Consider the following 64,854-nt stretch of genomic DNA (forward strand, 5'->3'; position numbering starts at 1 on the left):
TCTTCACCCCTCCACTGATGTTGATCACCAGAGCACTTCCCAATAAAGCTACTGCATGACCATCTCTGCAGCAAAGATGGTGTCCTTTAGATAAAAATCACTGAGGAGTTTTGAGTAGAAAAGAGACACAGTCTGACCTGAGTATTGGGTTTGAATTCTAGATAAACAATTTGTTTTTGTTTGTGGTACTTTAAAAATGTTGCTCTGAAAGCTACAGAAGGAATGTATGAGTATGGGCCGGGTGCTACACGTGGACCTCTGTCTTGTCTAACTGAATGGTTCCTTCTTATGCCCAGTTGACACCCAGAGCCTTCCTCTCTGCCAATACTGGGGCCCCTTGAGCTCAACCTGCTCTCACCCTTCTGTAGCTGTTGGCCCTTCTCACCCTCTCCTACTTATTTCTTTGCTGAATACACAGGTCCTTTTCCTCTAAAGACTGAACACTGATCATACTAGAGGACAGAAGGTAACAAAAATAATAATGTTTAGAAGTTCTTTTTTTTTTAAAAAAATTTAGTTATAGGTAGACACAATATCTTCATTTTATTTTTATGTGGTGCTGAGGATCGAACCTGGTGCCTCACACATGGTAGGCAAGCACTCTACCTCTGAGCCACAACCCCAGCCCTAGAAGTTCTTAAAAAAAAAAAAAATACTGCTCTGCTGTCTTCAACTAGCCTTGCTTCTGATGAGAAATCTATAATTATCTTTGTCTTCCTCTGTATGTAATATGTCCTTTACTCTTCTGTCTACTTTTTAGGTTTTCTCCTTAAACTGATTTTGAACTGATCATAATGTGTCTTTTCAAGTAGTTTCACTCATGTTTCTTGTGCTTTGGGTTTACTAAATTCTTTATATCTATGGATTCATAGTTTGCATCAAGTTTGGGTTTTTTTTTGTTGTTGTTGTTGTTGTTTTAGTTCTTATTATCTCAAATACTTTTTCTGCTCTCCTCTTTTCTTCAAGGACTCCAATTATTCTGCATATTAGGCTGGCTGAAGTTGTCCTTGTTTTAATCAGCTTTTTTGCTGCTGTGACTAAAAGCTCTGACCAGAACAATTTTAGAGAAGAAAGATTTATTCAAGGGCTCACAGTTTCAGAGATCTTAGTCTATAGAAGGCCAGCTCCATTCCTTGGGGCTTATGGTGAGGCTGAAAATATGGTGGAAGAGTATGGCAGAGGGAAACAGGTTACTTGACATCAGGAAGCAGAGAGAGATTCCATTCACCAGATACAAATATACATACCCCAAAGCCACACCCCAGTTCCCACCTCCTCCAGCCACACCCAACTACTTCAGTTACCACTCAGTTAATCCCTATCAGGGGATTATCACTAATTGGGTTAAGACTCTCACAACCGAATCATTTCTCCTCTGAACCTTCTTGCATAGTCTCACATGTGAGCTTCTGGGGGACACCTCACATCCAAACCATAACAGTCCTACAAATCACTAATGCTTTATTCATTTCCACCCCTACCCCCCAGTCTTTCTCTCTTTTTTTAAACTGTGTTTCATTTTGAATCACTTCTATTGTTATGCATTAAGGTTTATTAATCTTTCCTTTTGAGCATCTAAACTGGTCTTAATCCCATTCAATGTATTTTTCATTGTAGTTTATATCTCTAAAAGTTGGATCTGTGTTTTTAATTTTTTTTCCATATGTCTTGGGGCTGGGGGTGTAGCTCAGTGGTACAGCGACTGCTTAGCATGTCAATTCTCAGCACTACCCACCTCGCTAAAAAATCCTTCCATATTTCTACTTCACATGTACAAATTTTCTTCTAACTTTTAAAACATATAGAATAGTTATAACTATTTTAATGTACTTGTCATTTAATTTTATTATCTGATTAATTTCTGGATCCATTTTGCCTTCCTTTTTTTTTGTCCTTACTATGGGTCATATTTTTCTGCTTCTATTTATACATAGTAATTTTTTTTTGTACCAGGGATTGAACCCAGGGTGCTTTACCACTGAGCCACATCCCCAGCCCTTTTTCATATTTTATTCAGAAATAGGATCTTGCTGAGTTGTTTAGGGCCTTGCTAATTTGCTGAGGCTGACCTTGAACTCACAATCCTCCTGCTTTAGCCTCTGGAGGTGGTGGGATTACAGGTGTGTACCAGTGTGCCCAGCTATACCTAGTGCTTTTTATTGGATGTCAAATACTATAAATTTTACCTTGTTGAATCTTAAATATTTTCTTATTTCAGTTAATATTCTTTGTTAGAGGCTACAGTTATTTGTTTATTTATTTATTTTGGGTGCTGGGGATGGAACCCAGGGTCTTGTACATGCTAAGCAGGTGCTCTACCACTGAGCTACATCCTTAGCCCTGCAGTTAATTAAAACAACAACAAAAATAACAACAATACAGTTGGATCCTTTCAAGGCGTATTTTGTTTGTTTGTTAAGACAGGACTCGCTGTATTCCCCAAGCTGGTCTCAAACTTGTGGCCTCCAACAAACCTCCCACTTCAGCTTTCTGAGGGTTACTGTGCCCAACTTCAAGCCCCACTTTTTAAGCCTTGTTGGGTGGAAACAGAGCCTTTGGTCAAGGGTTAATTTCCCATCACCACTGAGACAAAGCCCTGTATAATTTCCCATGGATTATTGGGTTTCTATATGGGCTGGTAGAAATGTGCACTATTTCCACCCCCAGGGGAACTTCAGCAATTTCACACTCTGCTTCTTTCAGATGATCTTTTCCTGCCTAGGTTTCCTTACACACATGTTCTGATCAGTTCTCAGCTGACTCCTCCCTGGAAACCCTCTAAGCATCTCCAGGGCTCTCTCACCTATCCTCCACTCTGTGCTGCATACTCGCTGCCTTTGCTGGCCAGACTCCTAGCTCCTCTCCTCAGCTTCAAGACACAGCCAGGCTCAGCCTGGGCTCCTCCACCCTGCAGCCTGGAAACCCTGCGGGCAACAAGCTGGGGCCTAAGCAAAGCTCATCTTGTTTTCAGCCCTTCAGAAATGACTGTCCTGTGCTACCCCATGGTCAATGTTTGAGCATCATTTCTTCATATATTTGGTCCAGTCTTTAGTCCACAACCTCACGATAGTTGTTGATAGTTCCCATGTTTAGTTGTTAAACAGAAGGTAAATCTGGTCCTGCCTATTGGTTCTTGGCTGGAAGGAGACATTTGGTCTGGAGTTCAATGGCCGGAGTGTGACGATAAACTGAAAGTGATCTTCTAAATCCTGTCTTCTTCAAAGCACTTGATCCTTTGCACCTCACTGGGTGCCATTGATCTGGTCCTTCCTATTCAGGAGCTAAGGTGAACACTTCCCAAAGCCAAACAGAATTTAAAGACTCAGATTCTTCTTTACTCCATTTTATAGCTCCTCCAGTACCCACTGAGTATCTTACACAAAATAAATGCTAAAAAAAATGTGTCCCCCACCTGTATATGAAAAGAGACTTAACTAAGCATAGTGGTATACACCAGTAGTCCCAGCTACTCAGGAGCTTGGTGGGAGGATCATCAATCCCTGGGCAACAGAGAAAAATTCTCTGAGCCAGGCATGGTGGAACACACCTGTAATCCCAGCAGCTCAGGAGGCTGAGGCAGGAGGATCTTAAGTTCAAAGCCAGCCTCAGCAACTTAACAATGCCATAAGCAACTCTGAGAGACCCTGTGTCTAAATAAAATACAAAAAAAGGTCTGGGAATGTGGCTCAGTGGTTAAGTGCCTCTGGGTTCAATCCCCAATATCAAAAACAAAAATAAACAACAACAACACACACACAAAAAAACTCTAGCTCAAAAAAAAAAAAAAAAGAAAGAAAGAAAGAAAAGAAAAGAAGAAGAAAAAGATTTCACAAATACAAAAAAATTATGTGGTAAACTTAGAGAAATTAAGGAAGTTTAGTTATGTCTTCTTTTTTGCCCTTGCTATGAAAGTAAGGGCAGTGGTCACTTCTGGAGAGAGTAAGCAGGGTGGAATTGGAAGGAAGTAATTGGAAACTTGGGGTAGCTGAAAATCCATTATTCTTATTATTTGTGTGGGGGAGCAGTGTGGTCCTGGACCTCCTGCATTCTAGGGAAATGCTTTACCACTAAGCTACATGGTCCAACCTAATGATCTATTACTTGACATAGTATTCACAAGAATGTTTATATTATAATAATTCATTTGTTTTAGTTTTGTAGCTGAGTTTTTTTTCTGAGTTTTATTTTATAATACAAATATTTTTATTAATGTTTTATTTGTATGTCCCATGAATGAATGGATGATTGAATAGTCTGGGCACTGAGCACCAATTGTTGCTAATATAAAAAGAGAAAGGCACCCAGACACTGTGTGCCTCATGATGGAAGTATACACCACAATAAGTGACAGTCTTGCCCCAAATTGATCTGAATCTGATCAAGCCTCTAGATCCAATTCCAATTCACAGAAAAAAGGAGGACGGAGAAACTTGTTAAATGATATTGCAGAAATATAATCAGCAGACTCCAGACTGTAAGACACTATTGGCAAGAGAGAGAAAATATGTAGGGAAAACATGTATATTAAAATAGACTTAGGGGCTGGGATTGTGGCTCAGCGATAGAGCACTCGCCTAGCATGGGCGGGACCCGGGTTCGATCCTTAGCACCACATAAAAATAAAGGAATTGTGTTGTGTCCATCTACACCTAAAAAATAAATATTTAAAAAATTAGCTATTAAAAAATAAAATAAAATAGACTTAGGGCCCTGGGGTTGTGGCTCAGTGGTAGAGTGCTCACCTAGCATGCATGAGACACTGGGTTTGATCCTCAGCACCACATAAATGTAAAATAAAGATATTGTGACCACCTAAAACTTAAAAATAAATATTATAAAATAAAAAATAAAATAGACTTAGGTCTGGAGATGTAGCTCAATGATAGAGCTCTTGCCTAGCATGCATGAAGCCCTGAGTTCAAGTCTCAATAACATACATACACACACACACACACACACACACACACTTAAAAGAGACAAGTGTGGGCTGGGGATGTGGCTCAAGCGGTAGTGCGCTCGCCTGGCATGCGTGCAGCCCGGGTTCGATCCTCAGCACCACATACAAACAAAGATGTTGTGTCCGCCGAAAACTAAAAAATAAATATTAAAATTCTCTCTCTCTCTCTCTCTCTCTCTCTCTCTCTTTAAAAAAAAAAAAAGAGACAAGTGTGGTGGTGCATACATAGTCTCAACAACTCAGAAGAATCATAAATTCAAGGCCAGCCTGTGCAATTTAACCATACTCTAACTCAAAAATTAAAAAAAAAAATTAAAAGGCAGGGCTGGAGATATAGTTCAGAGAGGAAGAACACTCCTAGGTTCAATCCCCAGTACTTAAAAAAAAAATGACTTAACAGAGATGCAAACTAATCACAATATATGAACTTTATGTGAATCCAGATTTTAAAAAGTGAATTATAGGATTGGGTTTTGACTCAGTGGTACAGCGTTCACCTGGCATGCATGAGGCACTGGGTTCGATCCTCAGCTCCACATAAAATGTAAAATAAAGGTATTGTGTCCACCTAAAACTAAAAAATAAACATTAAAAAAAAGTAAGTTATAGCTGGGCATGGTGGCACACACCTGTAATCCCAGAGCTCAGGAAGCTGAGGCAGGAGGATCTTGAGTTCAAAGCCAGCCTCAGCAACAGTGAGGCACTAAGCAACTCAATGAGACCCTGTCTCTAAATAAAATACAAAATAGGGCTGGGGATGTGGCTCAGTGGTCAAGAGCCCCTGAGTTCAAATCCTGGTACCCTCCCCCCGCAAAAAACTAATTATAAACAAATGAATATTTATCATGCTTACAAGAACAGGAAATTTGAACAATGATGGACAATTTTATGACAATAAGAAAATCTTGTTAAATTATTTAGCTGTGATAATAATATTTTGATTACATTTTTAAAAAGAGAGTCCTTGCCGGGCATGGTGGTACAGGCCTGTAACCTCAGTCACTCAGGAGACTGAGGCAGAAGGCAGAAGTTTGAGGTCAGCTGGGGCAACTTAACCAAACCCTGTCTCAAAAAAAAAATTTTTTTTAAGGGCTAAGGATGTAGCTCAGTGGCATAATATTTGCCTAACATGCACAAGGCTCAGGCTTCAATCACCAATACTGCAATAAAATAAAATAAAAATAAAAGAGAAAGAGTCCAGTCCTCAAAAAACTAAGGCCAAATCTTCTAATATGCAGATGCTAACACACAGTAAGTGGGGAGGTTGAAGTTCATTGGATTAGACAAAGGAGAATGAAGGAAAGGGAGGGAAGATGGGATTAGGAAAGACAGTAGAATGAATCTGTCCTAAACATCCTATGTTCATATATGAATACACAACCAGTAACTCCACAGCATGTACAACCACAAGAATGGGATCCTAATTAGAATAAATTATATTCCATGTATGTACAATGCCAAAATACACTCTATTGTCATGTATATCTAAAAAGAACAAATAAAAAAATCTTTAAAAAAAGAGTCCTTACCTTTTAAATCCACATATTAAAATATTTCCAAAAGAAATCATATAATCTGAAATTTGCTCCAAAATAATACAGTGACAATACTAAGTATAAATGAAATGAGATTGGTCATAAATTCATAATTTTTGAACCTCATTATACTATTTTCTCAATTTTTTTACTTGGTTAAAAACAGCTTTACTACTTCAAATGTCAGGATTTCCTTCTTTTTTTTAAAACACTGAATAACATGCCATTGTATGGATATGCCACATTTTCTTCATCCATTCATCTCTCAACAGACAGGACACTCAGGCTGTTTCCAAATCTTTTCTATTACTATTATTATTATTATTATTATTATTATTATTATTATTATTATTATTATTTTTAGTTGTAGATGGACACAATACTTTTATTTTATGTTTATTTTTATGTGGTGCTGGGGATTGAACCCAGTGCCTCACGCATGCTAGACAAGCTCTCTACCACTGAGCTACAGACCCGGCCCTGTTTCCAAATCTTGGCCATTGTGAATACCGAGTGGTGCACACCTGTAATCTCAGCAGCTCCGGAGGCTGAGGCAGGAGGATTGGGAGTTCAAAGCCAGCCTCTGCAAAATTGAGGCACTAAAGCAACTCAGTGAGACCCTGTCTCTAAATAAAATACAAAATGGGGCTGGGGATGTGGCTCAGTGGCCTAGTGCCCCTGAGTTCAATCCCTGTTACCCCGGAAAAAAAATATCAGTTGGCTATACATACATGGGCTTATTTCTATTTATTTGTCTTTATCTCAGTACCATACTGTCTTAATTACTATAGTTTTACAATGCATTTTGAAGTCAGGAAATGTACAACATGAATGAACCAGGAAGACATTATGCCAAGTGAAAAAAGTCAGTCATGGAAGGTCGAATACCATATAAATTTAATTCACATGAGATATCTACAATAGTCAAACTTATAGCAGCAGAGAATACAATAGTTGTTGTGGGAGCCCAACCTTGCACGTGACTGAGTCACACTCCATGGCGGGGTGCGGAGGCGCTCAGTCACAGAAACGTGGCAGAGCTTTCCCCACCCTTCTTAGGTTCGAGGGTCAGGGTCGGTGTCTGGTGCATGGGTGTGTCTTGCTACAGCCCCAAGGGTGAAGCTATGCTCACCTGTTCCTTTGTAATATAACCCCTTGCCCTGTTTAGGATAGAATCTTCCATGGAAGTGCCTTGTGTGTGTCCCCTTCTCTTACTATGCCCTCAGATGTGGCCTACCCAGGTGTCAGACAACCTGCTGACAGTGGACATCATGAAGATAGACTCAGCCCCCTGAAACCTGACCCCTTGCCTCCCTTGAATAGCTTCTCCTCAATAAAAGGGGTCAGAGCGTGCTCTTGCTCTCTCCCTTCCTGCGGACACTTAAGGTCAGAGGAGCCATCGCAGCGATCCTAATGAGAAAGGTATTTGTGTGGTTATTTTGCGCAGCCCAGTCAGCCCAGTTTACCTGGAGTGACCCCTGAGCCTTCTAGTCGTGAGAACAGAAACCCAGCAAGTTGTTGTGGGGAACTAGGACTTGGGGGAAATGGGGACTTGTTCAATGGAAGTAACAATCACTTTTGCTAGATGAATAAATTTTAAAGATCTGCTGTACCACATCGTGCCTATAGTTAACAATATGGTATTGTGCACTTCAAAATTTACTAAGAGACACTAGGCACAGTAACATACACCTATCATGCCAGTGACCTGGGAGGCTAAGGCAGAAGGATGATAAGTTTGAGGCCAGCCTCAGTAACTTAGCAAGACCCTGTCTCAAAGTAAAAAATAAATAAATAAAATAAAAATAAAAAGATGTAGCTCAGTAGTAGAGCACGCCTGGGTTCAATTCCCAGGACCTACCCATGCCCCCCCAAAAAAAAATCATAAAGAGGTTAGGTTTCTTGGTAAAAGTAAGAGGACAGAAAAGGACTTTGGGAAGTGATGAATATGCTTGTTACCTGAACTATAGTGAGAGAATGACAGGCATTTGCATGTGTGCAAACTTGTCAAATTGGACACATTAAATACGTACAGATCTTGACGTGTCGATTACACCTCAACAAAACTTTAAAAAAAAAAAAAGAAACAGTTTTGTTGAGGTATAATTAGCACACCAATAAAATCTACCAATTGTAAATGTATAACTTAACAATTTTTTGAGTTGTACAAACATAATTTTAATCCAGTTTAAGAACATTTCTAGCAACCTCCAGAAGTTTCCTTAGGCCCCTGAAGTCAGTTCCCACTCCCACTCCCACCTCCAGCCCTAGCCCTGGGCCACCACTGATCTGTCTTTTGTCTCTCCAAATAGACCTTTTTTAGACATTTTATTTAAATGATATCATACAATATGTGGTTTTCACTGTTCTTTATACTAGTATATAAGTTTTACATATTCTATAAAAGAAAAAAAACACTTTTTGTTGAATATTCGTATAGCGCTTTATTTTTTAGAGCAGTTTTTTAATATTTATTTTTTTCGTTGTAGTTGGACACAACACCTCCATTCCATTCATTTATTTTTATGTGGTGCTGAGGATCGAACCCAGGGCCCTGGGCATGCTAGGCGAGCGCTCTACGGCTGAACCACAATCACAGCCCTTTAGAGCAGTTTTAGACTGCTCTAAGCAGGTCCGTCCGTACGTCCTCTGCCCCCACATGCACATCCCCACTGGAGTGGGATGCTTGTTACACTAGCACCTTGTTGTCAGCCAAGGTCCCTGGCTTATATTAGGGTTCACTGTTGGTGTTACACATCCTATAGGCTTTGACAAATTTATAATGACATGTATCCACCATTATAGTATCACATATGCTTAAAATCCTCTGAGCACTTTGTTTTTTCTTTCTCTTTTTCTTTTTTGGTACTAGGGATTGAACCTAGGAGTGCTTAACCACTGAGCCACATCCTCAGCCCTCTACATATTTTATTTAGAGACAGGGCCTCACTGAGTTGCTTAGGGCTTCGCTAAGATGCTGAAGCTGGCTTTGAATTCATGATCCTCCACCTCAGCATACGGAGCCACTAGGTTTACAGGCGGGTGCCACTATGACCAGCAAGCACTTTGTTTTCTAATGTGCTTTTATAAACTTGATCTGAAGCGCACCATAGTCAAAACAGGTGAGCAAGGCAGGATAATATTTCTTGTCAATTCCATATACATGCAGACTGAGACTCAGAGTGTTAAGGGACCTGACTGAGGTCACAGAGCTAGTTACTAACTGAACCAGTACTCTATTTTGGCCTCTGGTCAGCTGACAAGGTATTTCCCCCATCATGCTGCTTCTCTAACCTGTCTACCAACCTGGTTCCCCCATCCATCACTTAGTGTCCCATCCTTTCAACTTCCATATTGGGGAGGAAGGTCTGAGATGCGAGTCTTGTCTGTACCTGCATTCTTCCCACACAGAGAATCAGGCTGCTCTTTTTCTTCCAGTCTGAGATAGAAAGGGGATGCCAGTCACAACAGAGGTGTGGACTTAGGGAGATCAGGCTGCTTGGTTTCCTCCGTTTATAAGAGACTATGGCAGAAATAAGACGGTCTGTGAGTGTGTACATGTGTGTTCCTTGCTTATGAGGACGTTGAGGAGGGGCAGTGGGTCAGGACAAGAAGTGTCCAGGAGTTTGCTGGTCATTCCTCCGGCCCATGACACGTATTCTTTAAGCCTATGTGGGCGAATATGTGGTGGGCTGTCTGTGGCACAGCTGTGTGTTCACATTTGCCCCTGTATTGTGTACTGTGTTTGTGGCAGGGCCTAATAGTGGGTGGACATTTCTTTGTCTGTCCTTTGTATTTAGCACTTGGAAAAAATATATATTTATGGTGCTGGGGTATAGCTCAGTGACAGAGCCCTTGCCTAGCATGTGCAAGGTCCTGAGTTCAACTGCTCACACTGAAAAAAAAAAAGTATCTTGACTTCTCTGTAACCCCATACTTTCATATTTTGGTGTTTTAATAGTCATCTGTCAGGAAAAAACAGAGAAGAAACCACTGATGGGCCTTTCCTCCTGGGAATGGGACTGAAAGTCTCAGGACTCTATGCATACTCTCTTGTTCTATTTGAACTTTTTTTTTTTTGGTCATGTATCTGTATTATTTTCATGATAACACAAAGGGGAAATCCTAAGTATCACTGGTGAGCAAAGTGTGTGTGCCCATCTCCCTGAAGAAACTGCTTCTATCCACCTGCATAATTATTCTAGAGCAGAGCAGATTGGGAGGGATGTCAAATGTGTCCTTAACAAATATTTGACAAATGTTTTCTGTGTGCCAGGCACAGTTCTAGAAGTCACACATACAGTGAAGATGCAAACAATTCCTTCCCTCCTGGGGAATTATATTCTACCGGGTGTAGCAAGACACAAAACAAAATTAATGGTGGTACACGAAGAAGGGAAGGCAGAAAAGGCTGATAGACAGTAATGGGGTTAGAGGCTGCCATATTGAATAGGGTGTCCTGGAAAGCTGACAAGTGAATACAGATTTGAAGAAGGAAAAGACTTGAAAGAGGTAAAGAATGAGCCAGGAATCCAGCTGCCGGGCAGAGTCCTGGGCAGAGGGACGGCAAATGCAAAGGCTGTGAAGGCAAGGGGTACGGCTGGCACACTTGAGGAGCAGCCCGGAAGCCGGCGAGGCTACAGAGTAGTGGGAGCTGGAGTTCGGGAGACAAGTGGGTGACCAAACCACTTGGGACCTGTGGGCCTCTCTCACCCCAGGTGAGACTCTGGAGTGTTCTGGGCAGGGAGGGTGGCAGTTCTCAGTCTGTTCACGTGTGTTCACGGTGCTGAGTGGAAACCGTGGTGAGGCAGGCGCAGAGCCGTAGGGGCAGGGCGCTGTGGAGAGAGGGGGTAGGGCGTGGGCAGGGTGGCGGTGGGCGTCAGGTTCTGGAAATATTTGGGAGAACCGGCTGCAGTGGCCCATGGGTGGGTGGAGGGTTTGAGAATAAGGAAACAGTCCAGAAGGGCCCAGAGGGGTGGGTTCCCAAGAGGGCCTAGCCGGGTCCTCCCCCTCGCGGCCCCCTCGACCCCTTTTCCAGGGTCACGTGGTCGCGGCAGGCGCCCCCTGGCGCGGGAAGCAGCGCGCGGCAGCGGCGATGGCAGCGGCCGGGGCGCGGGGGCGCGGGGAGCCGGTGGAGCCGGGCGCACCGGGCCGCCGGGCCCTGTACTTCTGCGGGAGCATCCGTGGCGGACGCGAGGACCGGACTTTGTACGCGCGGATCGTATCCCGGCTGCGGCGCTTCGGGGCAGTGCTCACCGAGCACATGGCGGCGGCCGAGCTAGGCGCGCGTGGTGAGGCTCCGGGGGCGCGGGCTGCGGGGAGGCAGACCTGGGGACAGGCTAGCGAGAGACGGGCCCGGCCCCCGCCTCTTACGGCCACTGCACGCCCCACCCTCCTGCCCGGCGCTCGGTCCAGCGCCCCCGCCCTAGAAGGAACCCCGGTGGGCGCAGGCGGCGTCTGCCCCAGTACTCTGTGGTGAGACACCAGTCCTAGCATCGGGCTCTCTTACTTCGGTCCCTTGAACTCTCTTCAGCCCCCTCCCGGGCGCTTTTGGCGAAGAGCTGAAGGTAGACAGATTGGGCCACTTCTCCCAGCTCATGTCCCACTTCGCCCGTGGGTCCTCTGCCCCGCCTCCCCGCTTTCTAAGAATCAGCCCTCTCTTTGACCCGACAGACCCCACTTTTCTCAACCACCCTCTCCTGAGCCACCTTCAGCCTGAATGTCCTCTGTACAGGCTGTTATCAAAGTGATGCTGAGTGAAAGACCCGGAAGCTGATCTTTCTAAAGCCAAGTTTTGATAACGTTGGTCTGGAATCTCACCATCCTTCCAGTTTGTTCCTTCTGCCCAGATAACTTAGTGATTCCACCTCCCTTACCCAAGAGCAAGGCCATGATTTGTGGGACCTAATGCAATTTTTGGAGACCTTTTAAAAAACAAAAATCACAAAACCAAATTGCTAGGGAATTAGAAAAGGCCTGTGCAAGTTAGGGATCCTGAAGCTCAAGGTCCACTAGCTACATAGGGCCTACTTGTCTGGTAGTTCTAGAGCTTAAGTGTGCTCAAGTGTCAGGAGGGAGTTTTGTTTAAAATGTAATCTATCAATCACCAGTCTGATTAAAGCCTTTGAATAAGATAAAGCCTTTGAATCTGTTTTTAACAAGCTGTCCAGTGGTTCTGATGCCTCTAGATGTGAGCCTCACCATCCTGAAGGATAGCATTTAATCAAGCTGGAAGCAGCAGTCCTTACCCTCTGTGCCCATGAACTTTTGTCTAGCCACTTGGTTCCACAATGTTAGTCCTTCCTATATCTTCATGTGCCTTAATCACACATTGCCACCTTGCACAGGGTTGAGTGGGAAAAAAAAGTACATATATAGTAGTTGATCACCCCTTTTGACAGGCTCCTCATATTGGACAAGCCCTTGAAGTTCTCCCTCACAGAGTAGGGTGGACACAGAGTCATCAAGGGCAACAGAGAGTTACTGTGAGCCAGGATGGGGAGCATCATTGACCAGATTTTCTTTGACCTTAGGAGAAGAGGCTGCTGGGGGCGACAGGCTTATCCATGAGCGAGACTTGGCCTGGCTGCAGCAGGCAGATGGTGAGTGACCTCCCTTCCACCTAAAAGCTCCCCTGGAATGTTAGCTTCCCGGGGACATCCTGGCCTCCTCACTACAGCCAACTGTTATCCTTTGCTTACAAGCCCAAGGGCCCCAGGTATTAAGCCCTAATCTCACATTTCTTCCAGTGGTCGTGGCTGAAGTGACACAGCCATCCTTGGGTGTAGGCTATGAGCTGGGCCGGGCTGTGGCCCTCAATAAGCAAATCCTGTGCCTGTTTCGCCCACAGTCTGGCCGAGGTAAGTACTCCAAGCCGTAGACGACTACCCCTGTCACACCCCAGCTTTCTGCAGGTCCAGCCTCAGCTCCTTCCTTAGTAAGCTTTGAGCACAGTGCTTTTCCCCAGTGGGTTAGGGCAGGAAACGGGGGGCTACGGGGGTTAGGGGGGTTTAGAAGGGAGGCAGCTTCACTTTCCCTTCCCTCCCCAGTGCTTTCAGCCATGATCCGGGGAGCAGCAGACGGCTCAAGGTTCCAGGTGTGGGACTACGAAGAGGGAGAGGTGGAAGCCATTCTGGATCGATACTTTGAGGCTGATCCTCCTGAGCAGGTGGCTGTCTCTGATGACCCAACTGCCTGACTTAAGCCCACTTTACTAAAACCTTCTGACTGAAACTGCTGTAGTTATCATTCCTGCCTTTAGCCCAGTAGCAAATTAAAAGAATTGTTTAAAATTCTATGGTTTTGTCTGTATTTTGGTGGGGATGGGGCAAGTCTTTGGTCATATCCCCCCCCCCCTGCCACATTTCATTTTAAGGTAGAGAGAGACCCTTTAAAAGTCTGTAGGTCCCTAAGAGGAGGATACCTCCTCATGTTCTTGGAGGAAGGCTATCCTGGGGGGTGGCCTTTCTTTCATCTCATCTCCTCTGAAGTGGGGCTGGGTCTGCACCTGGCTCTGGACCTTGTGGACTACACTTCCCTTTATCAGCTTAGACCAGATGGGTCTGTTTTGGGCCTTCTCAGAGGGCAGAAGAGTCTGGAGGTCTAAAGACAACAGTATGAGGGGAACAGTGGGAGATGAAGCCGGCTGTCCCTAGGGAAGCTATCCAGCCTCCTTTCAGAGAAGTTTGTGAAAAAAAGTTTATTCAGTAAACAGAAGAGGGTGCTGCAGACACCGGAGATCCCCTCCTCACAAAGGTGGGAAGCGGTGAACTCCCCATCCCCACAGCCCCATGATTCTGGTGGGGCAACTCCAGCAGTTTCCTGCATCCTGCCCCTCAGTCATAGGCTTCATCATCATCCTCCTCATCACCAAAGAAGAAAGTCTCTCGGTCCAGATTTTCAGATTCCTCATCGTAGAAAAGGCTGTCATTGTCCAGCTCCTCATCAAACTCATCTTGCTGCCACTCGGGCACATCATCCTCATCATCTTCCTCCTCGTCCTCTTCCTCCTCATCCTCTGCCTCCAGCCCAGAGGAATCCTGGGGCCTAGGGAAAGCCACTGCTCTGAGCCCAGAGAAGCCTGACATCTCCCACTGCCCCTCTGGGGCTCTGTCTGCCCTACTCACTGATTGTCAGGTACGTTGGATCCTCTTGCCTCCCGGGCCTCTACTGTTGGACTCTGAAGACCAAATCGGAAATCCTGGCAGAAGCAGGAGAGCAGAGGACATGTGGCCTTGTGCCCAGCATACTTTCAGCTGTGTTTGCTGAGGGCCAGGCTCCTGCCATGAGTGCTCCCTCCTCTTACCATGGCCCTTCACAAGCAAATGCCTTTGTGCAATGTAACTGGCTGGGAATCTCCAGAAATACAAGATACACTGGCGGGAACCCCCACTGTGCTCAAGCAGCTTACAGTGCGTGTTTATGTATTCTGCCCAAGTTATTTTCCAGTCAGTGACAACCTGAGGGCAGGGTTCATGGTGCAGGTACAACACACCCATATTAGAACTGGAAGAACCTTGTAGGCTCCTTATTCCAGTGATCCTCACCTTCTGGTCCTCACTTGTGAGATTTTGAACCCACATCTGGGAAGTATAGTCTGAAAGGGTTCCCTGAGTGATTCTGATGGGCACCCTGGCCAAAAACCTTTGATATGGGCAAACCAACAACTATTCTATAGGAAACCCCGGGAGGTTAAAAAACAGGGACTGGCAGCACAGCTGGATGGTCCCAGGGATGGGACATCTGCCCAGGCCTTCTAACATCTATTCACCCTCCTCACTGCCTTTCCTTCTGGACTTGACTCTGGCAGGGTTGTGCTGGACATAGGTAGCCCCTGACCTTGTCAAGTGCAGAGGCACAAGTGGCCAGCAGTAGAGGTACCTGGGTGGAATGCTGCAGGATGGCTAGCAGCCTCTCCTGGATCCGCCGCAGCAGTTCCATGCCTGTGTTGAGACAGTCAGTCCGCAGGAGGCGCAGGGAAGAGGCCAGGTCTTGGCAGCGCAGCAGGGTCTCCTCTGTAGAGGGACAGGTACAGGGGCTTGATTCCTTTTCTCATTCTCACCCACTCCTTCCACAAACACCTATGGAGCATCTACCAGGTGCCAGGCATGGCTATAGACACTCATGGAGCTTACATGCCAGTAGCAGGGTACAGACCAGGATCAACCCATCAGGTGCACATCTGCCCTTGGCCCCTATAGCATGGACTTTAGACCCAAGGGTGAGAAGCTATGCAGAATGAAGAAGATGGGGACAGAGTGAAGATGAGGGCATAGTGTTACCTGGCTGGTTGGGCATGGATGCTCAGGACTGAGAGGGGCCCCGCTCACCAAGGAGGATCTGCAGGGCATTGGTGTGCAGCTCCAGGCTCTCCGTCTGCTGCTCCACCACATCCATGTACTCTGTGTCCTGGCTGTAGAAGCTGTATACACAGGCATAGGCCAGCACCTAGGGAAGCCCCAGTCAGCATTTGCTGCCTGAGGCCTGGCACTTCTGCCTCCCCACCTATCCTCTCCTCAGTCCCTCCATCCAGATAAGTCAGATAAAAGCACCCAAGCCCACCAGGACCCTTTGGTACACTGTTCCCCCACCACTACCACCTTTCGAGCCTGCTCAAGGCCCCGGCAGGCATCACTGAGGAATGTGAAGGATCTGGGTGGGGGCACCTCATGGATGGCAGAGACTCGGTTCCGCAAGTTCACAGCAAATTCCTGTGTGAGGAAGGTACTCAGCACAGCCTCCCATGCAGTCACTCCAGCCCTCTGGCCTCACCCATCAACCTACCCATTCCCTCCCTGCTCACCCGTGCCTGGTGATGGAAAGTACACCGTTCATTATAGTCCTGAAACCTCTTCTCCTGGCGAGCTGCTTTGCTTACCTGGTGAGAACACGTGGAGAGGGTTGTTGGATGCTTTGGTCCAACAGGATGGAGTTAATAATTAGAACAGCCACCACCCATTGAGGTGCTTCTGCATTGTACACAGGTAGTTTTCATTTAAATTAGGGACATGTCATATTATTAATCCCCTCTACAGGTGGGGACTTTGAGGCTTGCCCAGAGCCACACACGACTTCAGTGTCCTGCTCTGCTATGCCCAGGCACCCACTGAGGATGCCCTGTCCTCAGATTCTCTGTGGCCACTTGGGGGTGAGAAGTCTTATTCTGAAGATAAAGGCCCTTGAAAACAAGCCTCCCAGTACAGAATTCCCAGTGTCTGCAGGCCCTAGTGGCTTCTGTCCTCCCCTCCACCGAGTACCAACTGCAGTCACACTGCTCTAGACACAAAGCCCTTTTAGCCCAGGGCCAGCAGCAGCAGCCCATCGTGATTGTTCTTGGGCCTCTGCCTCCTGGGTGCCCAGCCCCTTACCATGGCAGAGCAGTTGTAATAGTCTTTGTGATTTGGCTTCCAGGACTTGAGGCAGCGCCAGCAGAATCCATGGTTACATTTGGCACAGGTCATGCTATGGAGGAAGCTAGCTTGTCAGAGGGTGCCTGCCTCTGGGCAGGGGTGTGCCAGGACTGCCAAGTGCCTGGACACACCACTGACAATTCCCTGGGCCTCTGGCCTGTCCCTCTGCCTTGTAGTTATCTTCATCTTTCCAAGCCCTGCTGCATGCACCCTTGCTTTTGAATTTGCCCACAGTATAGATTTAAAAGTGAGGAAAGGAAAATGAAGGCCTAGGAAGTCACTCTGGGAGTGCCAAAGTGAGGGGTGATTCATCTTCTGAGCTTTACAACAGGCTTCATTGTCCCTTTCTTACTGCCAGGCCTCCCTGCCCCTCCCTTGCCCTCTCACGTCCCAGTGCCCACAGTACCCCCTTCTTACTGCAGGCACCCCTCGTTCTTCTCAATGGGAGCCTGACAGCTGGGACAGCGTTTGGAGATGAGCTTGGCCAGGTGCTTGCTCTGGGCCTCCACACTCATGCCGTCATAGTAACCACCATCATCAACCCACTGAGACATGTGGCCACAGCTGGCAGGGTAGTGTGCCTAGAGCAGAAGGGGGTGATGAGGACACAGCTGAGCCCTGACAGTGTGGCCCTGCTGGTGTGTATTGGGAGAGGGAGGGAGAGGACAAATCACAGAAGGGTGAACATCAATAGGGTTGTAGAGGATGAAGAAGGATAAGTCACATTCTGTGAGGGCAGGGGTGCTGAGCAGGGAAGGAGTGGGAATACTTGATCAGGGGCAGGGTATGGGGAGGGCAGCCACCTCAGGGAAGCTACAGTTGAAGCAGGAGGCCCAGCCGCATTTGGAGCAGGTGGTCCCACAGCCTAGGCCTTGGCGGCAGAGGATGCGGTCGCAGCCCTGGGGGTTGGTGCACCAGGTCAGGTTGGAACAGCTCTCCACATAACCACGCAGAAGGGCCTTCTCATACTGTAGGGCCACAGGTGCCACAAGGTGAGTACATGGTTCTCCAGGATGCCAAACCGCCAGGCTCCTAGCACCCCACAGGTCAATACATTCCTGGAGGCCCTTTGGTTCTGATTGGAGCCTCTCAGACTAGAGGGGATACCTTGGAGATGACCTCTGGTGAGGAGACGATGGCACGTATAAAGGCGCTGGTGGGCTGGGCAGGACAGTCAGCAATGGGGCAGGTGCAGTTCAGCACAAGGTTCTGCTCGATCCGAGTTGTCAGATACTCATTCCAACAAGACTGGGAGGGACAGAAGGAGAGATTGCTAAAAGACAGGTGTCCTTGTAACTGACCTAGCACCCACCCCTTCCCTACCATGTGTAAGGCCGGAGACAGCTATTCCTAGATCTACCTCACAACTGACCCTTATCCTTCTGGTCTCTATGGGTTTTCTTATGCTTGGCACAAATTATAGTTGTCTTTGAGGATGCACAGGCTCAGGCATTAGCCTAATATAATTACTGTTGAGTGGACATGAAGGAAGGGAGTAAAGAGAACAAGAAAAAGAAGGAGGACCCAAGTTTTAAAAAGGATGGAAAGAGCAGACAGGCCAAAGAGAAAGGAGGCCTGAGCAATGAGTGGCCTTTTCTCTCCTGGGCACTTGTCTCAGAGTTTTCAAGAAACTGTGTTAGGGTGGAGAGTTGGGGGTCTCACCTTACAGCAGTAGTGCTTGCAGCAAAGGGAGGGCAAGTCGTCATTGGGTTCCAGGGGGCTCACACAGACGGGACAGTGATCAGGGCGTGTGGGGGCAGCCTGGGCCGGGAGTACACACAGTCCAGCTGCCAGTAACAGTGGCTCAGGGTCATCACTGTAATTCTGCAATAGTTGTTCGGCACCCCAGTGGGTATGAGCCAAAAGGTGCTGAGCCACATCTGGCTCTAAGTTCAGTGTCTCCTGTACCTGCCGCACTGTCTGCTCCATCAACCCTTCTACTTCCTGGGGGCTCATGGTGCGGCCTGCTGGCAGCTGTAAAGATGCCAGGGCCACCATGGCTTCTGGGCTTGGGGAGAGAAAAGAGACAGCAATCAGTATCTCTGTGCTATTTATCTGACCTATCATCTGAACCCCACCTGATTCAATTCCCCACTTGCACACCATCACTTGGATTTGCCTTACCAGCCTGAGGGTTACAATGCAAACTGTCTGAACAAAGACCTCCACAGAAGGATTGGTAAATGTGGGGCTGGGGCTGGATGTAGCAATGACTGGTAATACTACATGGATCTGATGGGCAGAGGTAAGGATGCTAAACAACCAATAGTGGATGGGAAGATCCACTATAGGTCCCACCCAAAATGCTAGCAGCACCTTTGGTGAGAAAGAGTAGTCTATTTCTTTATTACACAAAGTGTGGCCTACGGACCAGCAGCACAAGTCTCACAGAAAGCGCTGCTGAGCCAGGATCTGCCCTGAGCCCAATCCCAGCTGATGTGTGTGCATGTTTATATTTGAGAAAGATTATTCCAGAGAACTCACTTTACATACCATGCAAATAGCAGGCATGAAAATTAGTGTCATTAACAGTTTCTGATGAACTGGATCTGATGTTGGAAGTTTTAGGGGTGCTGGCCAATTATAAAAGGCTAATTGATAGCAAGTTCTTCAGAACAAACTTTTTTCATATTTCACTGAGCAGAGTGCTTTTCAGCACTCTCTATATTTGCAGATTCCATATTTTTTTAGAATGAGAGATATCTATAAAAGGGCTTGAGTGTTTAGGTCCCTTGTGTAAGGGCTGCTTTTAGGAAGACAAGGATGGCAAGACCTCTTACTTAAGGGAATGGTGGTACACAAAGGGAAAATGAAGATTAGCAAAGGGAGGGAAATAATAGAGAAAGGAAATAGGACCAGACACAGAAAGACTGGAAGTGTTTTTACAAAAAAAAAACAAACAAACAAACAACAAACTGGCTTTGGCCCTACAACCCTTCCCACCTCATTACAAAGGGACAGAAGTGGGGGTGGCTACCTTGGCTTGGAGGCCTTGGTACTTTGGTTGCCACAAAAAGGGACATCTGCTTGACCCCGGCAGGGACCCATGGGCTCTGGTGTGGCATACATCAGGATCTGGGGCCGATCATCACGCCGTTCCACATAGCCCTGGCCCAGGAGATGCAGAATGCAAGAGAGGACATCTGTACTAGTACAGGCTACACCTCCAGCAACAGCACGACCCAGGCTTCCAGGGGGATTTGGGCCCTTCTGCCAGGCCTCCAGCACCTGGACAGAAGAAACAAAACAAGCAGATTACTTTACTGAGGGGAGCCAGGCTTCCTGAGTTCAATGCCTGGCTCACCACTTATTGGTTGTGTGACTATGGGTAAGTTATTAACTTTCTCATGCCTTATTTTCTTATCTGTCAAACAGGCCAAAATAATAATATTTAGGATCACTGTGAGAACTAAATGACTTAATCATGCACACATTAAACATTCAAGCTTTTTTTCTAACTTCTAACTGTTTGGTCAGGAATAGAAACCCAGTCGGAAATGCTACCCAATGGAAGTCTCATACTGAGAGTGATTTACCTTACCTTGTGAGACCTCTGGCTCCATCCCCCAACCCCAAGCATGACTCCCTGCCTCTCCCAATGGCATGGTCCCCTCTGCCTACCAAACAAACCAGCTGATCAATGTGGAGGCCTTTTTCTCCATGGGCTTTAAGAATACGAACAAGAAGACAGCTCAAGAGGTTCCTCTTCTGTTCCAGGGTTCGGCCCTCATCCTTCTCAACATTCAGGTATGTCTGTGGAGGTATGAGCCACAGGACCTCCTCACTGGGCTGGAGTCCAGGCCTGCGGAGCCGCAGCACACCTGGAAACCAGGTTCTAGTCAGGTTCCCAAGGATAAGGAGGGACACATGAGTAAGGACTAAGAAGACACTACTAGACACTCATTCCCTAGTATACCATTCACCAATCTGAGAGCCCCCCTGCCCCACAGAAGAGACTCAGCTTAGCCCCCACTGACCTACCCCTGTGTGGAAAGTCCTGACCCTCTTGCAGGGTCAAAGGGCCATTCTCAGAGGTGAGGGGCAGAAGTGCCTGGTGCAGTAGCTCAGCAGAGAGGTCAGAATTCTTCAGCAAGGTCTCTATTGATACCTCCTGGTGAGGAGAAACAAGGCCAGTCAGGAGTAAAGGGAAAGGAAGAGAAAAGGAGGGAGGAGTATGGACCTAGAGAGTTTAGTAGGAAAATAGAGACAGGCAGAAGAGAATATTGAGAGGTTAAGGAGCTAAGGCACCTCTATCTGATTGAAATTCAACAGCAGCCACATCTGCACGGTGGACACATGCAGGGTCTGGTCACCAAACTGCAGCTCAGCCCTGCCCAGCCATGTCCACTGCAGTCGCCGATGTGGTCCCATGTCCAGGACTGGGTGGTTCTGACCTAGGAAATTATTGAGGAGAAAGGTGGAGGTAAAGACTAAAGGAAATGAGGGGGTTAGGGTCAGGTTATAAAAGCACAAAATATTTTTCAATCTGAGTTCATAATGATACACATTTTTAAAAGACTTCATTGGGCTTACATGAGTTTACTAGGGAACCAACAGTTATTATAACTAACTGGTTAAAAAATAAAGGAGGGGGGCTGGGGTTGTGGCTCAGCGGTAGAGCTCTCGCCTGGCATATGCAAGGCCCTGGGTTCGATCTTCAGCACCACATAAAAATAAATAAAATAAAGGTATTGTGTCCAACTACAACTAAAACATAGATAGATAGATAGATAGATAGATAGATAAAGGAGAACAGGTGGGGCTGTAACTTAGTGGCAGATACTTGTCTAGCATGTGTGAGGTACTGGGTTCAATCCTTAGCACCAAATAAAAATAAACAAATAAAATAAAGGCATTCTGTCCATTTACAACTGAAAAAAACTTTAAAAAAAATATGGAACAAGAGGGAAGGATTAAGCCTTCCCTATAAAAACTATACTTTGAGGTAACCAATAATTGATGAGAGTAAGTTTCTCTTTATAGAGAAAACATTCTAGCTAACACATAAAGGAGTGACAAAACTATAGTATCACCATTTCATAATCCCCAATAAAATGACAGACATGAAAATCTCATGAAAAATTACATGTAATATGTAGATGAGATTGATGACATTGAAATCCACTGATCTGTCTTAACATCTCAAAGAGAGACAGTCAGCTAGCTCTAACATGCCTTCTGCTGGAAGGATACAGTGCCACCCTTAATGCTTTCTGGACAAGAAATCGAAGTAGAATCTGATTAATCCTCTACATCTAAATATCAGGTTTCAAGAAATAAAGGAAAGAGAGGAATATGCTAGAAGATACCAGGTGGATGCAGTCAGCAAAAGCCAGCCTGGGGACAACTCTAATTAACAACCAACCAATTTCCTCCAGAAACAATTACAAGGGGGAAAAAAGGGAGGCAGAAACCTATAGATTAAGGGAGTGAGTGATAATTCAACCAAATGCATTATGTGGGCTGCTTGGATCATTAAACTAAATAATCAAACAAAAACAAAAACAAAAAAACTCGAGATAACAAGGGAAATATGAACACTATATATTTAATGGTATTAGAAAATATTTTTAACTTCTAAAGGTAATGATAGTGCCCTTGCTTTTAAAAAGGGAGTCCTTACCTTTCAGATTTGGGGATGGGAGAAAGTAGGTTAGGGGGACTAGATGAAACAAGATTGGCCAAGACTTACAATATACTGGTGGGCTGAAGTTTATTTATTATGTTTGTATATGCTTGAATTTTACTATAATAAAAAAATTGTTTTTTAAATAAGAGTAAAATGACCCATTCTCAGACAAATAAAAACTGGTAAGGTTTTTCTTTTTTCATGGTGCTGGGGATTGAACCCAGGTTTTCTACCAATATTCCCTCAATGCAGAAACTTTTAATGGATGTACTTAAAAAAAAAAAAAAAGACAATTGAGCATAGAAAGACCAAGATGCAAAAAGAATGGTGACTAAAGCAATTGTCATGATGGCAAATGTAAATAACCATTGAATAATGATTAAACTTGGAAATAAAAAAAAAGATAATTTCAAAATACTAAACACCAGTAAAATAGGAGTTAGGATTGGAGTTGAGATTTTTCAAAGGTCCTTTAATTGTTCATAAAAGTGGGAAATCACATTAATTCAAGAAGGTTAAAAATATAAAGGTAGGGGCACTTTACTAGCATGCATGAGGCCCTGGGTTTGATCACCATTATGGCAAAAAATAAAAATGAAAAATAAAGACCAATGCAAAAGTGAATGCATAACTTCTAAAACTGACAGAAAAAAAATTTTTTTTAAAATCTGTCAATCCAAAAGAAGAAAGTAAAAATGCACAAAAACCCTGAATAAATCATATGTACAAAGGTATTCAATTTATTATTACTTTTTAAACATAAGAGTAAATAAAAATATAAAATAAAAGATTAAAGATGTTGTTATTCATAAATAACTAGGCTAGAACTGACAACTCAGAAAAAGAGACTGTCGGGTTGAACAGAAAATAAATTCTAGGTAATTTTTAAGTCATATGTAAAACATAAGGATATGCCAAAGTTAAAATTATACTGGGAAAAATTCTGATGGGAGTAGAATGCTGGCATGACTTTAAAGTTATCTTCTCCCACATACTGCTTGTTAATGGTAACAAGGGAGAAATATTAACTATAAGGTAGAGAACTCAAACAACCTTTTGACCTGGTTGTCAAAATTAACATCACAGGGGGCTGTGATGATACAGCAATTACTTAGCATGAATCAGGCCCTAGGTTTTTTTCAGCACCGAAAAAAACAAAAACAATAATAAAATAAAAACTTCAACCGTCAACATTGAAAAAAAATTAACATCATAAACAAAAAGGCAGATAGAAACTGTGTGTCTGGGGATGAAATACCTTGAGAAGAACATAACATCATTTACTTAGTACTCCACCTGGGAATGTATAACCTGAAGTCTAATCATGAGAAAACATACAAATTTAAAATGAGAAACTATTTAAAAAATTTTAAAGGTCTGGTTTATGTGATGGTGCACACCTGAAATCTCAGTTCCTGAGGAGGCTGAGGCCAGCCTAAGTAACTCAGTAAGAAGACAATCTCAAAATATTAAAAAAAAAAAAAAAGCTGATGGTGTAGCTCAGTGACAGAGCACCTGAGTTCAAGCCCCAGTACCACCACCAAAAAAAAAAAAAGTCAATTTCCCAAATGACAAAGAAAGCTGAGGAAATAGTCTAGATTAAAAGAGACTAAAGAGACCTGACAACAAAATATGACAGGTAATCCTAGACTGCATTCTCTCCTGAACAAAAAAAAAAAAAAAGACATGGAAAATGTTATGGGTCAACTCACAAAACTGGAATATAGATGTTAAATTTATTAATAAATAAACTTATTATGTAGGAGAATACCTTTATTCTTTAGGAAGTATGTACTAAAGTATTTAGGGGCAGAGTTTATGCAATGGTTGCCAAAAACGTGTCTAAAGTATTTAGGGGCAGAGTTTATGTAATGGTTGCCAAAAACGTGTATATGTGTGTGTGGATCACACATAGATAATGTACATGCACATACATACATATACAAGAAAAGCAAATGATAAGAGCAATGTTAATGAAAAGTTCATAAAAGGAAAATTTGGATAAAGGTTACATGGGTTTCTTGAAATTATTTGCAAATTTTAAAAATTTTTAAGTAAAAGAACAAGTAAATTGTATACTTAAAAACCATTAAAATGGCAAATGTTATGTTAGCTATATTTTGCCACAATTAAAAAAGAAATCTAGAGCCAGGCACAGTGGTGCTGCCTGTAATCCCAGCAGCTTGGGAGGCTGAAGCAAGAGGATCACGAGTTGGAAGCCAGCCTCAGCAACAGTGAGGCACTTACCAACTCAGTGAAGCCCTGTCTCTAAATAAAACACAAAATAGGGCTGGGGATATGACTCAGTGGTCAAGTGCTCCTGAGTTCAATCTTCAGTACTAAAAAAAGAGAAAGAAACGTAAAAGATGAAGAACTTCTCTTAGTGCAAAAACAAAACAGTAAAAGGATAGGAAAAAAAAGATACACCAGAAAAACAAGAACCAAAGAATGCTGGTATACAATTAATACGTGAGAAAAATAGACTTTAAGAGAAAAGGCCTTGTTAGAAAAAAGTTCACTTCACAATAATAACAAAGTTTAATTTACCATGAAGACTACATGTACAGAGTCCATTATAGTAGTCACTAGTCACATGTTATTTATATTTAAATTGATTAATAAATTATTCAGTTCCTCAGTTGTGTTAGTAACACTTCAAGTACCTAACAACCATGAATGGCTATCATGTTAAAGAGTGCATGAAAGAACTTTTCCATCATTACAGAAAGTTCTATTATATGGCATGACTAAATGATTTTAAAATGTATCTAATAACATAGCAAAAAATTATATGTATATATATTTTTGTTATATAAGATATATATTTTTGTTATATAAAATATATATTTATTATATAAATTATATATATTTTTGTTTTGTATATATAACAAAACTGACATGGTTAAGTTTTTAAAATCACTATGATAAGGGTACATTTTAGCAAACCTCTCTCAGTAGATGAAGTAGATAAAAACTAGTAAGGGGCTGGGGTATAGCTCAGTTGGCTGAGTGCTTGCCTTGCATGCACAAGGCCGTGGGTTCAGTCCCCAGAACGGGGGAAAAAAATTAGTAAGATACATAGAATATGTTAACAATTCAATTAACTAATTAACTAGGTCTGTTAAATGAAACATATAGCATCCTATATCCAACAGTTAAGGAACACATTTTTCTTTCCCTTATGTTTTTTTAGTTTTGCAGTACTGAGGATTGAACTGAAGGGTGTTCTATCACTGAGCTACAGCCCTGGCTATCCAGTTTTTGTTTGTTTGAGACAAGGTCTTGATAAATTGCAGAGATTGGTCTCCAACTTGGGGTTCTCCTGCCTCAGCTTCCCTATTAGCTAGAATTACAAGTGGGTACCACTGCTCCTGGCTCCACATTTTTCTTAATCATACATGGAACACTTATAAAATCTGGCCATCTATTAGGCCATAAAAGAAGTTTCAATAAATTGCAAAGGTTCAGAATCACAAAAATCATATTCTCTAGCCACAACAGAATGAAGGTAGAACTCTAAAATTTTCAAATATACTTTTAAAAAACTAACAAATCAAAGAAAAAATAATTATAAAAATTAGAAAATTCTTGGAACTAAGCAATAATTAAAAATATTGTATAATGGAAACATGGAAGCTGGGTATGGTGGCACATGCCTGTTATTTCAGCGACTTGGGAGATTGAGACAGGAAAATTGAAAGTTCTAGGCAAGTCTCAGTAACTTAGCCAGGCCTAAGCAAATTAGCATGACCTTGTCTCAAAATAAAAAAATAAAAAGGCTGGGGATGTGACTCAGTGGTTAAATATCTCTGGATTCAATCCTCGGTACCAAAACAAAAAACAAAAAAACAACCTCAAATAAATAAAATAAACAAACATATGGAACACCCCAAATATCTATCAACAGCAGAAAAAATAAATAGATTCAGACAATGGAATATGACTCAGCAATACAAAAGAACAAACTAATGATATAACTGATGATCTGATAATTCTTACAATTACATGTGTGCAAGAAATCAGGTACAACAGAATACATCCTCTATGATTCCATTTGTATGATATGCAAATACAGACCAAAAAAAATCTATGATGATAAGCCAGGCACAGTGGCACATCCCAGTGACTCCTGAGGCTGAGGCAGGAGGATTGCAAGTTTAAGGCCTGTCTCAGAAGAAAAAATAAAAAAGGCTAGGGATGTGGTTCAGCAGTTGAGCACCGATTGGGTTCAATCCCTGCTACCAAAAAAAAAAAAAAAAAAAAAAAAAAATCTATGGTGATAAATGGAAGTAAAGGGAAAAAGAATGGTATCTTTTAGGGAGTGATATTGACTATTAAAAAAGGTACACAGAGGGTGAAGCCTTCTGGGATGTTGAAGATGTTCTTTACTTGGGGGAATGTGGTTGTACATGGGCTAGGAATTCAGTAAGCCTTATAGTTGGTATTTGTACATTTTACTGAATACTAGTTATATTCCAATAAAAAAATCTTTTTAAAAAATCCATGGGGTGAAGCAAAAACAATATATATTTTTAAGGACTGAAAACTAAATATATAACTTTAAATTAGAACAACAAAACAAATTCATAGAAAGTTGAAGGAACCAAGAGCAAAAATTAATGAAGCTACAACCCACACTTTTGTACCCTTTCCTAGGAAACTGCTGAACCTAGAAATTATTTCTTCATGTCTACATATTCCTGTCCCATGATCCTCTCCTTTCCCTCTCTTGCCACCCCAAATAAATCATTCCAATCTCCAGTTTCCTCTCCCTAGCTCCTCACTCTGGCTGTAGAAACTGGAGAAGCAGTCAAGGGCATCACAGAATTCTGTGGGAAGGCACTTTCTGGGATGGTGCAGATAGCAGAGAGGGGAGACAGGCCAGCAGCGTGGTGACAGGACCAGCATGGAAACTGTTGGACTTGGATCTTCCATAAAAATTTCTTTCCCCGCCTCTTCTTCCTCCTCTTCCTCCTGAGGAACAGAAGGATTTCAAGAGTCCATGGGCTCCCTTCTTGACTCTAGTCTTCTCTTGTTTCCTATTCCCCCACTCTTTCCCCTTGCTCTTACCCCCTCTTCTTCTAGTTCCTCCTCATCTTCCTGCTCCAAGAGCAACCTGTCAAGCTGCTGGAGCTGGAAAAGGTGAAACTGGCACTGTAGCTCCTCTGAGGTGCTCAGGCTCTGTAACATCTGCTGGGGGAGGCGGTTGGGAAAGCAGAGGCCAATCTGCTCCAGCACAGCCCCCTCCAGCCAGGTGGAACCCAAGCTCAGAAGACGGTCTGCCATGTAGTGCCTGCAGCACACACAACATAATCCAGGCCTAAGTGTAGGTGCCAGCACAGTACAGGCCCAGCTTCCCCCTCCAGAAGGCAGGTCCTTCTGTTGCAGCCTGCTCGAGTCACAGGCCCTACTGCTCTTCCTTTCCACCCGCTTTCCATCAATGTATGAACATCTCTATAACTTAACTCTCCTCTCCACTGCCGCCTCCTTCTCCTCCCCTCTAAAACTTAACTCTTTCTCCTCTAGAATCTAAGCCTCCCATCCCCTCCCTCTCCAGACCTGCACTCACTGATAGAAATGCTCAAAAGTAGTGGCCAACTCCAAGCCAGAAAGGACCATGATGGGTTCCAGGTGTTGCTGAAGCTGCCCCAGCATTTCTACTCCAGGGGATCCACCAAACAGGTTACCCTGGATCTGTTGGTCAAGGTGCCTAGCAAACTGCTCACTCATCTGGGAACAATGGAAAAGGCACTGGGCAAACCATGAATGAGGCAGCAAAGGAGAATATGGAGTGAAAGGAGGTGAAAGAACAGAGTAGAAGGAAACGAACACAAGTTTATGGCTCTGTGGCCTGGGAGGCTGGCAAACTCACGTGAGCAGCAGTGAGAAAGGACTGCTGCAATAGGGCACCAGAGAAACCGCTGTGCAGAGCCAGGGTGAAGGCTGCCCGGGACCCAAACAGCTCGGAACCTGCTCTCTGCAAGTGCTCATAGAGTTTGCAGTAACGAGGCACAAAGTCTGGGGCCCTCCAGGCTGCAGCCAAGAATCTGCTGACCTGAGGAGACAGAGCACGAAATGACATAAGAGGCGCAGCCTGCACCCCCCCAGACTTCAGCTTGCTTCTGCCCACCTGCTCCTGCACTACACTCAACCAGCACTGGGTTATGTTCCTCAGGCTGCTGCTTGGAAGAACTGGTGAGGGCGCAGGGCTCCGATCCCGAACTTTGCTGTTTTTGCTGACTGTGGAGACAGAGGGCAGAAGAAGGGGTTTCACCTCAGCCTCTGGGTGAGCGCAGGGGTCTTGGATACTGATTCTCCTGGAAAGGGCAGTAGTTCCCAGGGGGCTAGAAAGTCAGAGAAGGAAGGAACCAAGATTTTCAGTTCAGCTGGCTACCGATGGGACTCACAGGGCCGTGTCAATGGTTCAGGAGAAGGTCCAGGAGGAGGCTCCGCATGCACCAGTAAGTGGCAAAGGCGACGAACTCGAGATGCAAATGATGCTGCTCGACTCATGGGGATTTGAGAGTTCTCTCTCTGCTCTAAGTACTGATCCAGCAGCCATCCCAGAGAGCTCACACCTTCGGCATCTGAAAGGGCAGGAAGAGGCCACTTTGGGAAATGAGCGGATAGGTAGTTCAGGGAGAAGGAGAAATTGTACAAAAAGGTTTTGGGGGCAGAACTCTAGTCCACCCCTCAGCAAGGCTTGCTCCAGCAGGCTGGAAGTAGGGTTGAGAGGAAGATTCAAATATCAGAATCTCAGGGAGCAGTCTCCAGAATTGGAAGGAGAAAGGAACAAGGGGGTGACAGGCCTTTGGGGACAAACATAGGAATCAAGAGAATCAAGAATATTGACTCAGGTGATTCCTGGGGATAATTATAAGGAGCTGGTTAGCAGGGCCAGGTATTGGGATGGTTACCAGGCAAGGTGATGTTCTGCACTAGGGGGCTGACCAGGGCCTCCCAGCAGGTCTTGCCCAGTGCTTGGGCGGCCTCATCATCAGGGAGGAAGCGATCAGCAAAATTCTGTTCGTGACGCAAAACCCTGTTCAGTCTGGGAACAAATAGTGGAGTTAAGACTAAAGACACTGCTATTCTGGAGATTGAGGCAGGAGGACCGCAAATTCAAGGTCAGCCTGGTGAATTTAGCAAGATCCTGCCTCAAAATAAAAACTAAGAGGCTGGGGTTGTGGCTCAACGAAAGAGCACTTGCCTAGCACAGGCGAGGCCCTAGGTTTGATCCTCAGCAGTACATAAAAATAAATAAAATAAAGGTATTGAGTCCAACTACAACTAAAAAGAAATATTAAAAAAAAAAACCCAAAACTAAAACGGGGATGCAGCTCAGTAGCAGAGTGCCCCAGTACCAAAAACAAATACAAAAACAAAACAAAACAAGGATTAAAGACACAGGTTTGCCTGAGGCCTACACTCAAATGCAAATTAACACCCAATCTTCCCAAGCTTAGTCCTTTCCCCAGTTCTGCCCTATCAGCACATACTTCTTGCTCATGTCCACTTGTCTCCTCATGTCCTGACTAGTTTTACTTCTCAGACTCCCATGGAAACCTATCTTCTGCCACCTACTTCTTACAGTTTCCTTAACCATCTTCCCTCCTTATACCCCACCCACCTGGGACAGAGCTGGAGAAGGCGCTTGCGGTCCTCTGCTATGTCCCGGCTCCAGGCTTGTGCCCGAATTGTGTAGAAGAGACATGTACGGCGACACAGCTGCTCCCGGAACAGTGGCCAGAAAGTGGGCTTAGGGCCCAGGACCTCCACACCCCGAACCCGGGTGTCGATGCCGCCCTGTATGCAAGTAGACTCATCTGTCACATAAATCACCTGAGCCACTACGTATTACCAAAGTCAGGCCTTATGCCATGAGTTCCACAGAGCTGCTGAGGATGCCTCCATACCTCTGGAACTTAATGGTTTGCTGGGTCATCTCCCAAGCAGACCAAAGAGAAACCTTGGCTAAAGCCTTGACCTTTAAATGTTAGGGAACCCAGTCCCTAAAGGGACCCTGTGTTACTTCCTGATCTTCCGCCCCATTCTCTTCCCAGCCCCACCTGCTGGCAGCGCTTTATTCGGATCTGGATGATGGGCCAGAAGCGGTTCAGGTTCTCCAGGAGGGTTACCCGGCTGGCAGAGGGCATCACATTTACCTGGCAGGGCAAAAGAGACCGAGAGAGATAGTTGTCACCTAAAGAAGCAGGGCTGGAAGGACTGCTGACAGCAACCAAGGTGGTTATGGTATGTGCCCTTCACTGAGCCTAGGGAGCCACACAGTTACAAATCCCTAATTCTATTCTTGTTGCTTACGACGTAAGGCCTTTCCAGAAAGGAGGAGGTCATTCCCCAGGGACTGCATCCTTCCCATAGGCCATGGGATAAATAGAAAAATGGGGAGTAAAGTAAGGTGAAGGGGGGCACATGCATCCTCACCATATTGAGCTCCGTGCTGATGCAACTGGTACTATCACCCCCAAATACCACCACCCTGGCTGGCATGTAACTTGAGTCCTCACTGGCCACCAGCAAAGTCAGCTGCCTGAGAGAGGAGAAAGGGGTCAATCAAATCTATTTCACTCTACTATTTCTTTCTCGGGCTCCTGCTCCTTTGCTGGCTCCTAACATATCTTTCTTCCCCAGACCCTCTGCTCTTGCCTTTATACTTCCCCAAAGTGACTTCATTTAAACTCACGGCTTCAATAAAAAATTAATTCAAAAATGACTCCAGATTCACATCTCTAACCCAGTCTGCTTCTGAGTGTTCATGCTGTATACTTAAAACATTTCCATGCCATGTCCCACAGGTACTTCAAATCAGCAAGCTCAAGTAGAACAATCATCTATCCATGTAAACCTGCCCCCTTTCTATTGCTCTCTCCTGTGAAATAAATGGGCCATTTACTGTATCCTCAAACTAGAACACAGACCACTGTCACTATGGACATCTCACTTTCATGGCTTCTACCATCCAATCAAGAGTGAGTGGGGCGGGGTGGGGTGGGGTGGGGTAGGAGTTGTGGCTCAGAGGTAGAGCATGTGTGAGGCACTGGGTTCGATCCTCAGCATCACATAAAATAAAATAAAGATGTTGTGTCCACCTATAACTAAATATTAAAAAAAAAAGAGTAAGTCCAGTAGACCCCTGATTCATCACCTCCTCTCTATTCCAAGTCCTTCTGCCTAATTGAACACATCAAGCACTCCTTAACTAGACCACTGAAGAAACCTTTCAACTCCTTTTTCCTGGCCTCTAACCCAAACTCCAATAATTGCCTAAATGAGTTTTCTAAATAAAAAGTTTAGTTTTGTCTGTTCTTAAAATTCTTCAATGCCCCCACCAAGTTTCAGAGCAAAATTCAAATAACTTTAGTTCACAAATCTTTCTCATCTGCCTAAGCCTACTCTCCTGGCTTCATATTCTGTCACTATGATAACATACACACTTCATTTCAGGCAAACACAATTACTTAAAGTTCCCCAACACAGCGCTGTTTCTTACTTCCATTTTACACACATGTTGTCCCTCTGCCTGCGACATCCACTGCCCCTTCTTTATCTAGCTAATTTCAACTTCAGGGCTCGGTGTAGCTCAGATGATAGAGCTCTTGCCTAGCATAAGCAAAGCCTTTAGTTTGATTCCCAGCACCACAAAAAACAACAACCCCTCCTCAAACCAAAAAACAAAAACCCAACCAAATAAAACACTCAATTTTAAACCTCAGTTCAGTCAATCCCTCCTTCTAGAAGGAAGCCCCTTGACCCTTCCATCAGCCTCAGGATTCAAGGCACATATAAAGCATGATGTTTTTTGTTCTTTTAGCCTTTTTTTTTCTTTTTAAAGATGGGGTCTTACTATGTTGTCCAGGCTGGCCTTGAACTCCTGGGCTCTAACAATCCTATCACCTCAGTTCCACAAGCAGCTGGGATGTTAGGCTTGCCACCTGCCCAGCCCATGTTTTTTCTTTACTGTACACTCTACTTTTTTTGTGTGTGTATGGTACTGGGAAATAAACCCAGGGCCTTGTGCATGTGAGGCAAGCACTCTACCAGCTGAGCTATATCCCCAGCTCTGATTTTCTAACCTGACTCCCCAGCTAGACCGTGAGTTCCCTGATACAACCATATCTCATTGTCCTTGTATCCCCAGACCCTTGTACAGTGCCATGTACAGATGCTTGGCATTAAACAAATGACTCCAGCAAGAGTAGATAAATCAGTTACTGATATCCCTCAACACTAGTCACAGGGAGGTGACATCTATAACTGTTGGGGTATAGTAGGTTACAATGCTTAGCAAGCAAGAAGTATCTATACACAGAACCAAGGTAGTCAGTCTATCTTTTCACTGCTACTCATCTGTCATATAAATCATCTGAGCCACTATGTATTACCAAAGTCAGGCCTTATGCCATGAGTTCCACAGAGCTGCTGAGGATACATCCATACCTCTGGAACTTAACAGTTTGCTGGGTCATCTCCCAAGCAGACCAAAGAGAAACCTTGGCTGAAGCCTTGACCTTTAAATGTATGTATGGCCCTCAGGGATGGGAGTTATATGTAGAATTCTATGTGGATGCTCTGGAATATATATATATATAAGGGTCTATCAAAATATCTATATGCATGAACATGCACGCAAATGGGTGTGTTCATACCTAATAAGAACACCACGGTGCATGTGCAAAGTGATGTAGTGGGAGCCAGTGCTGCCATTGGACTCCCAGTAGGTCTTGGGGTTGCGGTCCATCAGCTTACTGGCCCGGTGTGGATTGGAGGACACCTCCACCTTCTCCCAGCACTTGTCTTCCTTCACTTCCACACTGGAGCCTGGGGACCAGTGGTAAGGGGTAGAAGCCACACCTGGTTAGTTGACACAGAAATAAGGAAAGGGAGCAGGAAGGGAAGGAAAGAGTAAATGTTGGGTGGGAGTCAGGAGAAAGCAGAGGGAGGCACTAACCCTGGCAGAGATGCCTGAGGAACACATCAAAGAAGGGAATATTGATGGGTTGGTGGGTTCGTCTGTGGTCTTCAATTTGACCCAACACCATCTGTAGTGAGAATATCACAGAGGGAGGGAGACAGAAAGTAAAGAACATTAGAGAAACATGTATAGAGAAAGAGTCAAGGAGCAACAGAATACCCAACCCCTTTCTCCCTACATTTTGATAGGACCATGTGGGGTAAAGGTTAGGGAACAAGTATTCCAGATTTGCTGCCACTTCTGCCACACAGGGATCCCAGAGAAGCACACATGGAGTGCCTTTCCCTTGCTCTGGCTTACCTTCTCTCAGCTCTATATGCATCAGCCCTTCCTCACCTGAATGCAGCCAGCCAAGATGCTGGAGGTGAGGTTGCTATAGAGCTGGGCGTACTTCTCACACTCTGTCACCAGGTCCCGCAGCTCAGAGGCCAACAGCAGTTGAGCTGAGTGCTTGTCTAGAGCTTTGGAGAGGGCCTCTTTTGCTCCCAGGCAGCAGAGAACTACAGCATAGTCCTTATGCATCGAAGCCAGGCGATGCAGGAAGCAGGTTAGCTCCTGAACAATCTGACCCAAAAGCCAATGGATTAGTTTTTAGGAAATGAAGATCAGGGCAAGTAAGGATTGAGGGCTGGGTCCAGTAAATTAAGAGTGATGGCTAACATTTTGGAGAAACTTGAAATCCCAGAGAAAGGACAGGGCCAAGGACAGAACAGAACACTGGGTGCTGGGCCTCCAGAGTGAGCTGGCAATGGCAGAGCTTGGGCAGTTTCCCAGGTTTATTCCTGCCAGGACCCAGCTATCCCAAGAACCAACTATGGTGCCTGAGCCTCACTCCACATACACAAACCCTGACAAGTGAACAGCAAGGGCTATTTGGATGGGTGAATATGAGCTTTTCCAAAACCAAGAATCTAGAATCCAGGTGCAGCCACAAGGTTAATACTCTAAAGATGCCAGTTCCAAAGACCCTTCAATGCTATTAGCCTTCCTCTCCCCAACACCATCCCAGGGCCTGCAGACATGGTCAGAATGGATCTGCTATGCCTTGAGCCTCAAGAGGTGAGTGGTACCCCAGATGTTGCCTTTCTCTTCCCCACTCCTGCCAAGGCTCTGGTACCTCAGAATCACTGCTGGGTCCACTCAAGCAGTTGAGGCAGGGCTCCAAGACCTCATGCCAGGGGAGGGCCATTGCTTCAGGGTAATCCAACAGGCGGGTCATGACCCTGTGAGGGGATGGAAACAAGTGAAGTCTCTGCAGTCTCTCTCATCCCTGCAGTGCATGATGGGTGCCTGGACAGACTTCTCACCTCAGCACTGTCAGGAGCACAGTCTTGTTGGGCCCAGGGGCATCCAGAGTTCGCAGCAACAGGAGGAAGGGCTGGGTCTCCTGCTGAAGGCGCTTGAGGAGGGGCCTCACAGCGCCCCCTGGGCTGCCCTCATGGCACAACATATGCTCCAAGTCCAGGAGTAGTTCTGCAGATGGGCCCCCCGCTAGGGATCGAATCAATAGCTCAGGGGACCCATCCTGGCCCTGGGCACTGGGGGTTTCCAATGCTGTAGTCAAAACATGCCAGATGGGGGAAAATGTTTATGAAGAGGAGTCTTATAAGTTCATCAAACTGAGATACAGGAAGGTACAGAAAATCACCTCCAAATTTTCTTCCCATATCAAGGATGTCTACAGTTTTTACCAAACTAAGAAAGATTTGGTTTTTTTCTGTTCCCAAATACAGACATATCTACATCTAAAAATAAATCTAGTATAGCAAAACATTGTCAAGTTAAACACAGTTTTAATCTCATAGACATTAAGCAATAATCACGTAATGATTATGAATAGTTAATACTGTCTAGCCACAATGTCTAGCATGATGGCTTTAGGTTTATAGACTAATAGATATATAGTGCTTATTTTGATATCTGCCCATACTTCTGGGTTTTCACCTGTTTTTTTTTTTTCAATTTTTTTTTTTTTGGTGTAGTTGGACACAATACTTTTATTTTATTTATTTATTTATTTTTATGTGCTGCTGAGGATCAAACCCAGCGCCTTGCACATGCTAGGCGAGTGCTCTACCTCTGAGACACAACCCCAGCCCTCACCTGTTTTTTAAACATAAGTTTTTTGTACCACCAATATTTCATGTTTCTAGTCACAAATTTTCCATACCGTAAATTGCAATTCCTCTACAGAAGCTTTCCTACATGCCATTTCAATACATTTTCTACTTTCCAATAAGATACACCAAACCTAGACAAAACTGGCTAGATTCCCTGTCTGTTTAAAGCCATTCACAGAAGGCAATTTCTTTGCACTTATTCTAGAATATCCTACCCTTGGTCAGGAAGTTCTACTGAAGCACCAAAACCCTCACTCATTTCCTGAAGATAGCTCAGATCATTCTAGTAAGAACTGGTTTGTAAATCTTAGCTTTTCTGGCCATTGGCTGGCACTGTATGATTCCTCAGCAGAACAACTTCCCTCCACAATGGTACCTGTATGCTCAGGACTACCCGGTGGCTCAGAGTAGTGATTGAGAAGCATCATGAGGATGGTGCGTGTGGTAGGCATGGGTTCTACTCCTGGTGCTACCCCTGAATGCCTGAACAAGGTGTCTCTCAGCTCTCGGGTTATGATCTGGTCCCCCAGAGTGTGGTGGTTACACAAAAGCATGTTGAGTAGAAGCAGGCCATTTCTCACTGCAGAGGAACACCTGAAAGAGGGAGGTGACCCAGAAAGAAATTGATAGTAAATGAAACTGAAGCAGCAAAGCAAGTGCAGAGGGCCCTGCAGTTGAGGGGGCTCTTATCCCTCTGAGGCAGGACTTTTGGCACCCTGACCTGAGGCTATTCCTCTCAGTCCCATGAATGAAGAGCAGGGTCTCTCTGCTTTCTCTGGGAATCTCCCTACCCCAACAACTTAGTGTCTCTCATAAGGACATTCAGGGAGGGCCACCATCACTTAATTCGGAGGTGATAATGTAAGAGGAATTTCTGTGGAGCGCACAAGCCTGGGACAGAGTAGTGGGGTTTGAGACTTAACAGAAATCTGAAGTTTGGAGGGTAATGTTCTCACCCCTCAGTGTTCAGCATCAGGATCACAGCTGCAGGGACGGTAAGCAGTAGGCTCTCAGAGCCTGGGCGTGTGGCTGAATCAATGCTGGCAAAGATCTCTCTGGTCATCTGGGCATCAAACAAAGGCTGAATGGAATCTCGACCAGCAACAAAAGTGGGGATCTCTGAGGAGCTAGAGACAGCCAGCATCTTCAGCACCTGCAAGGGGGATGTGGAAGCAGAGTTAGGAGTAGACAAAGTCACTATAAAGCAATGGGAAGATAGGGGTCAGCATTCTAGATCTCAAACTTTGGGGTAGCTGAACTATTTGCAAATAGGTAGTGCAGGAGGTGAAAATGGAAGATGTAGTAATAGAATATCAAATGCTAAGGAGGAAGGGAGGAGAAAGGGAAGGAGGAATAAAAAAGAAAACAAACCAAACAATCTAATATCTGATGGTAATATCAGACCACCATTTCTCTCTGCCTCTACACTCTCAGCTCCAAGGCTACAAGAGTGGTCTGGTCACCCACTCCTGAATCACCCCACTCAGGATGGTACCTTTTCACCCTTTCGCAGCCTCACCTGTCTTCAGAGGCTTTCCTTGAATTCCTCTTCCATTTCAAGTGACCACTCCTTCCTTTGCAAAACCTCTCTTCCCTGAGTCCTGTGACTTCATAGCCTCCTGGTTTTTCTACTCTTTGTTGTTCTTTTGTCTGGTCCTCAAGCACTGAAGTTCCTTGACCCCTTTATCTTTTTGTGTTCCCTCCCTAAACAACTTCATCTACTCATTACCATCTATATACCTTCCAAACCTATGTCCCCTGGCCTTAGTCAGTATCCAGCCCTTCTTGACAATGCTACTTGGTTATCTTACCAGCAGAGTAGTTGGAATTATAGGAAAAGAAAAATATAGCATGAAAACTTATTTGCTGGTACTACAGAAAAAAATTAATTTTAAATGAGCACTACATCATCAAAGTACAGAACCTCTCTGCTGGTAAAAGTACTGACTCTCTAGAAACAACCCACTAAGGATGGACAAAGCTAGAACTAATTCTCAAGAGGACCCATGTAAGGCCTGAGTCCACCAAGCCACCTGGTAATGAGGTCATCTCCCTTTGATTACCCCACTCTGACCCAATTAGATAAATTCTATAGACCTCAAATTATAAACAAGATGATGAGATTTTATTATGGGCAAGAGTTTTAATTTAAATGTAAATGTTGTATTTTGGCCATGAAATTTGAGAGGATCAAAGAATTCTTTGAGCACATGTGGCCAACTCTATGAATGCCTGGCAGCTGTTGGAAGAAGAAGAAATTCGTTGATCCCATAAAGGAAAGAGCCTCCTGCCCTCTCCCAGACAGCATGCTCTAAGAGGACATGTCCTCCCATCCATGCTGTTCTCATTATACTATTAGAATCCATTCTCAGAACTGCTCTGGTTGAAGTCTACCTGTCCCCCAAAGAGACCATCAGGCTATACAGAGCCCACACTTCCCAACCCACCCGACCAGCCAACACTTCTGTCTTGAGTAGTCAGGAAGTCAATCTTTTGTAAGATACCCTGAACAAGGACTTCCCTTTCCTATTCTCTGCAGCTGGTGGGGTGGGCAGAGTTTGTTTCCCAAATCTGGTGAGGGAATATTTTCTGGGTAAGAGTATCACTCAGATAAAAGGGTAAAAAAATCCTTTTAGTTTAATTGTCCCATTTAAAATGTTAGCCTTTAACCAGACATTCAACACAACTAAAAACTCAACTCCTGAACTTCTCCTTCCCCTTACCTCCTTTTCTTGCAACATTCTTTAAATTGGTAAGCAGCCACTTTATGTACTCTGCTGTTCAATTTTAAGCCTGAGCATCATTCTTTTTTAAAATTTTCTCCACGTTTTGTTTTGGTGCATTATAGTTGTACATAATAGTGGGATTTGTGGTTACATATTAGTACACACACACAATACAATTTGGTCACTGTCCCTCCCCAGCACTTCCTTCTCCCACCCCCTGGTCCCTTTTTTCTATTCTAATTGATCTCCCTTTGCTTTTCATGAGCTCACTCCCCACCTTTCTCTTTCTTCTCTAGCTTTCATAAATGAGAGAAAACATGAGCCTTGACCTTGAGAGTTTGGCTTATTTCACTTAACATATGGTCTCAAGTTCCATCCATTTTCCTGCAAATGACATAATTTCATTTTTCTTTATGGCTGAGTAAAATTCCATTGTGTACATTTTCTTCATCCACTCATTCAATAATGGACACTTAGGCTGGTTCCATAGTTTGGCTATTGTGAATTGTGCTACTATAAACATGGATATGCATGTATCACTACAGTATACTGATTTTAATTCTTTAGAATACCAAGGAGTGGTATAGCTGGGTTCATATGGTAGTTCCATGCCTAGTCTTTTGAGGAACCTCTATTCTGATTTCCATGGTGGTTATACTAATTTACAATCTCACCAACAGTGTAAACATGTTCCTTTTTCTCCACATCCTCTCCAGAAAAGACTTTTGTTTTATTCTTGATGACTGATATGAGATGAAATCTCAGTGTGGTTTTAATTTGCATTTCTTTAATTGCTAATGATATTGATGAACATTTTTTTCATGTATTTGTTGGCCATTTATATTTCTTCTTTTGAGAAGTATCTGTTTAATTCATTTGTCCATTTATTTTTTTGTATTAATTTTTTTTAGTTTTTAATATATTCTAGATATAAATCTTCTGCCAAAAGAGTAGCTAGCAAAGATTTTCTCCTTTTGTAGGTTCTCTGTTCAAATTCATAATTGTTTTCCTTTGCTGCACAGAAGCTTTTTAATTTGATGCCATTCCATTAATTAATTCTTGGCATTATTTCCCAAGCTTTAGGAGTCATGTGCCTATAACCTGAGCATCAGGTTGTAAAAACTGCCTTCCCCTTTTCTTCAAACATGCAATCTCCAAGACTGTCCTGATTGCAATCTTAAATCCATGTGTGTGTTTTCTTTCATTCTAATGTCTACACCTTAAATACCTCCAATGTCAGAAGTTCCCCAATCTGCCTGTCCTGCCCATTGCTCTTTCCCACAGGGCCCAGTGCACTCACCGCCAGCCCTGCCTGTTGTACCAAGACAGAAGTCTTATATTCTTGCATGCAAACCAGCACAGCGTAGATGCCACCCTCTCTGGCAAAGAGTGGGCGCCACTCATGCTTGGTCATGAGCAGGTAAAGGAGGCGGAGAGCCAGCACCACCACCATCTTCTCTCCCACCTGATTGGTCAGCAACTCCACCAGCGTCTTCACTAGCTTCTCTCTGAGAAAAGACGAGACACTGGGGCTCCCCATCCCAAGGAATCTTTCCTGACTTTCACCATCTGACTCCCTGCCCAACCCCATCCATTAAGATCCTGCCTGTCCCCCTCCCAAACCTGTTCTCCTTGCCCTCCCCATCACTACTTCCTTCCCTCTGCAGACTACCTCTGGTAGAGAGCAAAATGGCTACAAACTGGCCCAGCTTTCCAAATGAATCTACAGATTCAATATAATTCTATCAAAATGCCTTAAAAATTTAAAAAAAATTATAGGTAGATTCAGACAGAGCAAGAGAAAATATGTAATAATAATCAAGAAATGTTTGGAAGGACTATAGATGTAGCTCAATGGTAGAGCATTTGTCTAGAATTCTTGAGGCCCTGGCTTTGATTCCCAGCACCTCAAAAATACAAAAAGAAATGTTTGGAAAAAAAAAATAATGATAGAGGGGTTGGGGTTGTGGCTCAGAGGTAGAGCATTTGCATAGCATGTATGAGGCACTGGGTTCAATTTTGTGCATTGCATATAAATAAATGAATAAAATAAAGGTCCATCAACATCTGAAAAAAAATTAAATAAATGATAGACTGTCTAAAGTTATCCAAATATAACTAGAAAGACATACTAATTAAAACTATGGGCTAGGGATATAGCTCAGTTGGTAGAGTGCTTACCTCACATGCACAAGGTCCTGGGTTCTAATACTTAGCACCATATTAAAAAAAAAAAAAAAATCTGCCCTCAGGGAGAAATCAGCAACACACTGAAGGCAATAAATGAAGAAACAAACAAACAAACTCACTCACTCTAAAACAGGGTAGCCAAACAGATCAATAGATGACAAGAGAGATAACAGTGACATCTCAGCCAAGTGAGGACAGAATGGAATACTTCAAAACTGATACTGGGCTGGGGATGTAGCTCCATGGTAAGAGAATGTGTGCTAAATATACATGAGACCCTAGGTTCAATCTCCAACACAAAACAATACCCAAAAACAAAAAATGTGAGGTTGATACACTTGAACTTGAATTGAAGTCCTACTTCACACCATTTATTAAAAAAAAAAACTGAAAATGGATTTTAAAATGAATGTAAAAAACAAAAATCATAGATCATTTTAGAAAATATTTTTCTAGGAAAAAAAAAGAAAATATTTTTCTAGGGCTGGAGTTGTGGCTCAGTGGCAGAGCACTTGCCTAGCATGTGTGAGACACTGGGTTCAATCCTTAGCACTGCACAAAAATAAACAAATAAAATAAAGGCATGTTATCCATTTAAAAAAATATACTAAAAACCATTCAATTATACAGCTTAAATGCTTGAAGCTATGGCATGTAAATAATATCTCAATAAAATTGTTTAAGAAAAAAGAAAATCTTTTTTCTAATCCTGGAATAGGACAGACCTTTCCTAATGGACTCAAAATCTAGAAGACACACAAAAAAGTTGAAAAATACAGCAGCAAAAAAGCCTAAAACTTCATCATAATGAAAGATACTATAACTAAAATTAAGAGGTAAAAAACATGAGCTGGGGAAAAGGTTCAGTGGAAATGCTGATGTGCAATGAAAAGAAGTGGTGCCCCCAGAGTCTCTAGTCCTCAGTGAAGGTTACAAAAGGCAAAAAACAGGTACTGACACCTTTGACAGTGACAGATGCAGATGAGAAGGTGGCCTGGGAACTATGGAGAAAAGAATACAAATAGAGAATTTCTGGGGAAGAAAGCAAATAAATGTACTGGGGAAGTTGTTTTGATCTACATTTTCTCAAGAGGGCTTATGATGAATCAAATATACTTTGCTTCTGTAGCCAGGATTTATTATTAACTACTTAATGTACATAGTTAATATATATGGGTAGATTAAAAACATAAGAATATTAAATATTTATTGCCAAAATATTAATACTTATTGTCTTGTATAAAGGGATTTTAGATGATTTTTATATTTCTAATTTTCTAATTTTTTTTACAGAGAGCATGTATCCTTTTATAACCACAAAAATAAAACTAATGAGATTTTTTTTAAAGACATAATATTTGAAACATAAATAACAGAAGTTTAATATCCAGAATGCCTATAAATCCTTAAGAATAAGGCAGTGATCCAATTAAAAACTGGGCAAAGGACAAGATAAAATTTTTATAGAAGAAACATAACAAATGCATGCAAATATGCCTAACTTTATCAGAAATGAAAATTAAAACAGACACCATTTAAAATTTTCACTGATTTAATCTACTGTTTTTGAGAATGATATCCCATTATTGATGGAGGTAAATAAAAAAGAGATCCACTAGAAAACTGTACTTGAATTTGGCTGTGACAATATCAGAGTTCTATGCAGCAACGAAAATAAGGAGTGGTTCCATGTGAACTGACACGTAAACCCTTAGAAACATACTAAATGGGGGTAGAGAAACAGGCAGTCACAGAAACAACCTCTGGAGACAAAATAACCTAGGTTTGAATCCTAGCTCTGCTATCTGCAGAACTCTAAGCTAAAGTGGTTTAAATTTTCTAAGCCTGTTTTTTCACCCAAATAGTAATACTATGTTAATAATAATGATGGAATAATAATACTATCAATGTTCCTTGGTATTATGTAGATTTAATGAGAATGTTTGTAAAATTCTAGCACAAAAGTGCTTCGAGAATATATTAACAACCCACCTCCTGCTTATATATTAAAAACACAAACTCAGAAAATGTTCTATTTCAACTTCAATAGTAAGTACAATTTTTATGTTTTTATGCATCGATTAAAAATAAGTTTAATATGAATTTTTTAAATACTACCAAAAAGCCAGGTGTGGTGGCACATGCCTGTAATCCCAGTGATTAGGGAGGCTTAGGCAGAAGGAGCATAAGTTTTTAGGCCAGCCTCAGCAATTTAGCAAGATTCTCTCTTAAAAAGGGATAGGGATGAGGGGCTGGGATTATGGCTCAGAGGGAGAGTGCTTGCCTCGCATAAGTGAGGCACCGAGTTCGATCCTCAGCACCACATTAAAATAAAATAAAGATATTGTATCCACCTATAGTTAAAAAAATAAATATTAAAAGAAAAGGGACAGGGATAAAGCTCAGTAGTAAAGTGCCCTAGGTTCAATCCCCAGCATCACAAAAATGAATAATAAATAAATAGAAAATAATAATATAGTAATAAATACTACGCCAAATGCTTTATTTCCAAGTACATAACTACTAGTGTAAAACTGTAGATGGTCTGACTGATATACCAGCCTGATAACAGTGGTAAAAAGGAGTCAGGCTTTTCATTTTGTTTATATTCTTTAGATCTTTTTAAATGATAATGTATTTGTGTATTATTATTTGTAATTAAGAAGCAGGAAAAAAGCCAGGCACAGTGGTGCATACCTGTAATCCCACTAGCTTCGGAGGCAGAGGCAGGAGGATCATGAGTTCAAAGCCAGCCTCAGCAAAAGCAAGGCACTAAGCAACTCAGTGAGACATTGTCTCTAATAAAATACAAAATAAGGCTAGGGATGTAGCTCAGTGGTCCACTGCCCCTGAGTTCAATCCCCAGTACCTGCCCCTCCCCTCAAAAAAGAAGCAAAAAAACCTTTCAAAATGAAAAGAAAAAAAAAGCGGAGATAGAAGAAAAACATTTTTTAAGAGATTCCTTTATTTTTTTTTAAATGGGCCTTTACTTTGTTCATTTATTTATATGTGGTGTTGAGAATCAAACCCAGTGCCTCACACATGCCAGGCAAGTGCTCTACCACTGAGCCACAACCCCAGCTCCAAGAAAAAACATTTTTTAAAGAAAAAAAATCTTGGGCTGGGGCTGTGGCTCAGTGGTAGAGTGCTTGCCTCCCATGTGAGATACTGGGTTCTATTCTCAGCACTGCATATAAATAAATGATTAAAATAAAGATCCATCAACAACTAGAAAACTATTAAAAAAAAAAAAAAAGAAAGAAAGAAAACAATCTCAAGCTCTACAGCCAAAGGACCTAGCTCTGCTATCTATAGAACTCTTGAGCTAAAGTTACTTAAATTCTATTAAGCTTATTTTCTCACCCAAACAATAATATTGATATTAATAAATAACGATAGAATAATAATACTATCAATGCTTCCTTGCTGTTAGGCAGAGTTAATGAAATAATCCATATAAAATCCTAGCACAGAAATGCTCTGAGATTATTTTAACCCCCCTCCTGCTCAGCTGCTCCTCAGGCTGACCCTTTCTTCACCCTCAGCCTTTCTAATTCTTGATTACTTCTTCCCTCCACCATCAGCCTCGCTGCCCACAGGTTCAACCCAGACCTCTTCCCTCTGTAACATGCTAACCTCAATGATCTGTCAGGACGGACCAGAGGGTGGTCCCGCTCTGTGACCTCTTCCAAAGCCTGAGAGAGGGCAGAGAGCCCTGAAAGCTGCAGGTTTGTGTCCAAGCTGGATATCTGCACAGTGGCCACGACTGCTGCCACATGCTGATCCAGGGAGCTGCGTGGACCAGGACCCCGCAAGGCTCTAGCCATTTCTGAAATTGGTGGGAGAAAGGCAAATGGCTAAAAGAACTGTGGCACCTCCTCCACACTGGAAGACTTTAAAGGTCAAGCCCAGTTATCCTACTGACATTTAAATATGTTATTCATTACTATAGCTTGCATTTGGAACATTTCCAATTCTGTGTGAGAGATCTAATCAAATACGGAAGATGGAAATACCCTGAGAAATGGACTCTCCTTTTCCAGAGATACTGAAGAAAAGGAGTAGTAGTTGGCCAGGTACAATCAAGTTCAAAGGGAAGATGATGGATGCAAGCCATTTTTCCCTCCAAAAAAGGACCTCACTCCATGGCTTTTCCTTCACCCTCACAACCCACCTCTGGGCCCATGACAGGATTTGTTCCAATGTCTTTGCCCTCCCCTCCCAGAACCTGACTCACCACTGGCTGCCTCCTTCATCTCAGGGGACAGAACCATCCCCTCAGTCACCAGAAGCTGGTTAAACAGCTGTGAATCACTCTGGGCCATGGGAGGCTCAGTCTTTGCCTTGGCAGGCTGTGACTCTGCCTTAGGGGGCTCAGTCTTTGCTTTAGGGGATTCAGTCTCTTCCTCTGAGAAGCTGGCCTCTGACTTGGACTCCTCTTCTGGATCTGAGGTACAGCAGTGACTTTGTGAAGATAGGCTGCTTAGTTCATCAGGTAGCAGCCCATATTTGGTATAGATTTGGGAGTTGAGCAAGTCCCGGAGGGTGCTGCCCTCAAACCGATTACTGAGAACCTGCAGAAGACCCTCAGCCATCTCCGCAGGCACAGAGATCTCACCTAGAGCCTTTTCACCCAGGGTCTGTCAATACAAAGAATATAAATTTCAGGGACAAGCAGACACAAAGGTCCTGGGGATAGAAATAGATCACTCCCACCATAATTTCATCCTTTCTACATACTAGAAAGCACATGTCTCCCCCAACCAACAAGACCCCTATACTCTCTAACTCCAGCCTCCCCTTAAGTGGTATCCATAGATAAAACTTCCTTTAGTTTCCACCTCTAATCCCATTACTACTACTCTTAATCCCTTAATGTCCATCTCCCACCATATCTCAGGCCTAAAATACCTCATCTAGTTTCTCCTGAAGATTCTGGAAAATTGGCTGCTGCTCACATATGTCCAACTTTTTGATGAAGAAAAGCAATTCCCACCACTCAGCTTGAGTCAGGTATCCCAATTCCTCATTCTTCTGAGGCTCAGTCTGGAGATACGGCAAGCAGTAGAGGCCATCCACAGGCTTCCAGTCCCAGGAAGGAAATGCTAAGAACACAAAGATAGGGCTATCAGCACCTAGTAGAAATAACAGCTGATTTCTGAACCTGGGGAAGCTTCCAGTCAGAAGTGGTTTCATATGAGACACAACTCCTCTGTTCAGAGACAGGCTACCCACATCCTCTCTTAGGCTCACCTGTGCCCAATACAGTAGCCCCGGCCCCCTTCTCCACAGCTGCCGAAGCTGCATCCCCAGTAGCTTCCTCAGCGCCCAATATCTCCAGCATGTGCCAGTGCACCCAGTAGGTGCGGCCTGTCGACTGCCAGAAGACCTGGCATGAAGGAAGAACAGAAAGGGCTCAGTGCTCTGAGCTCTGAGCTCTAAAAGCTTGAGAGAACATGCTCAAGTCCAGATCTGGATCATACCCTCAGATACACACCTGTCTAGGCTTGGAAGAACCTCCATATAGCTAAAGGATTTCTTCCCTGATCAGGAGTGGACCCTGCCTCTCTTCCTAACCTTGATGGTCTCTGTTCTCACATTCTTTCCTAGCCTCTTCCACTAGTGGAAGTGATAATATTATCTCCATGTATCACTTCTGCTTCCTGGTTATGAGCCTGTCCATGACCTCATAGCCCACTCACACCCACCAAGTTTTCTCAGCTCTTCAAATGACACCCCTTCATTTGCTGATGCTCTCTTACCATTCCAATTCCCCTGGAGGTTTTCACCTTGGGTGGCATACCAGAGCCTCCTACCTGGAAGTTCCAGTTTATGCCCCACCCAGAAGAGACCCCCAACAGTGTCCCATCACTGTGAGTCCCTTACCTGCACAGGAGGCACACCACTGTTGCTCTGCCGGAACTCGCCTTCATCCCCAGCACTGATCTCCTCGTAATCATCCAGCATCCGCACTCTCATCCCTGGCTGCAGTGTCTGCTGCACGTACTCGCCATAGCCACTACGGCTAGAGAATTCGGAGCGCTGGCGAAAGGCCCACCCTTGCCTTCTGGGGATGGTGACAATGGTGGGGAGTAAAAGGGGTGGTCCTGAAATGCAGGGTTGAAAGATGGACCGAGGTGGCCGGGGTGGTAACGTGCCCTGTTCACTGACGTTCTGGGCCCAGCCCATGCTCCGCACCAGTTCTGAAATGAGGTTGCCCACAGCCATGCTGAACTCCAGCTCCCTTTGTCCCCGGTTTTTCTCCCTCATGGTGCTTGGGGAACTTTGGTCTCCAGCTCCTGGCTCTGGACTGTTATTCAGTTGATCCAGCAAGGAAGTGACACATAGGTAGCGCTTCACCAAGGAGAAGAGCAGCTTTCCTGGGATCTAGGACACAATCTCAGGTATAGGTTCATCTCTTCCTGGCTTTGGCCTCTTCCCTTGCCCCTTAATATCCTCCCCCACAGAAAATTGCAAAGGTCTCATTCCTAGGTCTATAGCTGTTTGATTTGGGTAAGAAACATATAGGGAGGTCTTACAATATTTGGGTTCTAATTTTTAAAATTCTCAATGGAAGAAGTTGGGAAAGTGGACATGAACCTTCATTTTAACTACCTGTCCAGGTGGCTTTGGTGCTGACATAGTCCTGAACCATAGCTTCAGAAATAATGCTTTGAACAGAGTATTCCCCCATAGCCATGAAGTACCTGAGGCAGATGAATGCCTTCAAAGGCCATGCAGTGCTCTTCAGAGGAAGTGGTCTCTGCAAACAGCTCCAGCAAAGTATATCGGCTGTCAAAATCCATGTGCTGCTCGATGCCATCTTGCTGGCTCAGTGACAGAAGGACGTGAGCCCGACTCCCTGTAATCCACACCCAATCCGTATCTTCTCCTCAATCCCTAATACTTTCTCCCTGCCTTTCCTAGGCTTTCTATCTCCTTCCCTAGGTGTTTTCAAACTTCCTTGTGACTAAGACCCACAGCAAAAAAATATATTTTATGTGGTGACCTGAAACAAACCTATACACATAAAACTAGAACACACAACATGCTACAAAAACTTTATACTGCATATTGATATTGTTTTGTAAAAATGTTAGTTAAAAACCCAACAAATTGATTTCACAACCAATAAATCTCAACCTACTTAAAAATTGCAAGTCTACTCCATTCTCTTTTCTTACACTGCACTGAGAATGGACATACCTACCAGGTGCCAACAATTTGTCCTGTTTATGTACTTGTAATAACCTAATAATCTATATGCCTCCTTTACACTGAATTGATATTCACCAATACTAGGTGTTCTAATAGAGTTGGGAAATCTGTTTTTACTCCTTGCAGCCCCATTTTCTCCAATGTTTTCCTTCTTTCCCTGGCTGTCTTACCAGCATCGTGGGCTGCCAGAGCCTGCAGCATCTTGCCCGCACTCCGACGAATTTGAGGCTCAGGATTGCACAACATGTGCATGAGCAGATCCAGGGCTCCTGTTTCCCTGAAGACCCTGGTGAGAGGCCCGATGCTGGCATATGCACTGAGCACATGGATGGTGTGGAGCACAGCAGCTGTGAGGCTTGAGGTCCCACCTTCTGCCAGCTGCCTGGCAGCCCTGCGTACCAGCGCCCGCACATCGGCCTCCATCTCTCCCATTGCCACATCGTCCAGGCCTCCTGGATCTCTGGGAAAGCTTCCTGAACCCCCAGATGGCTCATGCTGAGGTCCCTTAGATAGTGCTCGCTCACCTAATAGCATGGGGCAGTTAGCATAGACCTCTGGGGCTGACAGCCACATGAGAATGTGCTCTGCTTTGCCTTCCTCTACTCCCACTTTGCTCACTTCCCCACACTTCAGGACACTCCATCGGATCAGGTATTCAGGGCGTCCATCATGTCCAGGCCGCTGTCGAATAAGTTCTTCAGGATATGCCTGCAGCTGGGGCCCCAAGGGCACCATAAGGTCCCTAGCACGCCGTTCCCCTATCATCCTGATCTCCTGAGATACAGAAAGAGAAAGATCAGACAGTATCAGAAAAGAAAGACTATACAGAGTGGGATAACTTTTGGAACAAGAGAGGGTGTGTGGTGATTGGCAGGCTACATGGTAGAATTCAGAGGCCAAACATAAAAGATAAAGAATAGGATGGAACGAACAGCTGAACTTAACTTTGATATTTATAAGAGAAGAAAGAGTGAAAATATCAAGGGGAAGAAAAAAAAGGCTTCAAGAGATGGAAATGGTTACAAAGAGAATAAGAGAAACAGGCAAGGTAACAATACACAGAGTTAACAGTTAAGCAGGATAGGCTGGGCAGTAAATAGTAGAATGGCTGAAGGATATAGATCAAGACTTAAAAGGCTAACATGAATGAGCAGGAAGGACAGCAGCATGTGAGATAATGAGGCCAGAAGGCTGAGGGAGGGACAGGACAGGGTAAACCTAGAGTGTGGATATAGAGGGGTGGGCCACAACAGATACAAAGAAGCAAATGAAAGGAGGCAGGGATGTAGGGCAGATTACTGGATGGGAAAAATATGAGTTTTGTGAGAGGAGGAGCAGCCTAGGAACCAGATAAAATTATGTGAGAAAAAGACCACATCCCACCCTGTACTTATGCTGTATGTATAGTAAGGGTTTAGGTCAGCTAGATTAACAGGAAGGTAGTACTCACAGGGTACAGGGTAGTGAATGAGGTCATGACATAAACAATATAGCACAGATTTCAGAGTCAGATAAATATATGATTCTTAATTCCAACTCACTACTGCATAGTTTTGAACAAGTTGCTTAAAATCTGAGTCTGTTTCCTCCTCTATAAGGTGGTAATATTCGCACCTATCTCATGAAATAAAAACCTAATAAGATTATGTATGGGGGCTGGGATGTGGCTCAAGCGGTAGCGCGCTCGCCTGGCATGCGTGCGGCCCGGGTTCGATCCTCAGCACCACATACAAACAAAGATGTTGTGTCCGCCAAATACTAAAAAATAAATATTAAAAAATTCTCTCTCTCTCTACCTCTATCTCTCTCACTCTCTCTTTAAAAAAAAAAAAAAAAAAAAAAAAAAAAAAATTATGTATGTAATACATTTAGAGTAGCATTTAAGGCTGGGGATGTAGCTCAGTGGTAGAGTGCTTGCCTAGCATGTACCAGGCCCAGGGTTCAATTCTAGAACCATACAAAGAAACAAAAACATCTAGCACATGAGTGCTCAGTAAACATGGTCTAATATTAATCTATTATTCTTATAAGGTACAGGCAGTTATCAGATAAATTAAGTCAGAAGACTATAAAAGGTAGTAGTATAATCAGGAAAAGCCATGTGTGATAAGCAGTATAGAGGCAACAGGGAATAGTGAGCATAAGAATGTAAGATGAACCGGACGGGGATTGTGTCAGGGTACAGAATAGAAGACAAGAAGAAAGAACAGAAGAGAAAGAGACATAAAAGATGTGGACTTCAATGGGGGTAGGGATTCACTGAGCGCGGGGGTAGGGAGAGGCCAGGAGGTAACCAGCCTCCTAGCAATCGGCAACTGATTAGCGCCAGGAGGAATAAAATGAATAGGCCCGGCGGCTGTGGGAGGAAAATTGAGGAGGCGCAGCGTGGGCCTAGACCAGGAGCAATAAACAGATGTGGGGGTGAGGTCTGGCTGCGGGGACTGAGCCCAGCGGGGAGCAAGGCCAGTCTCACTTTTGCAGTACAGTGGTGCGGTGGAGACCTGTACGGCAAGGGAATGGGATTGAGGGACGGGGTAGGGATGCCGGGTAAGCATGGTGGGGGGCGCGGTCAGAGAAGGTTGACAGGACCGAGCGCAATCTCAGAGTAAGTCCTGGTTCCCTCGTCAGCCTCACAGAGAGTGGGTAAAGGACCAGAGATTGGGGAAGGGACTGGGTCAGGCGCAGAACCTCCTCTCACCTCCCACCGTCCGGACCGGTCCTAGCTGGGACCCGCAGTCCAGGTCCCGCCTCCTCAGCAGCTCCCTTCCGGGTCACATAGCGAGTGCACGCACCGCCTAGCTTCTACGATCTACGGGTTCCACAGCGGTCCACGCCGAGCGTGGCGGAACGGCGCGCGTGGAGCATGCGTACTACTCGCGGGCCCCGTGCTCGTGGAGAGGGGCGTGTGAAGGCGGCGTGCTAGAGGAGTGCAGTATCACTGGTTGCTCCTTCTTAGCGGCAGCGGGCTGCCCTTTCCATGTAGTCAACTGGAAAACTTCCCTTCTCTTTACTAGGTCTGCCTTCCTCATATTATCTCCGGTTACTTCATTCATTCTGAAACATAGTAATCTCCCACCATAGGGCTTTTCAGTAGGTCACGTGCCATGATTTCCCCAAACTTATCATCAAAACTTTGGGTAATTGATCCCACATACCCTGTTAATTAAAATTGCTTGATTCTGCTGGCCTAAAGCACCTAGCAAAACTATGCATAGGGAGACAACCCCCCCCACCATGTTCTTTAAATCATATAGAATCCACAGCACAAAGCACCCCTTAACATTCCGTTTTCATCAAGCAGCCAGATTTGTTTCTTGGAACAGCTTTGGGATTTGTTTCATGTTTGCACCTCCCTCCCTATGTTGAAAAACAGAGCCAAAGACCCCACAGTCTGTGCACAAAAATGATACATTTATTGAAAGAGTATTTTTTTTTTAATACAAAAGAAAGCTCTGTACATAGGACTGTGACCATGTCCACTATTCCTGGGTCAGTATCCCAGGGGAAGTAGAAACCACTGACACACACACCCCACATTCACACACACACATTCACTCAGGCACACACACATACCCCAGAGCCATCAAGTAAGGGAAACACCAAGGGTTGCTCCACATATAAATGCCACCTCATCCCTGATGCACATGTTCTCCCAAGGCCACACTCACACAACACACATTGTAAGCACTTTGCCTGATTCACTCATTGGGTCTGTCTTTTGTGGGAAGGAGAGAAATTCATCAACATCTCCTCCTCTGGGTGGGGGATTGGGGAGTGAGTGAGTGGTGGTGGAGTGAAACAAGAGCAGAGAAACGGGGTTGGGCAGTTACAGACCTGAGTCCCAAGCTCCCCAACTCTGGCCCCTGATTTGCCATGCCCCAGCCTTAAAAACCACCCATAAGCCCCAGCTATCTCCAGGAGAAAGCCTAGGAAGGCAACTTCCATCTTGGTACTCCAATTTGGGGCAAGACAGCAATGGGGGTTAGAGGTTAGGGGGTTCTTAATTGTGTCCGGCAAATCATCCCCTTGATAACTAGGCTGTGTGTAGAATCTTCCCCCACCCCTTCACCTAATCACAGAAGCAGGCTTGTTCCTACTGAAGGCAGTCGTTAAGGGGTTAATAAAACTCCACCCCAATTGCTGCCCCATTTCTGAAAAAGCTCCCTTTCTGGATACAGGTGGTGAAGGTAGGCTCTGACACAGGGTAAAAATCTTCCCCATGGTGGCCCACCCTCAAGTTCTACCCTAAGGGAGCAGGGGTGGGGTGGGGCATGGCCCCTGTACAAATTACATAAATACTGAGGTTACACTTAGAAAAATAAAGTCATTTTCTTCAAGGCTTTTTGTCTTAATTTAAAAAAGTTACAGTAGCTGCTCACTCCCTGGGAGAGCTGCCCATTTCTGGCTCCCCATCTCTATACTCAGCCCAAAAGCTGCTCCCACTTCTGACCCCCCATTCCTGCCTCTCCCCCCTCCCAGATCCCACCCTGCTCACTGCAACTTGGGCCCCAGGCAGCTGCAGGCCTGGGGGAGCACAAGGCTGCAATGCCCATGTGTGTGGCACAAATGAACTCAGTTGCTTCTACCTGACACCCTCCCACCCCACCCCCACATTTGGTCTCCCTCTTCCCTCTCGGAGCTACAGCCTAAAGGGCAAAAAGAGGCCCAGAGCTGTGGGTCACCCTCCCCACCCCTTCAGGGCATGGCCTGAGGGCCCCTCCCCCGGCTTTCTCCTGGAAACAACTCAGGACCGGGTGATCCCAGATCTCCCCCACACACTGGCGGACCCCAAGCTCATGGGGTGACTCTGTCCCCAGGGGTCCAGCCAGTTCTGGGGAGCCCTTGGGCTCCCCAGGGAAGGGGAGTTCGGGTAGGGAGGGGGATGAGAAAAACGCCATAAAAAAAAGTTAAATATTTTAAAAATATATATTTATAGATTTGTTTTCACTTCGTCTCCTCAAATAAAAAGTTCAAAATCAACTTTAAGTAAAGCAGCTGGGAGGAGTGGGGGGGAAGACAAAGGGAAGAAGGGAACGCTGGTGGTTCCCTCCAACCCAAGAGCCCCTGGAGGTCCATGGGGAACGGCAAGGCAGGGCAGGTGGCCCCAGGAACCTGCCCAGTGCACAGGCCCAGCTACTCAGGAGCTGAAGGGGCAGAGGGCGGCAGCATGAGGGAAGAAGCTCCCATCTCCTCAGCTGGCTCCCTGAGGGGAAGGTACAGGGCTCCTTAGACCCAGCCTGTGGCAGACACAGTGCTGACTTGGGGTCAGCAAGGAGGCTGGAGAGAGAGTCCCAACCGCTTCCTCAGGGGAGGACACAGTGTCCAGTCCCACAGAAGGCCTGTGAGTGGGAAGGTGGGACACAGTCCCATTGGGTAAGCTAATACTCATGGCAAACATCCAGCCAAGCTGTTGAGGGGAGTCTGAGGAGGGAGGACAGCCCCACCGTCAACAGAAATAGGAGGTGGAGCAGGAAGGAAGGAAAAGTGAGGGAGGACAGGTGGAGGGCAGGCAGGCCCATTTCTTTGGCTGGAGTGAGAGGGCATAGTCCCGTGGCTGCCCGCTCCTCCTCCCTGCCTCCCTCCTGCGGCCCGTCAACAAGTGTGTAAAGAAAACGTGAAAAGGCAACAATAAATAAGTGGTGCCGTCCCTTGGGCCATCTGTCCAGGGCAGCGGGCGGATCATTCACTCTTGGTGCTGTGGGCGGCATCCAGGTTCACCACCTGTAACTCGGTGAGGTTGCTGCTGCTCCCAGCCTGCTGCCCTATCACAGCCATCTGGAGGGAAGGGGGTATATGAGGAAGTGGGCAGGAGGATCAACCAGTCTGCTGCTGGCCTGCCTGCCTGCCCACCAAAGGCCTGAGCAGAAGAAAACAAATTAGGAAGTGGGCTCTGACCAATTGGTAATAATGTCCACCCAGCTGAAGATGCAGTAGCTACATGTGATGATGTGAGAGGTGCCCCCACCTACCTGGTGAAGCTGGACTGCAGAAACAGGGATCTGCACTGTCCCAGATGGCGCTGTCAGGAACACCTGGGGGACGCCACCTGCATTGGAAACCATAAGAGATACACACTCATGTTTGCTGAAGAGGATCTTCCAGCTATTGGAGGAGTGGCAATGCACAAGTGACTGGTAAGTCTCAGTGCCCAATATGTCTTGAGAGTACCTGTGGGTATGAGGGTCCAAGTAGACAAGGTGTCCTAGTGTATGTGAGAGTATCCAAGTCTGTGTGTGTGTGTGTATGTGCGTGTGCGCGCGCGCAGGAAATATGTATTGGCATCCAAGTGTGTGTGTATGAGCATGTATACCTCACTGTGGGAGTTGGAACATTTGAGTGTATAAGGGAGGAAATAGTCCTCCTTCCTTCAACCCTGCCCTTCCCCTCACCTTGCTCCTGGACCTGGCTGTGTGACACCTGCATGGTGGATGGCGCCTGGGAGAAGGCATTGAGCACGGTGAGGCTGCCATCAGCTAGGCCCGAGGTGGGAGCATACATCACCGCATGGGGGCTAGGGTACATCATGTGGCCTCCCACAGTTGTGGGCACGGACGATGTCATGATGGTGGCGGGCAACGTCACTGGAAAACACAGACACATGTCAGGCACTAGTCTCTCTGATATCTCCCTTCCTATCCCAGGATTCTAGTCTCCAAGATCTTTTCGCAATGTCCCAGGGGGTCAGAAGCTTGATGAGACTATAACTCTGCTCTCTTAGTCACCAGCTAAGAAAAGCCTATTTTTTTCCCGGAACACAAAAGCACCAACCTTTGACTATATCCCATCATTTGTACTATTGGATTGTCCATCTACTGAACTTTTTGCTCTCAAGCCCTAAGATTTCAAGGACTAACCTACTCCCAGGAAACTCAGATTCTCTCCCTTTAGAGTGCTCCATCATCCTATTTTTTAAAAATTTGTTCTTATGCCTCCTCCCTCTTTCTAAACTCAAACCTCACAAATTCATCTTCTAAACAAGCACTTTTCAAATGTTAACAAACATACAGTTACATAGGAATCTTGTTAAAATGCAGATTCTGATTCAATAGGTTTGAGGTGATGCTTAAGATTCTGTATTTCCACAAGCTCCCAGGTAATGTTGGTGCTCCCAGTCCCTAGACCACACTTTGTGTAATAAGGCTGAAATAAAGATAACTTAAAAGTAATTTTGAGATAATCCTATTGTTTCTGAAATGACCAAAGATACCTGAGGGAAATTATGGCTACTCAAATTCTATAATACCTTCCCCACAAGGAGATAACCACCCCACGAGTCCTTCCTGATAACTGATTAAATGCTGGGTTTTAGGGCAAATAACTTCTCCTTATCTAAATAAGAAAGAGGTAACTTCAGTGATCCTTAATTTCCTCCTGGAATCCACAAGCCCACTGCAGGGCAGGATTTAAAATCCAGCATTCTCACCTGACTTTTCCTTAAAATTATACCAAATGCCTCAGTTTCTACTTTAAGAAACTCTCTTACTTTACATACACGAAGGATATAGCTGGGTATCTGCTGCTAGGCCTCGTGGGGTGAGACAGAGCAGGAAGGGCAACAGGGCTGCAAGTTATACCTGTCCCGCTGGAGGAGGTCTGCGTGAGGTCTGTGCTGCTGTCGCGAGAGGGAGACGCTTGCTGTGGGGCCTGGTGCACCTGAATGGCCTGTACTGGGACCTGCTGGGCCACTGCCCCACCTACGAGACACAGAGTCTTACTTGGGCTCTATCCTGCCCAGTTGCCACCTGCAAACATGTTTAAACACTCCAGTCCTAGGGTCTGGCACACTGGTCCCAAACTCCCAACCCTCTTTCCTAACAGCCAAACAGGTCTTCCATGCCCTGAATTTCCTCTCCAGGGGCTTCCTTTCTTCTCCTTCCCGAAACCTTACCTCTACCTTCTTCAAATGACCCATCAAGGACATAATCTGCCCTCCAGTCAAGATAGGAGAGTAATGGAATGTCTACTGTCCCCATAACAATGGAGGAACATGGCTGGGCTAGCTAGAATTGCTAGAATATACAGTTGAAACTTACTGATGAGGACAGCAATCTACCAATAGGATATATAAGGTTTCTCTAAGGCTCTAACCCTTGTTCTGAGCTGAGAAAAAGGGTCTCCTCATGCCAGTCCTAAACCCACTCTGAGCATGCTCAATTTGGCCCAGGGAGGATGAATCTCTCACTGCCTCTTGTGACTCACCGGGCATGAGGGTGAAGCTGGTAGGCAGCTGCATAAGGCCCCCAGAAGAGACGGGGCCGCTGCCTGTACTCTTCAGCACAGTCCCGTTGGCACTGCTAACAGCGCTGGGGCTGACGCTAGCAGACACTGGTGCCAGGTAGTTGGTGATGGGGAAGGAGGGGCCGCTGCTGACTTGCATGGTGGTAGAGGTGCTAGGTGCTGTTTGGATGGTGGAGGTGGTACCTGGCAGGTTGGTGACTGTGAACGCCGGCTTCAGTGTGTCCTATATCCAGAGTAAAGATGAAATAGTGAGCCTCTACCAGACCCCACCCAGCAGAAGCTTTGTGTGGACTGAGAGCCCAGACTGAAATCAGTGTGCTTTGGTTCAAATCCCAGCTCCACAATATCTGATGCAGGACCCTTGGGCAAGTTATGAAGCTGCTAAGCTTCAGTTTTCTACCTCTGAAAGTGTAGAGGGCTGGGAGCACAGCTCAGTGGTAGACAGTTGGCCTAGCATTTGTGAGGCCCAGGGTTTGATCCCCAGCACCATAAAAATAAAATAAAAATAAATGACTAAAAGGAGGACAATACCTCATAAATTTCTGTTTAGATTTAATAGGCTAATATATCCAAAAACATTTAGAGACTATTACCTGGCACATAAAGACAAATACATATCTGCTACTCTTGTGATCATGATGACAATGATAGTCATGATTATCATTGTCAGAACTCCCTGGATTCTCTGCCCCAGTGGACTGTGGTCACAGATCATGACCAGGGTCTGTTTCCAGCTCTGGCAATGACCATCTGTATAAAGTTGAGGAAATTACTTTCTTTTTCTGAGCCTCAGTCTTCCTCTTCCTTGTGTTTATAGACACAAGGAGACTGTACTACTATCTTATCTTTAAAGGGTTCTTCCAGCTCTGACCTGCCAGGCTTCTAAGATGACTGAGAGTTTTTCAGGGAACTCAGGATGTGAGAGAGATCTTAGAGTTCTGGCACTGAAGAACTATGCTAAATGCTTAAGACTTAAACTACCTAGTAACTTACTCATCCACCAGAATTTCCTATTGCTACAGGGGTCTGAAAATGATTACAGGTGTAGGAACTAATAGAGGGGAAGACTGGAGCATTGACTCTCTCTCCTCATGGGGGTGGGAGGGAAGAGGGGAGGGGCAGCTCTGTTCTTAGAAGGGGAAAGAGAAAGCCAGGAGCTTAAAACCAACCACCAAGCCTAAATCAAACTGAGTTAATAGGGGGCTCAAAAGCTGGGAGTGGGTCAGCGAGGGATGTTTGCTAAGCAGCTGGGCTCAAGGCCACTGATTGGTGGAGGCGTTGCTAAGGCAAACAGTGCCCCTTCCTCTCATTGGCCAGTTAGTTAAGGCACACCCAGAAGGTGGAGCTCCCCAGACAGCAAAGAGGAAGCCCCGCCCCATCTCCTTACCGGGAATAGGAAGGGGGAGGCGTAACTAGGGCCGGCATCCCTAGCAGCAGGCGAATACACTCCCTAACTGCACAGGCCTCAACATCCTGAAGGGATAGGCGGCTAGCTAGTAAGGTAGTCCCCCGCCCAGTCGGCCAGCCCGCCTGCCAACAGTGCTGAGTTCCCAGGACCCTGGGACCCAAAGTGCTCCCTTCCTACTCCCGGGCGACCCAGTCTACCAGGGGGGCAGGGCTAAGTAACACCCCCGCCCCCAGCAGGGAGACAGCTGGCGGGAGGAATGCAAAGGCTCTGCCAGGCAGGCGGGCTGCGGGCGGGAGGCCGGCGTGGAGCCCGAGCAGGCCTTATATGGGCACGGAGGCCGCCCGCTTATCTAGGGGGCCGGCCTCCTGTCAGGAATGGAGGATGGACACCTGTCCCCTAGGATAAGGGGCACTAACCTGGCTCTACCCACCTTTGTAGACACCTTTCTACCTATACTGAGCCAGGTAGGGAAAGAGATCCCCTTCCCTTCCCTCCTCTTACATATGTGATACAAACACACCTTGGTCTCCCCACTGCTGTCAGACTCCGACACCTGGTAGGTGAGATCTGGCTCTTCAAAGCCAGTGGCACTCATTCTCTGGTCTGTGGTGGGGTCTGAGCGGGGTGGAGAGTCTGGCGAGTTCAGGCAGGTCTGAATCAGTGCCTTGCCGGTGTCACTGGTGATCATGGGCTGCAGTTTGCGAGTGGCAAAAGTATACACATGGCCTGTCTCACTGGCCACCAGCAACAGCACCTGTGTCCCTGTCAGCGTGGACAGCTCATAGGCCTGAGGGATGGGGAGGGAGATGGGCAAGTCAGCAAAACTTTTTATCTTCAACCTTCCTCAGGAAGAAGGAAAGAGAAGAATACACAGAGATCTCCAGCCCCCACTCCTATAATGACTTTCATCTTTAGTGACTCTACAAGGGTCCCATCAGTGTATATGAAAGTGAGCTATGAGCAGTAAAACTATCCATGCCTCTCCCCAGAACACAGATAGCCAGCAAACAGTCACTGCCTCCCCAGGGATGGAGCATATAACCTCAGGGGACATGGAGGACCCAGTTAGCTCCCAGTGGATGGAGCCTCCCTCTCTCCTCCCCGTCACAGGGATAAGGGACCACCTAAGCCACAAACTGTTTCATGGTTCTTCCCAGGCCCTAACCTGTTGCTATAGCCTAATTTTTCCTTCTGCCCTATAACATTGTACTAACCTTTTTTCCTACTTGTCTTGGGAAGGAGGAAGAAGGAAGGGAGGAAGGAAGAAAGGAAAAGAGGGAGGGAAGGAAAATAAAGGCGAGTTTTTCTTCGTGAACTATCTTTCCACACAGCCTTCTCTACTCATGATAAAGTAACAAGGGACACTAATGTAACACTGTCTGGAGTGATGGGAGATGGCACCAAATACTCTGCCAGGAAGGGGACCCCAGAGATACCATCCTTACTCCCAACAAAGTTCCACACCCACCTTGGATGCACACACAGATAAAAATACCAGCCAGTGTTCCCAAGGTTGTAGCTTGTTTTCCATTTCCTCTGCTTCCACCCATTCTCATATATTCTACCCCCAAGATGACTTGGAGGAGGCATTTCTAGGCACTTCTACAAACTTCCCTGACCTTCCCTCAAAAGTCCATGCCCAAATTTTCCCTAGGGTTGGAAACCCCATCTGCCCCAAAGACAGGCGATTCTGCAGACAGTCCTACCGGGAGCATGAGGTTTCCAGTGAAGCAACGGAAGACACATGGCCAGGGCGGGACTTGGTACCCGATGGCTACTCCAGACAGCACGAGCTCTCCTGCCCTCCTGCCCGGCTCCCTCACCTGGCCCCTAGCCCTGCCTATCCTCTAGCCAGCACTACTCTTGTGGTGCCCACCTTCTTCCCACACATGCTCGCTCACTGTTGTCATACAGCTCCGGTCTTCTCATCTCCATACCTTCCCTGCTCCCTGCTTTTCCGACGCATTTCCCTAACACCAAAGTGCACCGGACCTCTGACCCCGGCATCTCGTTAGCCACCTCCCCGGCAGCCACTGCTCACCCCTTCACTCCGCCCGGTCTCTCTTCCTCTCTCGTGCCGGTCACTCCCACCCCGGCGCCTCTTCCCTCTATTCCGGACGTTTGCGGCATCTCCCCTCTCCCCACATTTCCCTGGCGGCCCCTCCCCTTTCGCCCTTCGCGGGTAACAACCATCCCCTCCCACACACCTCCTGCGGACTCGCCGCCTCTCACCTCCGCCTCAGCTCTGCCTTGCTCCCGGGCTCCCCCTGTGCCTACCCACCCTCCTGGTACCCGGTGGCCGACCAGCCTCCGGCTTGGTACCTTCTTCATGATGCCCGTCTTCCTCTTGCTGAAGGTCGTGTAGCGCCGCAGCTTGTTGTCGATGAACTCCATCTTGATCTTCACCCGGCCCCGGGTCTTCTTACCCGGCTTGGCCCCGCTCACCGCGCCGCTCACCGGCCCGTAGCCCCCAGCGGCCGCCGCGGATGCCTCGGGCCCACCGACCACCACGCCGAGCTCCATCTCGCTCAGGCTCCTCTTCAGGCCTCGCCGCTCGGCGCCCAGCTCCTCCTCCTCGCCCGACTCCGAGTCGCCCTCGCTGCCGCTGTAGAGGGCCCCCGCGGTGGGCGCCGGAGTGGTTGCCGCCGCTGCTGCAGCCTCCCGCTCGAGGCGGCCCGGTCCGGGCCCCGCGCCGTTCCCAGGGACCCGGCCCCCATTAGCCCCGCGAGTCCCGCCGCCTCCACTCCCCGGCCGCCCCGTCGGGGTCCGGTTAAGGCTGCCCCCCAGGGCCGAGCCCCGGCCCAGAGCCGCCGCGGCCCCAGCTTGGCTCGGTAACATGGCGCTCAATGCAGGAGGGCGGACGGGCAGTCAGCAAGGAATCGGAGCCGCTGCCGCCGCCGCCATCGGCTTCCCGGCTAAACCCGGCACTCCTGCTGCTCCTAGTGCGGCTATAGCTGCTGCGGCCGTCGCTGCTAACCCGGGGCCCCTGCACGCCCGGGCCGACCTGGGCCCTCACTTTCCTGCCCCTGTGGCCCGGGTTGCCCCAGGCCGCGCGCAGCGCCCCCTGTCCGTATGCTACGGCGGCGCGCCCGGCGGCCGTCAGCGTCCCCCGGGGGGCAGGGGCTGCTGGCCGCAGCCGAGACGGCGGGTGGAGGGGGCCGGGACCGCGCGCTGGCGGCGGAGGGATCCCCCGACCCTTCCCCCCATATAAAGAGATACAATGTTTCCTTTTATGGCGAGGCCGCTCCTTATATGGTGAGCCCCAGCGCCCCCGCCCCATTGGTCCGCGGTTCCGGCACCTCCGCTCCCCATTGGCCCGCAGGGGGCTCTTATTTGCATAGACATACCGAACTCGCTGCTGTCATCCGGCGTCAGACAGCGATTCCGATAGGGGAGGAGTCGACGCCCTTAAAGGAACCAGAAAGGAGGCACAACTCCGCCCCCTGAACCAGAGAATGGTAGATTTGGGAGGGGCCTGAAGAGAGGAAGCCTGGGAGAGAACTGGAGCGCTGTCTTGCGGGGAGAAGGGAGCTTGAGACAAACACTCCGGGACCGCCTGATGGGTTGGAGGTTTGCAATAAATAAGAAAATAAAGCCCAATTCCGGTGAAGGAATTGACTGGAGCACTTCTCCACGTCTTCCTGAGGAAGGCAAAGTTATTGACCCAGCGGTGGGGGCTCGGGTGCCTGGTATTTACCGACTCCTCGCGACCAGTGACTCCACTCCCCTCTCACCGCCCTCCCCGACTTCCCATTCCTTTCCCTCGCTTTTCGAGGGATCAACACTTTCCCACTAGTTCGGCTCCAAGGTCCTCATTCATCACCCTCTTCACTGGGAAGTCTTTGGCAGATCTACATCTGGAAAAAGCCGGGGGAGAGAGGTGGTCTTCCTACGTCCCTGATGGGGGCAGGGAAGAGAGATGGAGATCAGTGAAGACTTCCAGCTGTTGGGTGGGCTGGAAGAGGGGGTGGTCCAGACCATCAAGCATACCCTAAAAAGTTGTGCAAAGGCCTGAGATAAAGTGTAGCGGGACCGAAAGTTTAAAGGAGCGAGCAAGCGAGCACATGCAGGCGCGCACTTGCCCTTCTTTCAAAAACCAAGGAAAGCTCTTATCTTAGAAATTAGGCTACAGGGCTGGGGTTGTGGCTCAGCGGTAGAGCACTTGCTTAGTACTTGAGAGGCCCTGGGTTCGAGTCTCAGCATCACATAAATATAAAATAAAGGTACTGGGTCCATCTACAACTAAAATATATATATTAAAGAAAGAAAAGAAATTGGGTCGTTGCTCCAAGGTAGTAAAAATAATTTAGACTTAGCTGTTAAAAAAAATTACTCAAATCTGAAATCTGCCTCTTGCTAGTCCTGGCCTGGAAATAAGTGATTAGATCTCTCCAGACTTCATATTTACCATTGTTGGTGTCCATCTCAAGAGATTTTGAATGCAGATTTAATGAGATAAAGAGTAAAGCACACAATAAATAGTCAGTGAATAGTTAATAGGAGCTACCTAGAATAAGTCACCTCTTTCCAGGGATAAACATCCTGGGTGTTTTTGTTGTTGTGTTTTTACATTTTATTTTAGTTGTAGGTAAACACAATGCCTTTATTTATTTTATTACTGTGAATTCGGGGTGGGGGGGGGGGTGGGGGGGTGGTGGTGGTGGCAAAACTGTTGATGGAGGATCTAACCCAGTGCCTCAGGCATGGGAGGCAAATGCTCCACCACTGAGCCAAGATTCCAGCCCTATTCAAGTGTTTTTAAGGGAATATGAGAGAGTGATGATTTCTGCCTTAATAATTGTTGTGAAGGTCTGGGGTTGTGGCTCAGTGGTAGAGTGCTCGCCCCGCACATGCGGGACCCTGGGTTTGATTCTCAGCACCACATAAAAATAAATAAGTGAAATAAAGGTATTGTGTCCAACTACAACTAAAAAATAATTTTAAAAAATTGTGAAGATTAAATAAAGCAGTTGATTGTGACTTATTAGCGCTATTGTTAGTGATATAAATTTAGTGTACTGTAACCAGCATTTCAATGAGTAAATTAATGGGTATCAAAAAAGCAAGGGAAAGCTGGATGCAGCATGCCAGTAATCCCAGTGGCTTGAGAGCCTGAGGCAGGAGGATCAGAGTTCAAAGCCAGCCTCAGCAACTTAGCAAGGCATTAAGCAACTCAGTGAGGCCCTGTCTCTAAATAAAATATAAAATAGGGCTGGGGGTGTGGCTCAGTGGTTGAGTGCCCCTGAGTTCAATCGTGGTACAAAACAAAACAAAAACAAGGTAAAGTATCATTGCATAAAACTTGTGTTTGCATTATATATAGGCTGAACCATATATCACCATTTTTATAGGTCAAGAAGTTGGAATATTGTCAATTTCATGTTTCAATGTATGTTTGTACTAGATGTTAACTGCATTTGTTACTGTGAGTCATAGTAAAAAAACTTTGAGAAATACTGAAATAAAGTACTACATTTGAGGGATTTGTGGGACATAGTATACACATACATATGCATATTCATCAAACCCCTAAACATGGGGATTAGAACCCATCTTCCTCCCCATTTCCCAAAAGTGTTTACTTTTCCTTTCCTAATTTACACAATAGGTAAACTTATGGAATGTATTAGCTCAAGAGGATAAATAGGTCAAATAAATAAATAGGTCCTATTTACAGTTTCAGGGGCCACTAATGGAGCTAGGGGGTGTGTTTTGTTTAAGCAATACAATCTTACAACCACAGCCTTGGGTTGTAAAGTCTTTTTCTTTTGAGACCTCTAGTCTAGACATATGCAGGATTGATTGACTGCCCTCAGTAAGGCACTCCAGAGGATAACCACTCTGCCACATCCACAGGGACAGTGTCTAGCAAGATTCCACTCCTCAGCTTCCCTTCAAGTGAGCTGTCCTTTCTCCAACTTCATGAGCTTCTGGGCCATTGTACACCAGTGTTAGTGCCACAGTCCCTTTGCCTTTTTGGGATGGCCTTATCCTCAATCCTTGGTCACCACAGGGAGGCAGAAAGAGACTTATACACACACCACTCTGAATTACTGTGGATTCAGGGGCCAAAACTGTTGATGGAGATAAAGTCAAAAAAAAAAAAAAAGGACTCATAAATGTATTTCATTTGGGCTTTATAATGTTTAAAAATCAGGAGATTTTACATAAAAATCTGAATATCCAATGGGGAAGTGGCTAAATGGTAGAGCATTTGCCTAGCATGCTCAAGGCCCTGAGTTTGATCCCCAGCACCACAAAAAATTTAAAAATTTTAAAATTCTGAATAACGGACCTTTTTCAAAAAATGGGATTTTTCATCTTTGCTCTTTTTCTCAAGATATGATTTTGCTCCACAACAAACTCTAGCCATGATTTGCTGCCTCACGACAGACCCAAAGCCATGGGGCCAATCCATCATGGACTAGACCTCCAAAACTACTAAAAGTTTCTCAAGGATAAAAACCAAGTCCTAATCATCTTTACTTCTTCCATACCGTGCATGTTTTGGTTTGTGGTGCTGGGGATCGAATCCAGGGCTTCATTCATGCCAGGCAAGTGCTCTACTACCAAGCCACATCCCCAGCCCCAAGAGTTGTTAAATGAATGACAAAACAAATGAACGAAATGAATGAACATGCTGAGTTTAGGCTGATGGGTGAGTTTAGATTTATGGCTGAAGGTGGAACATAGATGATATCCAGCAGAAAAGATTATCAAATAAAGTTTATTCATATGTTGGACCATAAAAAATTATTGGCATTTTGGCAACACAGGGCTGAGTACCCACAGGAAGACTCTAACCTAGAACTTAGTGGTGGCCATAGAAGAGGCATGTGTTTTCAGCTTCACCACAGACCCCACAAGGAGCTCAGGTAAGCTCTCTACCTGAGCTCATCGGAATGTGCTTTGTGCTTTTTCAATAAAGTGTAAATCAAAGTAGTCCCTGCAACAGAGGGAATTCACACCCACACCAAATCATGCAGGGCCTCCAGAGATGCATCAGAATTCTAGCTAGGTCCTCTTGCCACATGGTTTCCTCTCATCACATGATTCCATTTGATCTTCCTTTCTCTTGATTTTTATCACCCAGATAACATCAACAGAAATTAAGTCTGCTTTTAAAAGTGACCCTGCCAGGTGCAGTGGCACATACCTGTAATCCCACAGGTATGCTAAGGCAAGAGGATAACAAGTTTGAGGCCAGACTCAGCAATGTAGCAAGACCCTAAGCAATTTAGTGAGACCCTGTCTCAAAATAAAAAATTTAAAAAAGGGCTGGGGATATAGCTCAGGGTAAATGCATCCCTGGGTTCAATCACTGATAACAAAATAATAATAATAAATAAATGACCCTGAAACAGTTTTCAATTGAAATTACACCTTTACCAGGGGTTCTTCATCTAGAGGCAGAGGGTCTCAATTGTGATG

The 64,854-nt window shown here is 45.5% G+C and overlaps 3 protein-coding genes across 3 annotated transcripts; 1 reads left to right on the forward strand and 2 right to left on the reverse strand.

Annotated features, from left to right (window-relative positions):
- The first annotated feature begins 11,577 nt into the window (after positions 1-11,577).
- On the forward strand, positions 11,578-13,766 carry Dnph1 (2'-deoxynucleoside 5'-phosphate N-hydrolase 1). The gene is made up of 4 exons (XM_046426253.2): positions 11,578-11,783; positions 13,026-13,094; positions 13,242-13,352; positions 13,542-13,766. The coding sequence occupies exons 1-4, from the start codon at positions 11,588-11,590 to the stop codon at positions 13,688-13,690; spliced, it is 525 nt and encodes a 174-aa protein (XP_046282209.1). The 5' UTR covers positions 11,578-11,587; the 3' UTR covers positions 13,691-13,766.
- Positions 13,767-14,176: 410 nt separating this feature from the next.
- Positions 14,177-50,595, reverse strand: Cul9 (cullin 9). The gene is made up of 41 exons (XM_046426148.2): positions 50,476-50,595; positions 47,948-48,551; positions 47,267-47,421; positions 46,446-46,946; positions 45,813-45,948; positions 45,471-45,664; positions 44,797-45,199; positions 44,196-44,388; positions 39,670-39,877; positions 36,600-36,796; positions 36,020-36,237; positions 34,831-35,077; positions 34,641-34,746; positions 33,860-34,087; positions 33,500-33,590; positions 33,198-33,369; positions 30,976-31,081; positions 30,600-30,695; positions 30,161-30,336; positions 29,448-29,581; positions 28,938-29,117; positions 28,661-28,770; positions 28,403-28,585; positions 28,100-28,260; positions 27,601-27,823; positions 27,315-27,504; positions 21,150-21,295; positions 20,883-21,012; positions 20,523-20,722; positions 19,879-20,129; positions 18,564-18,909; positions 18,009-18,149; positions 17,705-17,869; positions 17,319-17,482; positions 16,860-16,953; positions 16,295-16,369; positions 16,092-16,202; positions 15,822-15,939; positions 15,373-15,506; positions 14,619-14,692; positions 14,177-14,538 (listed from the first exon to the last, which is right to left on the reverse strand). Exons 2-41 carry the CDS (start codon positions 48,540-48,542, stop codon positions 14,328-14,330), a joined length of 7,563 nt encoding a protein of 2,520 aa, XP_046282104.1. The 5' UTR covers positions 48,543-48,551; positions 50,476-50,595; the 3' UTR covers positions 14,177-14,327.
- Positions 50,596-51,167: 572 nt separating this feature from the next.
- Positions 51,168-60,611, reverse strand: Srf (serum response factor). Its single transcript, XM_046426198.2, has 7 exons — positions 59,746-60,611; positions 57,944-58,210; positions 55,977-56,238; positions 55,352-55,471; positions 54,167-54,358; positions 53,747-53,823; positions 51,168-53,552 (listed from the first exon to the last, which is right to left on the reverse strand). Exons 1-7 carry the CDS (start codon positions 60,259-60,261, stop codon positions 53,457-53,459), a joined length of 1,530 nt encoding a protein of 509 aa, XP_046282154.1. The 5' UTR covers positions 60,262-60,611; the 3' UTR covers positions 51,168-53,456.
- Between the last annotated feature and the right edge of the window lie 4,243 nt (positions 60,612-64,854).

This window comes from Marmota monax, unplaced genomic scaffold (genome assembly GCF_021218885.2).
Source record: "Marmota monax isolate L192 unplaced genomic scaffold, Marmota_monax_Labrador192_F-V1.1 WCK01_AAM20220418_F8-fsc00187, whole genome shotgun sequence".
Taxonomy (NCBI): domain Eukaryota; kingdom Metazoa; phylum Chordata; class Mammalia; order Rodentia; family Sciuridae; genus Marmota; species Marmota monax.

Coding starts and splice junctions, on each gene's coding strand:
- Dnph1 (XM_046426253.2), top strand. CDS start 11,588: ATGGCAGCGGCCGGGGCGCGGGGGCGCGGGGAGCCGGTGGAGCCGGGC. Junction 13,095..13,241: donor CTGGCTGCAGCAGGCAGATG/GTGAGTGACCTC, acceptor CATTTCTTCCAG/TGGTCGTGGCTGAAGTGACA. Junction 13,353..13,541: donor TCGCCCACAGTCTGGCCGAG/GTAAGTACTCCA, acceptor TTCCCTCCCCAG/TGCTTTCAGCCATGATCCGG.
- Cul9 (XM_046426148.2), bottom strand. CDS start 48,542: ATGATAGGGGAACGGCGTGCTAGGGACCTTATGGTGCCCTTGGGGCCC. Junction 16,370..16,859: donor ATTACAACTGCTCTGCCATG/GTAAGGGGCTGG, acceptor TGTTCTCACCAG/GTAAGCAAAGCAGCTCGCCA. Junction 16,203..16,294: donor CTTTCCATCACCAGGCACGG/GTGAGCAGGGAG, acceptor TTCCTCACACAG/GAATTTGCTGTGAACTTGCG.
- Srf (XM_046426198.2), bottom strand. CDS start 60,261: ATGTTACCGAGCCAAGCTGGGGCCGCGGCGGCTCTGGGCCGGGGCTCG. Junction 56,239..57,943: donor ACAGCAGTGGGGAGACCAAG/GTGTGTTTGTAT, acceptor CTCTGGATATAG/GACACACTGAAGCCGGCGTT. Junction 55,472..55,976: donor CAGCTTCACCCTCATGCCCG/GTGAGTCACAAG, acceptor TGTGTCTCGTAG/GTGGGGCAGTGGCCCAGCAG.